The sequence below is a fragment of the Gracilinanus agilis genome, chromosome 3 (assembly GCF_016433145.1).
Source record: "Gracilinanus agilis isolate LMUSP501 chromosome 3, AgileGrace, whole genome shotgun sequence".
NCBI classification, from domain to species: domain Eukaryota; kingdom Metazoa; phylum Chordata; class Mammalia; order Didelphimorphia; family Didelphidae; genus Gracilinanus; species Gracilinanus agilis.
Genome location: NC_058132.1, coordinates 615,556,919 through 615,610,535, shown reverse-complemented (window position 1 = coordinate 615,610,535; position 53,617 = coordinate 615,556,919). Strand labels below are relative to the sequence as shown.

The 53,617-nt window shown below is 44.7% G+C and overlaps 3 protein-coding genes across 4 annotated transcripts; 1 reads left to right on the top strand and 2 right to left on the bottom strand.

The window, feature by feature from the left end:
* Positions 1 to 1,463: 1,463 nt before the first annotated feature.
* ZNF142 (zinc finger protein 142) lies at positions 1,464 to 15,807 on the top strand. 2 transcript variants are annotated; one of them, XM_044670751.1, is made up of 9 exons: positions 1,464 to 1,501; positions 1,820 to 2,146; positions 3,224 to 3,826; positions 4,721 to 4,933; positions 6,839 to 7,651; positions 8,556 to 8,733; positions 9,021 to 11,913; positions 12,605 to 12,710; positions 13,912 to 15,807. In XM_044670751.1, exons 2-9 carry the CDS (start codon positions 1,867 to 1,869, stop codon positions 14,367 to 14,369), a joined length of 5,544 nt encoding a protein of 1,847 aa, XP_044526686.1. In that variant the 5' UTR covers positions 1,464 to 1,501; positions 1,820 to 1,866; the 3' UTR covers positions 14,370 to 15,807. The 2 variants fall into 2 exon arrangements, with proteins under 2 accessions (XP_044526686.1, XP_044526687.1); XM_044670752.1 differs by lacking the exon at positions 3,224 to 3,826 and having other exon boundaries at positions 13,912 to 15,803.
* Positions 14,685 to 31,478, bottom strand: PLCD4 (phospholipase C delta 4). Its single transcript, XM_044670753.1, has 16 exons — positions 31,065 to 31,478; positions 30,766 to 30,924; positions 28,497 to 28,725; positions 27,242 to 27,371; positions 24,745 to 24,976; positions 21,989 to 22,190; positions 21,090 to 21,234; positions 19,785 to 19,937; positions 19,027 to 19,218; positions 17,724 to 17,880; positions 17,245 to 17,361; positions 16,889 to 17,055; positions 16,514 to 16,649; positions 16,248 to 16,397; positions 15,977 to 16,108; positions 14,685 to 15,814 (listed from the first exon to the last, which is right to left on the bottom strand). The coding sequence occupies exons 1-15, from the start codon at positions 31,174 to 31,176 to the stop codon at positions 16,002 to 16,004; spliced, it is 2,388 nt and encodes a 795-aa protein (XP_044526688.1). The 5' UTR covers positions 31,177 to 31,478; the 3' UTR covers positions 14,685 to 15,814; positions 15,977 to 16,001.
* Positions 31,479 to 43,790: 12,312 nt separating this feature from the next.
* On the bottom strand, positions 43,791 to 53,400 carry CNOT9 (CCR4-NOT transcription complex subunit 9). Its single transcript, XM_044669435.1, has 5 exons — positions 53,394 to 53,400; positions 52,023 to 52,132; positions 47,697 to 47,795; positions 47,437 to 47,528; positions 43,791 to 46,086 (listed from the first exon to the last, which is right to left on the bottom strand). Exons 1-5 carry the CDS (start codon positions 53,398 to 53,400, stop codon positions 45,918 to 45,920), a joined length of 477 nt encoding a protein of 158 aa, XP_044525370.1. The 3' UTR covers positions 43,791 to 45,917.
* Between the last annotated feature and the right edge of the window lie 217 nt (positions 53,401 to 53,617).

Sequence of the window (53,617 nt, the reverse complement as noted above, 5' to 3'; positions counted from 1 at the left end):
CCTTCCCCCTACCCTAGCCCAGCCAGTTCAGGTGAGACCCCAGCTCCCGCGGGAACGCCTCCATCCCTCTCAAGCCTGCCTATGCGAGACTCCCAGTCCAGGTGACCTCTCCCCATCCCCCGCCCTGCCCAGCACAGGTGAGACTCCCTCTAACCCCAGCTTAGCTTTGTTTGGGCCCCTCCCCACCACCCCCGGCGGGAACGCCTCCTTCTCCCTGTGGCCCAGATACCCCTTCCCTTCCATCCCCTCTGGTCCCTGCTCCAGCAGAAATAAAGTGTAATGAGCTGGAGCCGGGCTGAGAGCCTGGCAGACAACTGCCCCACTTCTGCCAACCCACATCTATCTCCCAGGGATGATCTGCCCTGAAAAATGAAGGGATCGGGTTGTCCAGTGGGGTGTCTTTTTATATGCTTGGTCCCCTCCCCTACAAACTCATTTCTTTCAAGCCTCACCCAGACTTTTGCTCTTAGCTCATTTTTATGATTGCTACCATTTCCTTATTTTCTGAACACTATTAGAAAATGGCAGCATAGCATAATGGACAGAGAGCTGACCTCAGGACCAGCATCATCTTGGTTCATGTCTTGCCTCCAGACATACTGACTGACTGTGAGACCTTGAGCAAGTTACTCTTGACAACTCTTAAGACAATAAATGACAACGAAACTACCCACCTACATGGGTAGTGAAAACCCTTCACCAGGGACCCCCTCAACCAATGAAATCATAGGATAGGTTCAGGCTCTAACCACTTGTGTTATTTAGGTGATTTAGATAAACTTAACTCCTACTATTCTTATTGTCTGTAGTTTAGACTTTACATTCTGAATGCCATTCTTTTAATTTGATAATACCACATAATGAGATTTTAAGTTCCTTGGGATGTTTGACTTAGATGTGAGGAACAACCTCAACTTTGTATTTTTGTGCCCACCATTTCTTCACCAGAACTACATGCTTGCTTATTTTGGATTTAGAAATTATTAGTAGTTTCTGTTCAATAAAATAAAATTGTCAAGAAGGGTCATTGCTTCCTTCTGTTTTTTCAAGCTGCAAAAATATCTAGTCTGATGAAAGTTTTTTGCTGTTTGTTATCTTGGTTTTTATTCTTATAGGGATTATGTAACTATAGTGCTCTAGAATTATATATAAAGAATTATATGTTACCCTGTATATAATATAAGATTATATAGACTTTATGCTGGAAGAAACCTTAGAGATTGTCTCATTCAATAGAACACTCAGCCAAACCAGAGTTCCAGTCCAACCATGCTAAAATGTAATTGGGAAACATTTAACAAAATAATTAAAAATACAATAAAGCATAGATGACATCATATTTTAAAACTAAGTCAATATGTGGCCCTTGGGGATCCTACTAATAGTAGCTCCATTTCTATTTGAATTTGTTAACATTGATCTAGTTCAACCTACTTTATTTTGCAGGTGAGAAAACTGAGAAGCTAAGAAGTTAAATGACTTGTTCAAGGTCACACAGATAGTGAGTGAGAGACCCTGATTTCAAACTAGGTCTTCTGGCCAAACCTAGTACTATTTCTACTGTCTTGATTTCCTATTAATAATCCTGTTGTGTGTAATTTAAAAAATATATTTTTTATTATTTAAAACTAATTATAATGAACAAGAGAGTACTTTTTTGTATGATTAATGTTAGATGGTACTATGAATAAATGGTGAAACCCAAATGGGCAACCACTGGACACTTCCAACTTTACCATCTCCACACTAGATGGTTCATTTGGTTGATGGGGGGATCCAGGGAGGAAACTAACTGGACATCTTTGGCTTTTTCTCTCAGTTGGCTTACTAGCATCTCAAGGAAACACAGCAACTATATGGGAAGTGATGACTGATTCTGTATTGGACCCACAACAAAGGAACAGCAGTAAGGAAATGGATGGGCTATGCCCTCAGCTGTTACTAGTGCCCCTACCTCTCCGTGACCGTGGTGTTCCAGGGCCAGTTCAGAGCATTTCCTACTCTGAGACCCTCCCACCTCTGCCTACCAACTCAGACTGCCTGCTTGTGGAAGCCACAGCAACAGAGGGGAATACAGGAAGCATGGAAATCTTTGTAGAAGCAGTCACTGGAGACTTATCCCACAGTTCTCCTGGAGAGACACCAGGTATAAACATCCTACCCTTTGTGATTTTATAACAATTGTTAGTCATGTTTGTAAAAATGTTTCAAGAAATGACCATCTTGGCTGGGGAAAGAGGGAGAAAATGACTTAGTTAGTCAATGTTTGAGGAATGGCTAGATTCCTAGCTCTGAAGCTGGCCATAATCACATTCAGTTTTCTTGATATGGATGAGACGATAGTTTCTGTGTGGAACTGTTATCTAGGAAGGAATGGATGAGAGGAAGACCATTCAGAGACCTGTACCTTTGTCTGTATTTATCAAGTGCAGTTCCCTTATGCTACCTAAGGTTTCCTAGGTAGAGAGACAGACTTTTCCAGAAGCAATCTAGTTATATACCCCTATCCTGACCCCTTACCCCAGAGATTCTTGGGCAGGTCTGCACCTAACTCAGCTTACACAGATTGTTGGAAGGAGGGAGCTGAACATATAGAACATATACACTAAGTTAGGGCTTCCCTTAGCTGCTCTCTGCGTATTGATCATGCTGTTCATTTTTAGGATATCTTTTCTCACATTTGACTGCAACATCTTTTGCTGTAACTTTTTTTTGGTTGCTTCTATAGAGACAATGAATATCTAGATTTAAGATATTATTATGACTGAATCTTGTTACCTTCTCTTCTTTCTCCCAGATTTCTCAGCTCTAATCTGATTCATTCCAGTGTTTTTCTCTTTCCTTCATGGGATCATTGTTTTTTAGTTCTTGTCATTTCTGTGTATTCTCCTCTTTCTTCCTTTAGTTAATTGTGAAGTTCAGAATTAGAGCTAGGATTCTAGGAAAGATCTGAGGTTTGACTGAGGAATGTGGAAAAATGGTTTTGTAGTAATATACCTGTGAATCTGGGACCACATATCCTATGTTTTCTGTATTCCCTGCCCCCAGAATGTAGCATCACACTAGACTTTCAGCTAGCTACTCAGTAAATATTTTGCCAAGTTAATGATTCTGTATCCCAGGCTTAGAAGCTGTTTCTTAACCACTCTCACTATGCTTAAGGCTCTTTGTCTCCACTTTCTCTCTTTCTGAATTTCTGTCTCTTGCCCTGTCCTGTCTACAGGTGTTCTGGTGAAGGTGGTGAAGCTGTACTTTTGTGAGCGCTGTGAGCAGAGCTTTCCTGAGCCCACACTGCTGGGCCTGCACCATTGTCCCAAGACCCTATTGCAATCCAAGGGCAAACTATCTAGCCCCCAGCAATCTACAGAATTGAACCCTGGGAATTCCAATTTCCCCAAACCCCTACAGAGGCAAAGCCCACCAGATGTGAATCTCTTGCCATGCCCAGTGTGTGGACAGGAATTTGCCCACCCACAGGCACTTAAAAGCCACTTCAAGAGCCATCAGGTCATACCTGAGGCCTTCTCCTGCTCTGAGCCAGGATGTGAGTTCTTGACTAGAGAACGAAAGGAGCTACAGGACCACCTACAACAGGCCCACAGTTTGGTCCCAGTGCCCTGCTCCTTTCGTGCCTGCCCCTTGCTCTTTGGAAGCCAGCAGGGCATGGAACAACATCGATGTTCCCACTATCCCTTCCAGTGCAGCAGCTGCAATTATATGGGTTCTAATGCCAAACTATTCTGTCAGCACCAACGGAGCCACCTACCTGGGGCTCACAGGGAGCCAGCTTCTAGTCAGGATCCCTCTTCTCAGGAGATACAGCCAGGTATGGGGTAAAAAGTCAGCATTTCCCCACTCTGATTATGAAGGATATTAGCCTTATGGGTTTTGGACTCTAATTTCCCACAGAAAAGATGGCTGCTGGGTTCCTTCCCCCTTTCAGTTAAAATAATAGATATAGTAAGAGCAGGGTAAAGAAATTCACTCTTGTAATAGGGGAGTTGTTTAGGGTTGGGTAATTGAGCAGTGTATCTGGGCAGGAGAAACCAAGATCTTCGGGGGGGGGGGGGGGGGGGAGACTTCATTGTCAATTCCTTTTCCATACTGCCAAAGGAATAACTGGTTTGAGTTGAGTTGGGTGGGAAACCCAGAAATTCCTTAAGCCTGGGGGCAACCAGAACCTGGAAGGGAGAGAAAAGGAAGAGGTACTCAGAGTTCTGTGTTTCCTCATATGGCACTGACCATGTGCTTCTGAGTCTTGGGGTGCTCTCAGTTCATAGGTTACAGAGAGAGACTCTTGTTCTGGTGGTCACTATTTTCTTGCATCTGAAGAGTAATGAGAAAACAGGCTTAAAGGTGAAAGCTCGATCTCAGGCTAAAATTGAATGAGGGTTTTCAGGTGAAAATAACTGAATTGGAGGAATGATAGGCTAGTGTTTTGATCTTAGCCTCCTTGGGAATCTCTAGGCCAAGGGAGAAAGGAAGGTTCTCTGTCATTGGACATGGAGATGGAAGGAAGCTGAGGTCTGGCCCCTTATTTATCAGGAAAATGAGGTATGGAAAGGATTAGTCACTTTCTCAATGTTTCTCAGTATAAGGAAACAGTCCTGGGATGGAAGCCCAGGCCATCTGATTCCATAACAAGTGCTCTTAAAAAGGGCAGGTGAGGAGACACAAGCTGTACCATTTGAATTCTATACTATGTTAAATTTGTTTACAGCAACTGAGCAGTCTTTTAGTGAAGAGAACTCTTTGGAAGGAGCAGGCAGCTCCCTGCCTAGCAGAAAATCAGTTGGAGAGGAGAAGGAACAAGAAGAAAATGGAAGGGATCTTCTTTCTCCTGAAGAGAAGGAAGAAGAAAAGAAAAAAGAATATGAGAGTGGGAGCAACAAAAAAGTCCAAAAGACACGAAAAGGGGCATGGCAATTCAAAGGTAACTTTATTAACCCTACAGCTCTTTTGTGGATAACTATAATATTACCTGTTATTTGTGGAAATGCTTTTAAGGTTTACAAAGTGCTTTTTATGTGTTATCTCATTTTTTTTCTTCACAACCGTGTGAAGTAGGTAATATTGACAAATTTTACAGACTATGCCACCTAACCTGCTCCAAGATGGAATTCAGGGTACCCAAATTTCATTTAAGTAACTTTGATGGTGAGGGGTTTTGTGGCATCAGAATTGGGTTTTAGTTCTGGCTAGAGCAGAGCTAAAATTTTAACCATCAGTGTTCCAGTCTTCTGCTTGATTTGCCTTCTCTGGTAGCTATGGAAATGAGATTACATTAGATAGTTTCTCTTGGACTGGTTTCCTGCCAATAAAAAGGCTGCCCCCAAATGGAAAAGACAACTCTGCATTAAAACAATTTTAGGGATCATTGATCAAACCACCCATGTATTGTCTTGGCTATGCTATTTTCTCTTGGCCTTGGCTCCAGTTTTCTTCTTTTCCAATTATAACAGCAGTATTTAAAACCCATCCTGTAGGAGCCTATCATGGATAATGACTGAACATCAGAAATACTGTTTTTGTCTTTAACCTCTCCATTTTACAGAATAAAATGATCCCATGTTTGGCTTGTTCATATCTTTTTACTTCTTCATCTGGCTTCCTGCTTCAGACTTATTTTCCTTTTCACCAACATCTCTTCCCTGCTTGTCTTTGTTGGGGCAGGTTCAAGGAAAGTAGGTGAAATTACTGTTTAATATTTTTTCCCATTGTCTTAGATAAAGGCATAGATAGTTGACTTATCAGATTGAAACTCACATATACTAAATTAAGGTATAATGTGATGGCAATTCATCTGAAAAAATCTGGGGATTTTAGTGTATTGCAAGCAAGTATGATATGACTGCAAGAAGGCCCATCTCATTTTAGATTGCACTAGAAGAGGCATTGTGTTTTAGGAATAAGGAGGTTTGATAGTTTCACTGTGGTCTCTCCTGTTTGGATCAGGACTGTTGTGTTCAGTTTAGGACAATTTTAGATCAGATGCCAGTGAGCTAGAGACGTCTAGAGCAGTAATGGATGGTGAACCTTTTAGAGACCAAGTGCCCAAACTGCAATCCTCACACATGTAAGCCTTCCCCCCACCCCCACCCTAGGAAGAGGGATGGTTGATGGGAAAAATGCCCTCAGGTGCATGGAGATGGGGAGGAGAGAAGCCCCCTCCAGCAGGAGTATTATATGTTCAACAACACAGGTCTAGAGGAGGGCCACTTGGGTTGTGAAGATCATTGTTTTCATGTCATAGGACCGTGTTGGTGAACCTAAGCTGTAGAGGGCTACTCCCCTCCCCATCTCCATGCACCTGAGGACATTTCTCCCATCACTGACCCCTCTGCCCAGTAGCCCAATGGGAATGCTTCCTCCCTCCCCTGCCTGAGGTAAGGTGGAGGGCTCACATGTAGCATGAGGATGAAGTTTGGACACTTGGTCTCTAAAAGGTTCACCATCACTGTCATATGAGGAGCAGTTGAAAAAATTAGAGCTGAAATAGCTAGGTGGCTCAGTGGATAGAGCCAGGTCTAGAGTCAGAAGGGCCTGGTTCAAATCTGGCCCATACACTTCCTAGATGTATGATCCAGGGCAAGTCACTTAAGCCTGATTGCATACCTGTTACTACTCTTCTGCCTTAAAATCAATACTAAGACAGAAGATAAGGGTTAAAATAAAAGTTAATTGTGTTTGTTTCTTGGAGGGAAGAGAGATGACAGCATAATTTGTTTGCACTGACAGTTTAGTTATTGTCGTCTTTCTTCATCCTCTCCCTTCTGGTTCTTGGTGATCCCTCCTGGAAACCTCTCCCCACTCTTTTTTGTCTCTCTCCCTTTCACAGGAGATGTGGCTGCTGGCTCTGAATCATTGTTCAAGACCCACATGTGCCCTGAATGCAAGCGTTGTTTCAAGAAGCGAACCCACCTGGTAGAACATCTCCACCTGCACTTCCCGGACCCCAGCCTCCAGTGCCCCAACTGCCAGAAGTTCTTCACCAGTAAGAGCAAGCTCAAAATTCATTTGCTTCGGGAGCTGGGTGAGAAGGCCCACCGTTGTCCCCTGTGCCACTACCGGGCTGTGGAGAAGAATGCTCTGAACCGGCACATGGCGAGCATGCACGAGGACATCTCCAATTTCTACTCAGACGTCTATACGTGCCCTGTGTGCCGAGAGGAGTTCCGTCTGAGCCAGGCTCTCAAGGAGCACCTGAAGAGCCACGCTGTTGAGCCCACACGCCTGCACTGCTTTCAGGAGGGCTGTGGTCATGCAGCACCTGACCGGAAGGCTTTTGTCCGGCACCTCAGGGAGGCACACGGGGTGCGAGCTGTGGAGTGCCGGCACCACTCCTGCCCCATGCTCTTTGCAACAGCTGAGGCTATGGAGGCCCACCGTAAGAGCCACTACGCATTCCACTGTCCACACTGTGACTTTGCCTGTTCCAACAAGCACTTGTTCCGCAAGCACAAGAAGCAGGGACACCCTGGCAGTGAGGAGCTGCGCTGTGCCTTCTGTCCCTTTGCCACCTTCAACCCCGTGGCCTACCAAGACCATGTAGGCAAGATGCATGCCCACGAGAAGATCCACCAATGTCCCGAGTGCAGCTTTGCCACTGCCCACAAGAGGGTGCTGATCCGTCACACACTTCTCCACACTGGTGAGGCTCCTCATTCTTCTGGCCTCCCACCCCATTTAGAGTGGTCTCTGGAGCACCCCAGGGGGAGGGGATCAGATCAGTTCAGGTCCTCAAAGGTTCGTTCCTTCCCAAAGTGGGTGCAGTGACCTGATAGTTCTACTTCTGTCTCACTGTCTTCCACACTCTGTTGTGCAGAGGCAGCTTCTAGAAATGCCGAGTCTTTTAGCCAGCCTTGGGGAATCACAAATCTCATTTGTGATCTGTTTATGAATCTTTCAGGATGTTAAACTTGACTTGAGAGTACAGTATTTTGTCAATTTGAGTTTATTAACAATACAAAAAAAAATCCTCCAGTTATGTCATCTCACAGGCCCTAGAACTTTAATACTAGACCCCAGGTCAAAGAGATGGTATGATTTATCTCTTCTCCTCCATATATCTGAGACCTAAGGTTTCCTTTCTCTGCATCATTTTCATTCAAACCTCCCCCTGAACAGCTGATGAGTTTGAGATTTTGACCAGTTCCAAGAGATCACAGACCAAATGTGCTCACCAAAAGTGAAAGAAACTGCACAGTAGACTCTAAAACAAATTCAGACTATCCCGCATTTACTTTCTTCTTTTTCTATTGAGCTTTGTTATGCTTATCCCCGATTGTGGGGCTCTGTGGGCTTCTGAAGGCAGTTCACAAAAGTTGGAAAAGAGGGTGACTAAAACTAAAGGGCAACACTGGGAAACGTGACTATACCTGAGACCTTGAAGTCTCCTGGGGATGCCGTGAGGCACCTGGACCCCTGTCTGGCATGACCACAGGCAGTGGCTTTGTAGAGTACTTCTGCATGTGGGCAGTGAGGGGGTAGAAGGGCAGAGGGTGGCATGGAACCCTTTCTCACTTTTACTTTCTTCTCTTGCATTTTTGCTCAAGGAGAGAAACCCCACAAGTGTGAGCTGTGCGACTTCACCTGCCGAGATGTGAGCTACCTATCCAAACACATGCTGACCCACTCCAACACCAAGGACTATATGTGCACCGAGTGCGGCTACGTCACCAAGTGGAAGCACTACCTCAGTGTGCACATGCGCAAGCACGCTGGTGACCTCAGGTGTGTGCCCGGCAGCCCCTTCTCCTGCACGTCCAGCTCTTCCCCACAGGCTTCTTTGTTCTTGCCTCCTTCCTTTGCTCTGAGGACTTCATGGATGAGAGCAGGTTCCTTTGTAGAGTCCCTAAGCTTAGCCTGTGAGTACACATGGACACGCACACCCTCCAGGACCCCTACCAGGTACCTGCCCTCATTGTGTCCCCAGAGCCCCATCCCTTGGCACCGCAGAGTTGGAGCCTTGAGGGTGGAGGCGGGGCTGTGTCTGACCTGTCCCTCCTCTCCTTTCCCAGGTATCAGTGCAACCAGTGTTCCTATCGCTGCCACCGGGCCGACCAGCTTAGCAGCCACAAGCTGCGCCATCAGGGCAAGTCCCTAATGTGTGAAGTGTGTGCATTTGCCTGCAAGCGGAAATATGAACTGCAGAAGCACATGGCCTCCCAGCACCGCCTTGGAGCCCCGGCCCCTCTCTACCCTTGTCGCTACTGCAGCTACCAGAGCCGCCACAAACAGGCACTGCTGAGCCATGAGAACTGCAAGCATACACGCTTGCGTGAATTCCGCTGTGCTCTCTGTGACTACCGGACGTTCAGTAACACCACCCTCTTCTTCCACAAGCGCAAGGCCCATGGCTATGTGCCAGGGGACCAGGCCTGGCCGCAGCGATCTGCTAGCCAAGAGCAGCAGGGCACTGAGCCATGCCCAGCTCCCCCACCAGCCCCAGGGGTCTCAAGCCAGGCTTCTCCCCAGGATGAGGAACGGTGCCCACAGCCCATGGAGTCCTTCGAGCCCAGCTTTAACCAAGCATTGTCAGGGATTTGTGTGGACAAAGGAGAGGGAAAGGAGGAAGAAAAGGATGCCCCCCATGGGGATAACTTTGTGAGACAGTCCCCCAGTCCTGCAGAAGTAGATGAGGATGGCTGTACCCTGCACCTGGAGGCACTGAGTGTTGAACTGGGCCCTGCTGCTGGGCTTCCCCCCAGTGAAGTGACAGACCCATCCCCTGTGGGATATGAGGATCTAGGCACCTCTGAAGCTTTGGGATCAGAGGAGCCAGATGGCCCATTGGAGGGTCTGCCTGACTTTGAGGAAGAACCAGAGCTCCAGAACGGTGGTCAGTCTGGGATAGCGGCTGTGGGGGAGCCGGGACAGGAAAAGCTACCTCCTGATGCTCCTAGAGATCTTGTATCCTTGGAGGACACCCCATATAACTTACAGGGGGTCCCATTGCCTGAAACACCAGCCCTGTCCCAATTCCCACAGTCAGAGTCAGTGCTCAAAGCACTAAGAAGACGGGACAAAGAGCAGGCAGAGACCCTGGTGCTAGAGGGGCGAGTGCAGATGCTAGTGGTGCAGGGGGAAGGACAAGCCTTCCGCTGTCCACACTGCCCTTTTGTCACTCGCCGTGAGAAGGCTTTGGGACTCCATGCCAAGACTGGGTGCCAGGGTCGCCGGGAGCCCCTCCTTTGTTCAGAATGTGGGGCTAGCTTCAAGCAGCAGCGTGGGCTTAACACCCACCTCCTCAAGAAGTGCCCCGTCCTGCTCAAAAAGAATAAGCCTTTGCTCAAACCTACTTCTCCAGCCCTTTTAGACCCTCAGCCTACTGTTGCTGTAGCCTTGGAGAGCATAACTGAGGGGACGCCACCCCCCACCACCTGGGAAATTAAACTAGGGCCTGCCGAAAATCCTCCCAACGAGCCTCCCCTGTCACCCCCCGGAGTAAAAGAGAGTGGGAGTCCGCCATCTGACTCGTGCGCCCCAATGGAAGGACAGCCTGCACCTGTGGAAGCCTCAGAAAAATTCTACTTTGAGCAAGGGAAGTTCCACTGCCATGCTTGCCCATTCCTGTGTTCCCGCCGCTCCTCCATTACCTCCCACGTGACCGAGGGCTGTCGGGGCCAAAGCCGGGGCAGCAAACGCGGCACCTGCCAGGCTGAGCCAGGCCTGAGCAGCAATGACCCAGGCGAGCCAGGCCCAGCTGGGGAAGATGGTGCCTCGGTGCCCCCAAAAGGGCCCCGGCTCTCCTGCCCCTCCTGCTCCTTCAGCTGTAGGCAGGAGCGGGCGCTGAGGACGCACCAGGCGCGGGGCTGCCCCGGTGCCGCGGAGCCTGGAGAGCTGCGCTGCAGCCTCTGCCCCTTCACAGCTCGGGCTGCAGCTGCTCTGAGGCTCCACCAGAGGCGACGGCACCGAGCGGCACCGGGGCTCTTGTCACCCCCTGGCCGTGGGCCCCGTCCCCTACTGCAGTGCCAGGATTGCAGCTTCACCTGTAAGCAGAGCCGGTGCCTACAGCAGCATCGGCGGCTCAAGCACGAGGGTGTGAAGCCCCACCAGTGCCCCTTCTGCGAGTTCTCGACCACCCGGCGCTACCGCCTGGAGGCACACCGGTCTCGGCACACGGGAGTGGGCCGCATCCCTTGTGGGTCCTGCCCCCAGACTTTCGGCACCAACTCTAAGCTGCGCCTGCACCAGCTCAGAGTCCATGATAAGACACCCACACATTTCTGCCCTCTCTGTGACTACAGTGGCTACCTACGGCACGACATCACCCGACACATCAACAGCTGCCACCAGGGCACGCCAGCCTTTGCCTGTCCCCAGTGCGAGGCACGCTTCAGTTCAGAGACGGCACTGAAGCAGCATGCGCTGAGGCGGCACCCAGACCCTGCGCCCCTGGCTCCGGGCACACCCGCGGAGGCCTCCGAGGGTCCCCTGCCCTGTCCTCGCTGTGGTCTCTCCTGCCCCAGCCCCACCGCCCTGAGGTGCCACACTCGCAAGCAGCACCCCAGGCTAGAGTGCAGCACATGCCACGAGGCCTTCTCTAGTCGGGGGGCCTTGGAGGAGCATCGCAGGCGGCAGCACTTCAGCCATCGCTGCCACCTGTGCAGCTTTGCAGCTCGGGAGCGGGCAGGGCTCGTGAGGCACTATCTGGGACAGCATGAGAAGACGGCGGCAGGGGATGGGCCCACCCTGCGCTGCCCCTTCTGTGACTTTACCTGCCACCATCAACCGGTTCTAGATCACCATGTGAAGGGGCATGGGGGGACGAGATTGTACCAGTGCACTGACTGTGCCTATAGCACCAAGAACAGGCAGAAGATCACTTGGCACAGCCGCATCCACACTGGGGAGAAGCCATACCGCTGTCATCTCTGTCCTTATGCTTGTGCTGACCCCTCTCGTCTCAAGGTAAGGGGCGGGGAGGGTCCTTTGGGGATCAGAAAAAAACATGAAAGGGGACAGCTTTGATGGACATATCATGTGTATTGCCTGGCCAAGGGGGCGAGGATGTTGATGTTCTCCCCTCTGTCCCTTATGGCCCAGTGATGAGGCCAGTTGAACCTGAAACTCAAAGGTCAAGCCCAAAAGTGGAAACTTCTCATCCTGGATCCTATACCTTAATGATTTGGATCAGATCCAGTGTCCTTGTTTGTTAAATAATAAGGGTTGGTCTAAGTTTGGACTCCCTAAATCTGAATGTGGCTCTAAATTCTAACATCCTGAGGGCAAAGACAGGGTATGATGAAGGACCAGGTGGAGAAGCACCTTCCCAACTTCATGTCCTTCCCAACTCCCAGGGGCCATGGTTGAAAATGGAAGAGAAGGGGCAGCCAGGTAGCACAGTGGATAGAAAGCTGGGCCTAGAGTCTGGAGAGGTCCTAGTTTCAAATCTGGCTCACACACTTCCTAGCTGTGTGACCCTGGGCAAGCCACTTAACTCCCATAGCCTAGCCCTTACTGCTCTTCTGCCTTGGAACCAATACACAGTATGAGTTCTAAGACACAAGGTAAGGGTTTAAAAATAAATTTAAGTGCAAAAAAAGAGAAGAGGGTTATCAGAGAGCAAATCATCTGTGTTCTGTTTTTTCTCCATCTCTAGTACCACATGCGAATCCACAAAGAAGAACGTAAATACTTGTGTCCTGAGTGTGGCTACAAATGCAAGTGGGTAAACCAGCTCAAATATCACATGACTAAGCACACAGGTGAGTCTGGGTTTTGTGGGGAGGAAGTGGGTTAAGGGACCCTCAGTTCACTCAGCCTTCCTGGGGCAGCAGGTGTTGGGATGATCCTGCTATAACTCGCAGAGTTTCTGCATCCTGCCTAGTCATCTGAGTCATTCTGGGCAGGACTGCTTGGTTCCTTTGTGGAGGTGACTTAAGTTATTGAGAGTCAGGAGAAATGAAAGGCAAATTTCCTGTTACTTCAGGAAAAAGTATTTCTCCCCCTAAACAGAATATAATCGCTTAGAGAGCATTAGTGGTTTTATTTTTTAATCCTTGTATTTCCAGTTCTCATACTGTAGTAAGTATGTACTTAATAAATGCTTATATTGAGTAATTGGTTTCCTACAAGCAAATAACTATTTGCCCAGGAGAGCCCTCCTCTTCATAATCTACTCTTCCCAGCCGTCTTCCTTTACCTGTCTTTTTCTTCAGTTAGACTAGTGCTTTTGTTTGAAATGAGGCTCTGGAACCTCTCAACAAATGGTGAGTCCTTGGACCACTAGTTTCCTGGTCCTTTATGGCCTTTTCTATAGAGCTATTGCTTCTTCCTCTCCTGAAGGTAGCAGGTATCTGTCAATGACATATTTAATGCCCTTATGGAGGGCAGGGAATAGAAAGAAAGCACAGGCATGGTCCCTCCCTTTGAAGAATTTTACAACCTAATGGGAAAGGCAGGAGAAACAAGCAAGAAGTACTCAATACCAGGATTCTAAGTGTTGTGGGAACTTGAGTGCTCAGTGCTGATGCCTGAGTCTCTTCCCCGAAGAGTGCTGAAGAAAGGAAGCATCATAAGCATGTGAGCTCTGAACAAGGTTCTTTTCCCCTTGTTTGGACATCTCCTCCCAACCCCAGATCCTGGCTTCACCTCCCCAATGTTCTATCAAAAGGCTGCCATTCGGTATCCAGAATCTTGAGTTAAGCAAAGGACCTTGAGCTTAATGGGCCACTAATCAAACTAATAATAGCCTCCCATTCTAGTACTGTGGCTAACGTGCAGGCCAGGAGCCAAAGCTTTTAGAGGATATACCTCATGACTACTCAATGCTCATCTCATGTCTGTGGTACAGCTGGGTCCCTTTACAACCCCTTTACCAGCCATGCAGTTTGCTGTATGTCAGTTCTGACTGGCTGTCAGAGCCTGGGCACTGAGCCTTCCTTCCTTTTCTCTCTCCCCTGGCAGGATTGAAACCGTACCAGTGCCCCGAGTGTGAGTATTGTACAAACAGAGCAGATGCACTCCGGGTACACCAGGAGACTCGGCATCAGGAGGCCCGGGCATTCATGTGTGAGCAGTGTGGCAAGGCCTTCAAGACAAGGTTTCTGCTACGCACCCACCTTCGAAAACACAGTGAAGACAAGCCTTATGTGTGCAATGTGTGCCACCGTGCTTTCCGCTGGGCTGCCGGCCTTCGCCACCATGCCCTTACCCATACTGACCGCCACCCTTTCTTTTGCCGCCTCTGTAGCTATAAGGCCAAGCAGAAGTTTCAGGTGGTCAAACATGTTAGGAGGCACCACCCTGACCAGACTGACCCCAGCCAGAGTGTGGGCAAAGACCCTACTACCCCAACAGTGCATCTTCACGACGTGCAACTTGAGGATCCTGTGCCCCTAGCTCCTGCTGCACCTGAAGGTTGAGACAGACTTCTCAGAAGTCATGGATCAAGGACAAGGACTTGGACCAGAACCAGATCCTGGTACCGAGGAGGGGCAAGGAATTGCTGAATTTGTCACATCAGGGAGGCCGGACCTCTCCTAGGACTGGGTATAGGGTACTATGAAATGTACACCTGTGTAAAAAAGACTGGATCAGAGTATGACTCTTATTCCTACTTAGGGTGTTTTTAGACCTCAGGATCCCTAAGAGTTTCCTCTAGAAATCCTGAATTCAGGGGTTCAGATTTTATTGATTCTTTAAAGGCCTTTTCTTCTTACTTGTCATGTCTTTCAGTATTGCATCATCATCAGGACATCTTTATTAAGCATCTAATGGCATATACTTTGTACAAAGCAACTTAAAACGGGATGTGATCTCTAGCTTCAGATTCATGTCTGTCTTTTTCTTAATATACCTTAACCAGGCTGGCACTTTATTCTGCCCTTCCTTCTTGGACTGTTCTCTGAAACCTTTCCATTTTAGGGTCAGATACAAGACTAATGCAAGCCTTCACTCTCATCCTTGTTCCTATTCCTTGGGTCCCTACATTAGTCTCAAGCCTCACCCCAGCTCTGAGAAAGGCTCAGATAAAGGAGGTTTTAGCAAGAGGAGAGTCCTAAAACAGCTAAACAGTTGTATTTCCTCTTTTTTCATAGGAATCCCCAGCTCTGAGACACACCCAGAAGCTGACCAGCAGCTTTCAGGAGCTGAAGGGCAAAGACCCTGTTGGGGAAAGAGGGCTCTGGAGGTGACAGCCCCTCCAGGGCCTCCCTCCATGATCCAGGAGCCTTAGGTGAGATCTGGCTTCAGGCCTTTTGCATTTTTCTTTCCTTACCCTTCTTTGCCATCCACCCCACCAGGGACTTTTCTGCTTCTTATTCAGCAGCTTTGTTCCCTTTATCTTACCTTCTGCCCCCAACTCCTGGCAAAGCTGGCCTCTGCCTTTCCTTTTTGCTCAGGCCTTTTTGCCTTTGCACATCTCTCTACTCTGAAACAAGGATGAGCCACACTCTAGACTGAATCAGGATAGGAGCTGCATTTTGTCCAGGCAGGCCTAGGAAGAAGACTTAACGGGATGTCCAAGAGAGGAATTGCATGTTGCTCTTCAGAGGTCAGACACAGTGAAGCTCAGGGTGGATGGTCTGGCTGTCCCACAGGCCCTGCCTGGAGTCCTGGCTTCTTTCCCTTAGTGCCATACTTATGGCAAAGGATGCATGGCTCTGCCTGGAAACTCCTGGCACTCCTTTGGGGTTCCTCATCCCTAGGCTTCCTCTTCATTTCTGCAGTAGCCTTTGGCCCAGTATGGGAGTGAGAGTTCTGGGCCTGGTTCAGGGCAGAGACCACAGCAAAAAGAGCAGCTTCCAGGGAGAGCTGGAGGATGGAGCAGAAAGCAGGAAAGATGCAAAAGGCTTGAGGAAGCCAAGACCTAAGAGGAAAAGAGGGAGCCATGAAGAGGCCTTCTTTCCCAGAGTTAGGCAAGGCCTAGGGATACGAGGAGAAACTGTATAATCCACTAGTTTGGTTTGCTCCTCCGAGTACCCCACCTAGCCTGCCCTGCTATCTGCTAAGAAAGGAAAAGACCACCCACCTAAACTCCTGCTGATGCTTCTCACTCAGTCTTCATCCTCATCCGGCTCCTCCCGGATCTGGATGTGCACAAAAATGGAAGCTGGGTGGAGACTGGTTCCATCCTTAGAGAGAAGATGTACGTGACGGTAACCTGAATGATGGCATGGTACAGGAAAGAAGGGGGCATGATGAGCCCTGACCCTTACTTAGGGTGGGATCAAGTTTACTCTGCTGAGAGACACACACGGAGTGGGTAGAGTAGAATTTAAAGGTTAGACACACTGGCTCACCTTGCTGGACACAGGCCCAAGGCAGTGTGTACTGCCCAACAAAATCATTCCTTGATGCCCTGTCATAATCTTCCACCACAAATCGTAGGAGGGCGAGCTCTGGTACTCGGACCCGGAATTGCAGGGTCTGCCCCCAGTAGGGATTAAAACCTGGTGGGTCGAGAGAGGGTTGACTACAGTCAATGTGCATAAAGGGAGAAGGTGAGAAGTGTCAGAGCCTTCCCTTCCCCAGCCCCAGATCACTTCATGGAGCTGGCTTTGCTCACCATTGTTCTCCACATAGCTGGTCTCCTGCCGGGCTGTGTCTCCTGGCACTCCATGGATTTCAACCCGCACCAAGGGGTCCACAATAGAGCCCTCTTTGCTGTTGGCCACTTTAGGTAGCTGCTGACCGCTGATTACCTGCAACCAGACAGTCACTGACCTAGGGCTACCCAAGTAGCTCCCCCTGGCCTCTTAAGTCCAGCCCATGAATATCTGATGTAAATATTCTGGGCCAGAGTTTGCTGGGGTTGTGCCTGGAAACACATCCACACAGAACAGTAAGACTAAAATATCTAATGTTGCTTCAGATCAATCTACCCAGAGTAATCTTAGCTGTGCTGCCCCACCTCCTTCACACACACATTCTATTTCCTCACCTGAATGAGAAGAGTCAGATTGGGACTGGGTGGCCTCTCAGGGTGGAAGGAACTTTGGGGATCACACAGGAAAGCTGGCTTCAGCACATAGCCACAGTTGCCATTCTGACCAAAAAGGCCATCACAGAGGTCCATCTCCAGCCCAGCAGTCTGGATGTTGAGGGCCACTTCACAAGCCAGAGAAAAGAGAATGGGGACAGTTCAGACAGGTCTCTGGGTCATTCTTCCTGGCCACTCCCCAAGGGTCAGCCATCCCCTGAGACAGCCAGAAGAGAGAGGACTCAGAAACCCTTCCACCCTGCTTTGGGCTCTGCCATCCCATGGTCCTTTTCAGGCCAGGCCTACTCGCCTCTTACCCATCTGGCAGCCAGCATTCCAGAGCTCCTGAGGGCTGTAATTGGAGGAGTCTGTCCTCAGGCCACTGGGGTACACACGACTAAGCTGCCATGCATTGTGCTGGACAAATTCATTCCCTGTAAAAGGATCTGAGTGAGGGGCCACTGAACTCTCAGTTCTCCCCCAGTGCCAGAGCCCCACCACATCCTCTCTGCTCTTTCTGCCCCAGGACTTGTCTCAGTAGGAACTGTCAGACTTATTAGATCTCCCTGACTGTGGAAACTTGACCATCAAGTCTTTTCTTCAGTGTTTTTCAGCTTTCTTCTATTGGGGCCCCTCCCCAGGAACCCCACTCCCTTCTCCCTTCTGTTCTCCTGCTCCCACCCCCCCATAACTCACTCCCTCTCTACTCTTGGCAGCCTTCCTGGACTTTGGTGCCCTGTTACACCACACTTAGCCTATATCCCTCCTCTGACTTTCACTTTCTCCTTGTCCTAACCCGCCTCCTTGACCAGGCGCCGGGCCTTTGCCTCAGAGAAGGATGATGTCTCGTAGAGGCGGTAGTGAGCCTTGGAGTGGGCAAAACTTCGAAATGGAACGCTCTTCAGATAAACGACGAGGGCCGACAGGGCTGGACACAGGGCACTCTTTGATTTCTAGAGAGAAGAAAGCAGATGGTAGTGGAAATGGGATGGAAAGGAAAGAGAAGGCCCTGACCTGAAGCTGAACCATCCCTTTCATGCTAAGGCCCTCCCCACCACCACCACTAGGATTCTCCTCCCATCCCTTCCCTCCCCACCTCACCTGCTTGGGCAGGAGAGGGGACCCAGACATGGGACCAGGGACCTGGGGCCCAGTCTGACAACAGGCAGACGGACACCACAGCCGACAGGACACAACCTGGGGGTGGGAATGGGAATAAATGCAGCCTGGATGCCCTAATGGTGTCAGTGTGGGCTGCCTGTGTGCATTCACTATGCATCGGTTCTCTTGCAGTTAAGTAGAATGGGAGGAAGGACAGGGACTGAAAAGGTATTGGAGGGTTTTCCCTTTTAAAACCTATTAACGTGGCTAAACTTTGTATTTCTCCCAGCCAGTGTCTAGCAAAATCCTGCACCTAATAGGTGCTTAATAAATGTTGATTTTAAAAGCCCTTATGTAAATGTATGAGTACAGAGAGTTGTGAACACTTTGCATCCTAGGACCTGGGGGCTCCAGGAGGATGTCTTTGGGTATGTTTTCTAGAATTCCCATTTCCATTCAACAGCCAGCTAAGGTAAGTACCTCATCAGAGGGATGAAGGAGGTAGATAGACACTGCAGACAGACCCAGATCTAAACTTTGGTTCCACCAGTCGCACCCCTCTCATGTCTCGCTCACCTTTTCCCTGCTTCCCCATCAACTTGTCTCTAGTTTATACAGCCAGGCACCACCTTCCCATACCTGGAAGGCTGTCCCTTTCCTGCCCAGCTCTTTTTCTTCTCTCCCTCTAAACTTGGCTCACAGTTCATCTTCAGAAAACCTATCACCCACTCACAACAAAAATGTCTCAGTGCTCTCTCTCTCATGCACATACATGCATTTAAGTAGCACTCCTTTAGATTTTCCATCACATCTGTTGTTTTTGTAAATCAAGTTTGCTATCTCCCCACCAACACAAATACAGACATATCCACAATTACACAGATTTTGCCCATTATTTCTCAGTCTCCACCATTCTATCAACTTTTGCACAACTGAACAGTGTTAGTGTCTGACACAAATCCCAGGGGCTCTGCAGCCAGAAATACCATTACCCCCACCTTCTCTTTCCTCTTGCCCTCATTTCTGGCTGTCTCATCAAAGTCTAGAGGGTCAGGCTCCAGTTCTGGCTCAGGCTCCTCCTCTTCTTCTCCAGGTTCTTCCAGCTCCTCGGGGTCCCCTGGAGCCTCCCCAAGCTCCTCCTCAAGCGTCCCTATCTTCTTCCCCTTCAGGAGAATCTTCCCTCGAAGCTCCTGACAACATGAGGGAAAGGGAGATGTGTATTAGTTCCAGACTATTCTACCCTGGGACCAACCCGAGTTGCTCCCACTGAACCTCCTCTGAGCAGGAGAAATACAGGTGCATATGCAGATCATCCCACAGTGGAAAACTGGCTGCTCAAGCAGAGGAAGGAGTAATGGCCTGGGTCACCTTAGGGTGGGCACATGTAAGCAGAAAAAAAAACCAATTTGGAGTTATGGATTTAATTCAGGGATTCTTAAGGATAGATTTCAAGAGATCTCTGAATTTGGATGGCGTGGGAGGGAAATGACATCTTTGTTTTCGCTGAGGTGCTTGTGCATTCATTCTATATACTTAATGCATTTTAGAACATTCTGAAAAGCGTTTCAACAGACTACCAAAAGGATCTGCAACGCAAAAAAAGCTTAAGAACCTCTGGTTTCTGTGATCTCTTAAGTTCCCTACTCGTTCCAAAATCTAAATCTGTGATCAATTTATTGAAAGTCTCCTGGCTGTGGAGACAGGTGTGAGAAAAGAGGGTGCCTAGCAGATGATGAGGGAATAAGGATACCCATACCTCTGGTGAAGGCAGCTGGGTGGGCAGGAGCCCATCCAAGGTGGTACTGAGCAGTTGTTCTCCCAGGATCTCCGTCAGGTGTTGGGCAATGACCTCTTGTTGTTCCCGGCTACAGTGATTTTCCAGGGACACTATAACCGGGAAGTCTGATGTCTGAACAAGAGAAGCAGTATCGGTTTCAGATGCTGACTCCAGGTCTCTCACCCTCCCCTAATACTCGCTAACTCTCAAGTCTAGTTCCTCAGTCCTCACCTAGCAGGTCTTCCCCAGGTGTCTTTAAGCCTTGAAATTGGTCTTGATACCCCCTAAGGTTTCCAACTAGTTCCAAGTCTAGATCCCAAAGATCACTCTAAAGCAGTGATGGTGAACCTTTTGGAGACCAAGTGCCCAAACTGCAATCCTCATGGCTGCTTGTGAGTCACTCCTTTACCCCAGTCTGGAGAGGGAGGAAGCACTCCCTTTGGGCAAGGGGGGTGGGTGATGTGAAAAAATGTCCTCAGGAGCACATAGAGAAGGGGAGAGGAACAAGGCCCCTTCCAGCACACATGCTATAGGTTCACCAACATGGGTCTAGGGCAGTGATGGGCAAACTTTTTAAAGAGGGGGCCAAAGGAAAGGAAATGCTCATCTGTCAGTCTGTTTCTAAGGCAACTCTTTCAAAGTTTCATTGTATTGTATCCTACTCGTTGTATTCATCAGATTAGGAATAATGTCACACCGCTGGATAGAATGTTTCAGGGGGCTGCATCTGGCCCTTGGGCCACAGTTTGTCCATCACTGGCTAAGGAATTATGTTCATGAGCCAAGATAGGTAAAGGCTCTTTAGGGCCTTTGGGCTGGGCTGGAAGTCTTAGAAGTTAATTGTAAAAAATATGGCATCATTCACCTCATTTAATTCTTTCCATTTTATATTCCTCTACTTAGAGCTGACCCTGGGTTCTCTATTCGAAAGAAACACAAACAAAAGATTATAGCAGTCTAGGAAAGCTCCAAGGACAACTTCAGCCACAGATTGGGTCTGCTTGCTAAGTACAAAGAGGCTCACCTGTGTAGGTTGGCTATAGGTGATTAATTCTTTGGCTAGTGCAATTTCTTAAACTCCAAGGTCTCCATCTCCCTAGTCCCTCAGGCCTCTAGTCCTCCCTCTCCCCAGCCCTTAACTCTTCTTCCCTCTAATCTGCTCCCTAGCCCTTAGCCTCCACAGTCCCATCTCCTTTTTCTTCCACCCCCATCTCCCTCCCCCAACCTCAGGGACTCTTTGCTGAGGCCTTTCTGCTTCACTTGTGCCCCAGTCTTGGTCCACACCTGAAAGGCATACTGGGCAATTGTAGCCACGACATCTTGGAAGGGAATCCGAGAAGTCAGAGTGTGTCCATGGTAAACAATTGGTTCTCCACTGGGTCCATCCCAAACATCCACTTCCACACAGCGACATCCCCGCTTCAGAGCCCTGTGGGACCCCTCCAACCCCAAGGGGCATGAAGGGTCAGACAGCCTTGCCCATAATAATAATCCCTTACATTTATATTAGGGCTTTGTAGCATGCAAAAAACCTTCAAATTGTCTCATTTGATCCCAGTGACAATGCTGTGAGATTGGTGGGGCAGGAGTTTTTTAGTTTTATGTGATGTTAAGTGACTTTCCCAAAATTTATTTAGTTGCAGAACTGAGAATTAAACCCAAGTCTTGAGTTTTTTAATATTATGTTCTTTCTACTAGGCTAAAATATCTGTTAGATGAATAAGTCACAGGATCTTAGGATTTGAGAATTAGAAGGGCCCATGGATATCAGCTGGTCTCGTCCCTTAATTTCAAAGACAGGGTTTCCCAGAAGTTAAGTGATTTATGTAAAATCATATAACTAGTAAATGGCAGAACGAGGATTTGAATCCAAGTCTTCTGACTCCAACTCCCCCCACCCTTATTGAGACCTCCCAAATTCCGTGACCTTATCATGAAGTTCCATTAATTCCGTGATAGAGAAGAAAGTAACTCAACTGACAATAGGAACTCCAGATGCTTTTGCTTTTCTGGGCCCCCAAATGTACTGACATTCTATGGAATTTTCTCAACTCCACAGGTCCTCCATTTCTCCATAGCTAGGGGTCTTCAACTCTCTTCCATAACCCTCCGGGCCCTACTTAAACCTCCCTCCTCCATTTCACTAGATCCCCTGGGGTCTCCCCACACCCCATGCTTCCCACCGTATGTAGCCTTCCACACTGCTCTGTCCTCGAAGCTGGTCCCCCAGCAAGTAAGTGTTGTGGGAGGAGTGAATGAAGTAGTGATTCAGTGGATAGCTCATGTCCTGGTAGACGGGTCGGCAAGCTGGAGAGAAGACGTCTGCGTCTGGGGAACAGAGGTAAGCCAGGAAGCCATCGATGCTCATGACGTGCCGCAGTTTAGCTGTAGAGAAAAGGGGAGCAGATGGGTCTGACCACACACACACTCTCAGAAAAGTAAGTTAGTCTGGAAAATGATGCCGGTGAGTTGGTGACTGCTGCCTGGGACCATGAAGGGCCACTTGGTTATCACAGGAGAGGAGCCATCAAGACTGAGGCAGAGTTGAAGGAGCCTCTAGTTTAGATATCACTTCAGGGGTTCATCACTTTTTTGGGTGTCATAGCCCCCTTGGGCAGTCTTGTGAAGCCTAGGGACCCCTTCTCAGAATCCTGTTTTTAAATACATAAAAGCAAAATGCATATTTTTGCAAAGGAAAGCAATTCTATTGAAATACAATTATTGAAATACTTTAGGCAAGGACCTAGATGGCTTGTGTGACTTTGGGCAAGACACAATCACAACTGTCTAGCCTTTAAAAGACTGCCTGAGGGGCAGCTAGGTGGCTCAGTGGAATGAGAGCCAGGCCTAAAGATGGGAGGCCCTAGGTTCAAATCAGCTGTGTGACCCTGGGCGAGTCCTTTAACCCCCCATTGCCCAGCCCTTACCACTTCTACTTTGGAGCCAATACTTAGTATTGATTCTAAGTTGGAAGTTAGGGTTTAAAAAAAGAAAGAAATGCCTCCTCCCCCCCCACCCCTGGGACTTTGTAGTCCTGCCTGTCCTTTGGTCATTTTCACATCCAAACTTGGGCTGCTTTTTCCTGTCGGCCATTCAATCAAGCTCTGTGAAGCGCCTTGAGTGCGGGGCGCTGTGCATGCACCGGAGGCCACAGACAGGCCCTGCCTCCGAGGAGCTCCCGCTCCCACGGATGTCCGTTACTTTTCCCTTCCACATCCTAACCTGAAGCAGTGATAAGGAGGCATCGTTGTCTTCCACTAGGGAGGGAGAAGGCCGGGCCTGGGCCCTGGGTCCAACGTGTGGCTGTCACCCACTGTCCTGCCTCTGGCCATCTCGGCCCAAGCAGGATCCCGGGACTGGGAGCTATTGGAATCTGGGAGCTCACTTGGCAGATAGGAAACGGAGGCCCAGGGTGGAGAAGGGGTTTCACCACAACAGTAATAGCTAGTATTTATACATAAGAGAGTTTAAGGTTTGTAAAGCATTTTACAAATATCTCATTTTTACCCTCCACACATCTGGACGTTGGAAATCGAGTACTATCCTCTCCATTTTACAGAGGAAGAAACTGAGGCAAAGAGGTGACGCGTCTGACTAAACAGCTGAACGTGACCACCGGCCTCAAACTATCAAATCTATCCATCCCTCTGGCTCCGAGAGGGAAGGATCCCGGCTGAGGTGAGAAGACAAAAAAGGTTTTGGGAATAGATCACGGAGGAAAAATAGCACGATCGCCCATCGCGTCAGCCCTGGTCAAGCTGGGTCCAGGGCTGGACTCAACAACCAAAGACAGATGGGACGAGGTAGGGAGAAAACGGAAAAACAAGAAGACAGCTTACGGCTAGGAAAGGAAGAGAAGCCCGGAAAGTCATGGTGGCCGCTCCGAGTCAAGAACCCTCAGATCGTGTCTCTGACGGAGACTGGCACAGTGGAGAGAGCGCCGAGCCCGGAGCCAGGAAGAGCTCGGCCTCAAGGCCCCCCGCCCATGAGCCAGCCTTGTCACTGACCCTCTGCCTGCCTCCTTCCCTCATCTGTAAAACGGAGGCAATCATAGCGTCTACTTCCCAGAGTAGTCATGAGGACCAAGTCGGATATAAGTGCTTCGGACACGCTGGTCGTGGCGCGGCCGTGAGCCTGGGCAAACCCCTGAGCCTCGGCTCGCCTCGCTTTCCTTGTCTCTCTGGGTTGCTATGAAGGTCATGGAATATTTATAAGGTGCTTTGTAACCGTAAAGCACGACATCAGGGCTAACCATGATTGTTTATTTATTGTTTATTCTGACCGCAAGTCACCCCAAGACGACATCATACAGCACTGGCCGACTGGCTTCCGTCAAGTGTTTTCTCATCCCTACACTGAGGAAATAAGTGGTTTGGCTCAAAATTTAAATTTAGAAAATGTTGAGAGAAGACTAGAGATTGAAAAGCAGCAATTCTCCCTCATTGTGGAGCACAAAACAAAAGGAAATGGGACCAAATCTGCAGCAAGATCAGAGTTCGAGATCAGAAAGAAGGTCCTAACAAATAGTGAAAGATGAGACGAGAAGCTCCGCTTTAGCCAGAGGACCTGGGATTGAAACACAGCTCGCTCTCCATGTGCTACCTTACGTGACCTTGGACAAGTCCCTGCCCCTCTGGGGGCCTCGATTTCCTCATCTGCAAAATGAGGGCATTGGTCTAGCTGATTTCTAAGCTCCTTTCTAAACCTAACTCTGGTTCGGTGAATGGTTCCTGGAGTAGCCACTCTTTCCCTGCAGATCCAGCCACAAACTCAGAATTTAATCACCGTCACAAGCCGTAGTTCCTGGAGAGAAGATCTGGGGTTCCTAGTTAGTCCTGGGTTTAATACAGGGGTCCTCACGAATCCCTGGCACCCGGCCCCGTTATCCTCTCCTCTGGGTCCCGTTCTCTCTCTCCCCCCCAGGTCCCTGCACACATACCACTCTCCGACGGCTCATAGCGACTGATTAGTTCCAAGGCAAGGTCGGAAGCCTGCTCTCCCTCTTTCTGCTCTTCCCGAAGGAAATCCACCAACTCCAACAGCGTCAGCTTCTGGCCGTCGCCCGAGATCACGTCGAACAGTTCCAGGACCTCTGAGCGCTGGGTCAGAGCCCGATAGAACTCCACAAACTCCTCTCCTTCCAACATCCCCGACTCTGACTTGTCGGCATCCTGCAGGGGAAGTTGTGGGGAAGGGCTTGTCAGGGTCTCTGTTCTCCTCCCTCAGCGCCCCGTCCAGCACGCCGCTAAATACCAGCCATGCAGAGGAGGCTTCAAGGAAGTGTAATGTGGTGCCAGCTCCTGGCCACTGAACTTCCCATGGGCTGGTCTCATGAGAGTAGCCTGGCCAGCACCAGTCCCTTAGTCAATAAACATTTATCAGGCATCTGCGATGTGCTAGGCACTGGAGATACAAAACGAGACAAAAGAGATCTCTGCCTTCAGGGAGCCAGGGGGATATTACAGATTCCTTAAGGGCAGGAATTATGCCTTACATTTAAAATAGATCATGGTGGGCAGCCTGGTGGCACAATGGAAGAGTGTCAGACCTGGAGTCAAGAGTCCAAATTTGGTCTCAGAGGCTTCCTAGCTAGTTGTGTGACCCTGGGCAAGTCACTTAACCCCAACTGCCTAGCCCTTACTGCTCTTCCAAGTATAGGTTTTAAATTAATAAAATAAAATAGGCCCTAGAATTTAGATCTGGAAGGAACCTCAAAGATCATCTAGCCAAGGGATTCCTCCTTGCCACCCACTATGAGGTTGTAGTGGGCTTATTGAAAGGATTCTGTGATTCCATAATGTAAAAACATAAATAAGTAGCATAATTAAATATATAAGTAACATTGTAAACAGAAATAAGTAACATACTTTTTGGAATTTTTGGAATTGAATTGAGTAATAATTATAATGGTAATAATCAAGATAATGGCTTTCATAAAACATTTTATAGTTTACAAAGTACTTTATCTGTGTTATTTCAATCCTAACAACCCTGGGAGGTAGGTGCTTTGTTATCCTTTTTTTTTTTTTTTTAAAGCCCTTACCTTCCGTCTTAGAATCAATACTGTGTATTAGTTCCAAGGCAGAAGAGTGGTAAGGGGTAGGCAATGTGAGTTAAGTGACTTGCCCAGGGTCGCACAGTTGGGAAGTGTCTGAGGTCAGATTTGAACCCAGGTCTTCCCCTCTCTAGGTCTGGCTCTCCATCCACTGAGTCACCCAGATGCCCCCTATTTTATAGATGAGTAAATTGAGACTGGGGGAGTGTAAATGATTTTGTCTAAGGCTACAGATTTAGTAAGCTTCAGAGGCAGGGTTTGAATTCAGGGCTTCCTCACTTAATCCACTGTTCTACCTAGATCACACATGTATGCAACATGTATCTGTGCTTATTTTTCAAATATATGCAGATGATCCAGCAATTCCACTACTAGCTCTCTATCCCAAAGAGATTTTTAAAAATGGGAAAAGTTCTGTTTGTACAAAAACATTTATAGTTGGGCTTTCTGTGGTGGCAAAAAAATTGAAAAATGAGGAGGTGTCCCTCATTTGGGCAATGACTGAACAAATTGTGGACTGTGATGGCGATGGAATATTATTGTGCTACAAGGAATGATGAACAGGATGATTTCAGAAAGAGCTAGAAAGACCTTCATGGACTGATGCAGAGTGAAATGAGCAGAACCAGTACATCGTAACTGAAATGTTATGGAACGATCAAATGTGACAGACTTTGCTACTAACAGCAATACAATGATCCAGGACAATCCTGAGGGACTTAGGACAAAGAATACTCTCCACCTCCAGAGAAGGAACTGTGGGAGTAAGAATGCAGATGAAAACATATGATTTATCATTTATTTGGGTATATGTTTTGGGGGTTGGGTTTTCTAAGGAACCGGCCAAGTGACCTCATTGTTCTGGCCGCCCCTTGATATCAGTTCCAATTCACTTACAAAAATAAATAATATGGAAATGGGTTGTGAGTGATAATCCATGTATAACCCAGTGGATTTCCAATTTGTTATTGGAATAAAATAAAGATTAAAAAAACATAGAAAGGCAGATGTATACAGCTGCTTTTGTGGTTAATAATGTACAAGTTAATTTTAAGGTGTCATTGGACTCATGATTTTTAGTTATTATGTATTCTCCCAAGCAGTGCATATTCACTCCAAATTAACACTATCATATGAGGATAGTCTGTGAACTAGTTTATCATTGAAAATGAATCCTTCTACTTAAAAAAGTCAGGAACCATTGATCTAGCCCAGTTCTAGGTGGTTCTTTTGTATGCCCTTCCCCACAGTGCCTCACTGAGCACATAGACATTGAATAAAGTGTCAAATGATAGATTAACTCACTGATATCAAGGGGCCGCCAGAACAATGAGGTCACTTGGCCGGTTCCATTTAGTCCCTCCGCCACCAGCACACCTACCTGGAAGAGCTGGAGAGCATGTTCGGGATCCATGTCAACATTCATCAAACGTAATAATCGCTGCACCTCTGGGAAACTCATCCTTCCGTCCTGGTCTTTGTCTCCCTGCTGAAACCAGTCACTCAACCATCTGGGTCAGGGTGAAGGAAAATCCAGGGGCTGGGAGGTTGTTGTTCGGTTTTTGTTCCTTTGTTGGGGGGGGGTAGCATGAAGGATGGAAGACCTAAGGAACCCTGAAATGATTCCATACCTTACCCCTTTCAGAGTACAATAATTGCTTATCCTGAATACCCCAATCCTAACCTTAGCATATCAGATCCTTATTTGACTTCTTTTCCCCAATCTTTGCTCTTTCCCTTTCCCTCTTCCTGTCCCAAGTGGAAGACCTCCTTTAATGTCCCCTCCTCTGATCATTCGCTCCTGCAGTCCCATTCTGTTATGCCCTTGTGCCTTTCTCTGTTACTACTGCATCACAAGACAGCCTCATCCTTTGCTAAAGTCATTTTCCCTTTGCCCGTTTACCCAATACACTGGGCCCAGGGCCAATTCCCTTGTTCCACCTGTGTGGCTTCCTTTAGTTCAGAGGTTCTTAACCAAGTTTTTGTGACATGGACTCCTTGGACAGACTGGTGAAGCCTAGGAACCCCTTTCCTGAATGATGTTTTTAAATGCATAAGATGCAAAGGATAAGAAAACAAACCAAAACATTTAAACATAGTAATTAAAACTGATTTTTTAAAAATTTAGGCACCTCAGGTTAAAAATCCTATCAGCCGTAGGTGATAGATAGATAACAGAGGGACAGATGAGTGAATGGATAGATGAAAGACAGATCAATAGACAGACTAGATGGATGGATGACTGATAAATAGAAAGATAGAGGGATGAACAGATAAAGGGGCAGATGGAGGAATAGGTAAGTAGGTAGAGAGAGAGAGAGAGAGAGAGAGAGAGAGAGAGAGAGAGAGAGAGATGGGTGGATGGATGAATAAATAGATAAAAAGAAGGATGAGCAAGCACGCATTACTCTATGGCAGGTAATATGCTAAGCACTGAAGATACTTTAGCATCCTTAAACACTGCTATACTACATGCAATCTGTGATTACCTTCTAAGTCTCCTTCCTTACTCCTATTCAATAACATCCTAAGCCTGGTCTCTGATATCTCGTCATGACTCTTCCTATCCCTGATATTCCATTTGAGGCTCCAGGTTCCTCCCACCCATACAACCAGTCTCCTCACTGGAAGGATACTGGTCCATCTTCTCCTGCTGGTCCATGCTAGTAATAATCTCCAGCAGACGCCGAAGTCCTTGCACCCAGCTCTGTGCTTCTTGGATGCTGCCTGCCACCAGGTCCAGGTTGGGGCGGCGCCCATGGAAAACAACGGTGAAACCATGCTCTAGGGGGATTTCATCCGCTAGGCTCCGCAACAGTTCTGATTCATGGCCCTCTCTCACTGTCTCCACATCTGAAATGGAGACTGAAAATGGAGTAGAAAGAGCAAGAAGGAAAAGAAGTCAGGATTTTATTTTGTTTTACTTTTTTTTTTTTTAATTTATAGATTTTTTAAAGTTAAGGATATTGTTGTAAGGTGTCAGAGAATCTCAGAAATACAAGGGACCTCAAAGATCATCTAGCTCAGTGGCCTTTAAACTTTTTGTCTGGGGCTACTAGGCTCAATGGATAGAGTGCCACCCGTTTCATTTTGTTGATAATTGATCCTACCATTATATAACTAGTAAACAGCCAAGCCAGAATTCAAATATAGATCTTCTCTTAGCTATAGGATAAGGTAAAATCTCTACCATCAAGTTGCTTATATAGTATTCCATATATGGATGGATTCCTGTGCCATAGCAAAAAGGGCCCTGGATTTGAGGCTAATAGGAACTGGATTGAATTTCAGATCTACAATTTCTATTGCCTTAGACAAGTCCTTTCACCTCTTCAGGCCTTAGTTTCCACCTCTGTAAGAAATGTAATAGAAATTAATAACTGAGGAACAATTTGGTTATAACAGATTTATCAGCCAGGTAGTTAAAAAGGCAATAGTCAGTAGATTTCCTAATTAATCCAAAGACCCCAAATACAGAGAAAAGCAAATTATTGCATGCCTCCCCAAATTATTCAAACATATCCAAAAGATCAATTAATTGTAACAAAAATAATTAACAGAATACAACTAACAGGATGCAATTCAGGACACAAAATTAGGTCATCTAATTTCTAATTAGAGGAAAGTTTAGGAAGTTGGGAGGGGAAAGAAATGGGTTTTAGCCCAATTGGGAGAGTGGACAAGTAAGTTGCAGGGTCCTCTATTCTTAAAATGAAAAGATGATAATTAATGATAACTACCTGCACATAAGGAGCAATAGGTGGTTTATATAATCTAGTTTCCCATTGATGAATAATAGACAAACAACAAAATGGAAAGTGAGTACATGTAGTAGCACAGGATGGAATCTGTGTTCTCAAGTTAAAATCTTATTAGTCTTTCTGATTCTCACACTAAATTGACTGCGTTTTATAACTGACCTTTATGATGATAGTGTTGGACTATTTGGACCCTAGGGTCTCTTCCACTTCTAAATGATGTCTATTGTCTTACGAGTCTACATCTAGTGCTGTTCCTGTTCTAACATGCTGCCTCTTCCCACCATGTTTCTTATCCCTCTATGCCTCAGTTTCTTGTATATAAATCGAGGCTCTGCATACCACATCCTGTAATGTGCCGGCAATAAGTGAAGTGTGGAGACGCTAGGAAGGTAAATATGCTACATTTTAGAAATTTTTATTAAGCCTAACTCTCCAATACCAGTTCTGCAAGGGAGAAAATTAATTATTAACTTTTCCTGTTCAGCAGGGAATCAAATTATTTCACTCTTCTGAAAACAGCTGAGATTAGATCTTATTTTGGCCCTTAAATGTTAAAAGACCTAGAAGGCCTTGGGCTTGCTGAATGAATTGCCAGTGGAGAATTTATGAGAAGCTCTGGACAAGAATGCTGTAAGTTGAGAAGGCAGTGATGGATCTGTACTACTAGAAAGAATTCTACATTAATGATATAATAGATCTATTGCTATAAAGTATGTCACTTGACCGCCATTGCTAGCCCTTACCTCTTTTCTGCCTTGGAATCAATACACAGTATTGATTCTAAGATGGAAGGTAAGGGTTTAAAAAAAAAAGAAGATGGCACTCAGAATGATCAGATCATGAGATTCTAGAAGTGCTGTAATGGACTCGGCCAATTATGTTTATAAAATGTTGGCATTTTTCAGATTAATTTGAGTTTTTTGAAGCAAACAATAAATCCGAAGACCTGCCCCAATCCCCGAGGTCCTACCTTGGAACACAACCATTGGCTCAGAGACCCACGGAGGATACCCGGGCACAAAGAGCGTCTGCTGGCTCCATGGATGCTCTCCAGAGCCCCTGATCTGTCCCCAGCACTTCATGCCCAGCCTCTCGGGGTCCCTTTCCCCTTCGTCTATCCCCTGTGCCCCCTCCAGGCACTCACAGCTGGGTTTGGTTCTTCCACCAGCTTGCCGGGCATACCAAACGGTCATTCCATCATCCTGTAGTCTAAAGTATCTCTGCTTCTTCCAGCTTCGGGACTTCACTTTGCGTAGCACAGAGCCAGTCTGCATCAATAGCAGGTCGTCATCCAGTGGCAACCCTGCGGTGAGGACGGGCATAGAGACAGAAGAGCTGATTGGAGGATTAGGGAGGACCCTACCGACCCTTCTAGAACTTCCTCCAAGTCACGTGGGCCGCCGGCTCCTCCCCACCTCCTCCTCTCTTCCAATGGATACTCACGAATGCTGTGCAAGGGGGACGCCATGATGCTCACGGCTCCTGGACTGCACAGAAGGTACCTGCCGGGGTAAGAGAGAAGGTTAGGCGTTGGGGTCCCCCTTGAAGATGGCATAGCCAGGATCTCAGAGGCAGAAAGGACTTCGGGCCGCCGAGTCCAATTTGTTCTGGACTAAGAATTTCCTCCATAACAGACCCAACAAGTGGACGGAATGAAGATACATGAAGACACGAGGACGGACTGTGAAATAATCCAACTGGAAATCTACCTGCGCTCAGAGACTGCTGGAGCGGGAATGGCCCCCGAGAGTGGTGGACCCTGTGGGAGTAGATCTAGCGCCGGGACTTCAATCGTCTTATAGCTAGGAGAAGAGTGGACAGAGCACCGGGACAGGAGTCAGGAAGACACGAATTCAAATTTGGCCTCAGAAACTTACCAGTTGTGTAGCTCTGGGCAAGTCACTTTGCCTTCATCTGCCTCCGTTTCCTCATCAATAAAATAGGGATAATAATAGCACCCACCTCGTAGGAGGATTGTGAAGATAAAATGAGAAAAATCTTGTGAAGCGCTTTGCATATATCTTTAAAAAAACGATTAAAATGTTAGCTATCATCATTTTTTGGTACTTTTTGTCCCTTTTATGGTTCTTTCAATTACATGTAGAAATAATTTTTAAATAATCATTTTCTGGCCTTTTGCAATCCAAATTCTCTCCTTTCCTTCCTCCTCTCTAACCTCCTCAGGCATTAAGCAATGTGATATAGGTAATTCCAGTGTTGTCATGTAATACAAATTTCCTTATTCCACATGTGAAAGAAGACATATCACACATGTAAGAAAAAACTCATGAAGGACATTAGGCAGGAAATGGTATGATTTGATCTGTATTCCTACTCTGACAGTTTCTTCTATGGCTAGCATTTTTCATGGAGGCTCTTGGAGTTGTCTTGGGTCCTTGCATTGCTGATGATCGATTAGCCCTTCACAGTTGATGATTGTACAATATTTCTGTTATTGTGTACAGTGTTCTCCTGGTTCTGCTCACTTCACTTTGAATCAGTTTATACAACTCTTTCCGAGGTTTTCTGAAATCATTCTGTTTGTCATTTCTTATGATGCAATATTATTCCATTACAACTATATGCCACAGTTTGTTCAGCTATTCTCCAATAATAGGCATCCATTAAGTTTCCATTTTTTCCCCCACCACAAGCTAGCTATCATTATTAAGAAATATTATGAGTTGCTTAGTCCAAAGACCTTAGACTCGGTCAAAAATTAATTTGTCTTCTTTGAAGAGGAGATGTGACCAGCTTCAGGAAAGGATCTTTATTTCCTGAAATAAGAAGATGTGGTCTTATTTATCAAACATAAATAAATAAAAATGCCTCTAATTAAAAGAAATATCTCTTTATTCACCTTTGACCAAATTAAATGGGGAGTAGCTGAAAGAGTAATTGGTTTTAGAAGGTATTTTCTCTAAGGATGCACCAACAATAACATTACTTCAATTTTTTTTTCAGCAAATCAAAAAACCTCTGCACTAACCTCAGTGTCTGTTTTACTTTGCTATGGAAATAGTTTTTGTTTTAGTATATCTATAGACTGTAAGTGGAAATTACTTGGGTGATAGAGAATTTCAGTAAGTACTAGGAACTTTGCCAGTTTGGACCTCTCTCAGAGCAGGAATGTTTGTCTAATAATAAATTGTCTCTGAGAGACTGGCTAAGCTTTTCTTCTTTAAGTCCAATACCCTCATTTACTGCTAAGAAAACCGAGATCCAGATTTGCCCAATATTACATAGTAAGGGAGTAGAACCCAGCTCTCCTCCTGAGTTTCAGTCCAATCTCTACCTTATACCACTTTCTGAAATAGCTGCATGATAAACTAGATGCAGACCTCTTGACCTATTAGAATGCTATTTTAAAAGGGAGTGAAGTTAATCTGGTATCACTTATTTTTATTTTTAATATTTTTATTCAGTTGTGGAATGGCTATAACAAATTGTAGCACATGGTTGTGATGGAATACTACTGCACCTGGATGAAATTATAAAGAGTGAAATGAGCAGAACCAAGAAAACATTATATACAGCAACAGAAATACCTCTTTAACCCATGTTCTTCTATGCTTTTCAGGATGAAGACTGGAGACAAAGACTGGGGAGAGAAGGAAGCCATATTATTTTTAAAATGCCATTAAAAAAGAGTTACTCTTAAGAACAAAAGAAAGATTTTGCATTTGCCTACGTTTTTCTGTTTTAAAAGAAGAGAAACCAAGCTAGATCTAGGAGCCAGTCTATTCTGTGCTCTGTATCTTCTACACCTCAGCACCCCAGTGTTAGACATATAATCTCAGAAAAGACTTTGCTCCTCTTGCCTTGCCTTAGTGGCGATGGAGCACAGCAAGGTACTCCCACCAATATAAATCCCTTCAGAATCTTGAAATCCTTCCCATTATTTTCTCTCTTGGTTCTTTCACAAGGTTCACAAGGTTCTTTCCTCCAGCTTTCCTATGTCTTCTCAGTCTTCTGGCCATGCTGAATCATGGAATGTTGGAGTTGGAACACTCATTCCTAGGGCCATCTAATACAATTTGAACCCAGATCCTTCAGATTACAGGTCTAGTGCCACCTAAACTGCCTCCCTTCCTATCTTCACTGGCCATTTATTCCCCCTCCTGTACTTTGAGAGCCACTGGAATTAGCTCTCATCTCAAATGTACTCTATCCTCATCTCTGCCTCCTAGAATCTCTCCTCCTAGAAACACAGAAGAAAAACAACTGCTTGAACACATGGACTGATGGGGATATTATTGGGGATGTAGATACTAAACAATAACTCTATTCCAACTATCAATAATATGGAATTAGGTGGTTTTTTTTTAACCCTTACCTTCCATCTTGGAGTCAATGGCAGAAGAGTGGTAAGGGAGGCAATGGGGGTTAAGGGACTTGCCCAGGGTCACACAGCTGGGAAGTGTCTGAGGTCAGATTTGATCCCAGGACTTCCCATCTCTAGGCCTGGCTCTCAATCCACTGAGCTACCCAGCTGCCCCCCTGGAATTGGGTCTTAATCAATGATACCTGTAAAACCCAATGGAAGTGTGCATTGGCTAAGGGGGGTTTGGGGGAGAGGGAAAGAACATGAAACATGTAACTATGAGAAAATATTCAAAATAAAAATTAAAAAACAAAACAAAACAAAATAAAATACTATAAAAAAAAGAATCTTTCAAGACACACAGCTCAAGAACCACCTTCTACAGGAAGCTTCTTCTGATTTCTCTCCTCCTCCCTGAAAATTCCTAGTGTCCTCCCTTCTAACTACTTTGAATTTGACTATGTTGGTTTAATTTTGTAGTTTTTCTATATATTTAATCATTTGCTTGTTGTCTTCTCCCATAGAAAGAATATCCCTTGAGGTGGATTTGTTTCATTTTTTCGTATTTTCCCAGAACCTTGCATGATATCTCACACATGATATCTAGGGTTGGGACTCCAAGCATTCCATTGAAAAAGGGATAGTCTCCTTCAATTTCCTCTGAGCGGTGTAAACAGTCTAAAAATCAAAGGGTAAGGCAAATGGCCCAGCCTTCAGAAAAATAGATTTTTTTTTCCCCCTGGCTTTTAAAAGATCTCAGAACCAGCCAGAGCTCTCTCCCAAGGGTGTACCTAAAGCTGGAATCTAATCTCTTCTCCTTCCCTTCTCATCCTTGCTGGATATCTCATTCTAAGACCTGGGCACTTCTCCATCCTTTCCTTTCCCTTTTTGTGGCACAACAACACCTAGAGCTGTCATTTGTGTCTGAAAGATGGGATCCCCTTTATTTAACCCTAGATAGCTCCTGGACACTGGAGCATCAGAAAGGACCATGAAATGGAGAATGCCTGTGGTCATTCCATCTACTGTTTAGCAGTTGGAGAAAATAGATCCCATCTCTCTAAAACTCTCCTAATGCATCCATCCAGAGATTATGCCTGGGACATCTAGTTTGAAATATCATATATATTCTATTTATATATACATACACCCACATATAGACATCACACACACACACATAGAGTCATCCCTTCCACACTGAGTAGGGTTTAGGGGTATGATGCCCCACTATCTAGAAAATCCACGTAAAATTTTTGGCCCCTCTCTTCATCCCAGAGAAGAAATCTGAATTTTTTTCTTTTTCTTTTATGGGATATTTACATGCTTATAAGCATTTCTGAGTTACTAAACTTTTTAAAGATAGCTCTATATTTTTAGCCTTTGTGTGTCATATGCTGGCTTTTGCATTATTTTTGCAAACTTTATCTTTTTTCACTTATTTTAACTTTAAAAAAGAAATGCTGTATGTTTATGATATCAAAAGATAAAGTATGTTGGTATTCTATAATACTATACAGATCTTTTTATGCATTTCTGAGTTTCTAAAGTCTTTCTGTCAACTGCTGACCTTCCTGTGTCATCTGAGATTTCCACAAAACTCCTAAAAAATTCCATTTAATTCCTTATGCTGACCCATGCATGATATATTGAAGCTGTGATGAGGAAAAGTTATAATGTGGAAAGGATACACACATACACCCTTTCCACATTATCTATATATGTATATGAGCTTAAGAGCTTAAAGCTGCAGTAGGACTTTGGGAACACCTTGTATATATATAAATATCCTCTCCTCATATCTTTGTATATTTTTTATCTTTTTTTCTATTTCTGTCCCTAATCTCTTTGCCTAATCTTCTCTTGCCTCTCTCATTCTTCCCCCCTCATCAAAATGTTTCTTCAATATTTTTTTCCCTTTCCCCATTTTCAAAACTCACTTCCTTGTCCCCTCTCCCTTCTCCCCTCTTCTCATCCCCTCCTCCCATCTCTTCCCCGCTTATTTTCAGACCTATCCGTATACCCTGAGTCAGTCTCAATTCCAGGCATTTCCAAGCTAGAAGACAAAATGTATGAGTTCTGTCCCTAGGGTAGGACTTTCCATCTTGGCTTCAATATCTCCAGGTACCCCCACTAGGACAGGCTTTAAAAACATTCTTCACAAAGGAATTGGAGTTGGAACTCCAATATCTGGAGATGGGGATAGATGGAAAAGAATAGTGGCTAGCAAAGGATTGGGGTAAGTGACAGAGTGGAAGAGAGGTATTAGGGGAGATTAATGGGGGGGAGTGAGGTCAAAAAACTTTGGACACTAAAGTGGAGTAGGATCAGATTGGGCTAATAGGGTAATTCCTAGGAAAGCCAGTACACCAAGATGAAGTTAATGGATAAGGACCAAGAAACACTATAGCATCAATAATACATCCCATCCTCCTGCCTCATTCTGCTCCATTTCTCTCCCCACCAGACCCTGGGGAACAGGGGCAATGATCTTCTATTCTAATTTTGAGGCATAAATAGGAAAGACTTTTGGTCCAAGGTTATAGATACCAAGATTCAGGCCCTTGATATCCACAGACCATGTAACTTTGATCTAGTTCCTAGAAAATGATTGCCCTAGAATGACTGACAACAACCTTTAGATACCAGTATTCTGGCTGGGATTCCTGGGGTCCTAGAAGTAGGGTGGGAGAGCAGTGACTCCAAGAGAATTGAAGGAGAAGAATTTAGGTCATGTTATCCATCTCTCTGCTTCCAGGCAGGGTTATAGTTGACCTGGTTCAGGAGAAAAAGGAGAATGAAGTGGACATGGGCCAAGATCATAGAACTATGGAATGTAAGATCTGGAAAGGCGCTTAGAGATGGATCAATAAGTCCAACCTTCCATTTTTACATATAAGGAAATTGAGGTAATGAGGAAATCTAAAGTCTGGGAAGTCTTTTATAAAATAACACACATTAAAAACAAGCAGAAGTAATTAGAACAGGGTATACATTAACTATAACCATTAACCATCATGAAAGAAGAGTGAATAAGAATTCAAGGACAAACATTCCTGATGGAGACTTGAGGGGTATAATTGGAAAGTTATTATACATCATTTTATGCATCTAAATCGATTAATGATGCCTTCTCTAGTATGGGGAGGGGAGAGAGGGAGGAGGATACCTGGGAACTTTAATGTAACAAATAACAAAAAAAAAACCCTGAAAAAATATCTTTCTAAAAATAATAAATAAAAAACAAAATTGATTTAAATGTAAATATTTGTGATGAAGCTTAATATTGTTTATAATACTCTTTTTTTTTAAACCCTTGTACTTCGGTGTATTGTCTCATAGGTGGAAGAGTGGTAAGGGTGGGCAATGGGGGTCAAGTGACTTGCCCAGGGTCACACAGCTGGGAAGTGGCTGAGGCCGGGTTTGAACCTAGGACCTCCTGTCTCTAGGCCTGACTCTTACTCCACTGAGCTACCCAGCTGCCCCCTATAATACTCTTTTTAAAAGAGAAAAATGAAAATGAAATTCCATTTTAGAATCTCATTGTGCTTCCTATAGAAATATCTTCCATTCTTTAGGGATAGGGGAGAGGCACCAGATCTGTAATTTCACAAACCCATAATGGTTGCTTCTGGTTAGAGCTCCCTCCATCAACAATTCCCTTTTTTCCACTTCTAGCCCTAAGGAATTGCGTGGGGGTTCTTAGAAGTTAAGTGACTAGCCCAGGGTCTTAAAGCTAGTTTTTTTTTTATCAAAGGCAGGACTTGAATCTAGATTTAGGGTTCTCTCCACTATTCCTTACTGCCTATTGACTGCTTACTATGTGCAAGATTCAGTGTTGGGCACTTCAGACATAAACACGTATAAGGCTTGGGTTTCCTAGGACAATCTATGCTAGTAAATGTAAATTAATTGTCTTTCCAAAAAAAAAAAAAAGTACTCATGACACACTTTACAATTTCAATTTAAAATTAAATTTGTCTAACTTTCTTAAGTCTAGAAAATCAACAAAGTTATAAATCAAGTCTTTGTTGCTCTGACTTCCCAAGTGTAAATGCTCATATTGACAGTTTTTAACAATCTTCTTGAGAGTGGATACAAGTTGGCTCCAGAACTACCATCAGGATTAACCCTTTTTGGGTTCTACACTCTTTTGGCAGTCTGGTGAAGCCTAATTATCCCTTATCAGAATGTTGCTAAATAACTGAAGGAAATGCTAAATATTAGTTGGTGAAAGTAAAGATGTAATTTTTCCCCCACCCAAGTTCATAAATTCCCCTGAAAGCTATTTGGAAGGGCTTGAACCTGGTTCATGACCCGGTTAAGAACTCCAGCTCTAGGATCTTACAGCTTTTGGAGAACAAGCACCAAAAGAGATTGATCCACTTATAATAAAAAGGTGATCTTTGGAGAGCTGGATCTCACATTACACTCAAATACCAAGTAGTGGATAAAAAGACGAAAGAGATGTATAAAAGAACCAAAAGGCTAGAGATTTCTGGCTGGGATGAAGGATAATGAAATCTGGTCTTTTATTGTGATGTCTATACTTACAAACAAATTTATATTTTCCCCAGCTAACCTCATCTTAACCAACTGCTTTCAAAATATCTACCATTAAAAATAATTTTTTAGCCTCATAGCCAGCATCCCTGAAAATATTCCATTGCGAAGCTTAGGTTTCCTCAGGATATTTCCACACTTCCTGTTCTGGGATGTTTTCTTTTAGAAAAGATGCCTCTAGAGCGTACTGGTGACCAGGGACTGAATGCCACATAGTGATTGTAGTAGTCTGAGGCTTGAATCCCTTGATTAAATGCATTGCTACTACTTAACAGGCTTAGGAAATCTTCGAAGGCGTAAAGTCAGTCTTAAGTTTTAAAAGATGTGATTTTGTGCTCACTGTAGATGCATTCAGCCTCAATAGAGGGAAGGATTATGGGTCAGGAGAATTAATTATGCCAGCTATGTTCAAAATAGAATCAACTGCCATATGTACATTGGAATTTGGGATGACAGGTTATTCTCAGACTCCCAGTTAATAAGATACCATTTTTGTACAATTTCACAGTGCCTAACCCAGAGCCTCACACAAAGTAAGTCCTCAGTAAATGTTCCTTGATTTCCCTGATTTCTAAGCCATACTCTCTGTTCTGAGAAGTTTCCAGTGATCCTGTTATTGGATGAAGAACTAATTGTTCAGAACTCAAATCCTTGCTTTTTCAGGAATTCAGAAATTTCTCCACATTTAAACCATGGGATAAATGACCACAGTCCTTGGTCAGTAAAGAAGTTTGGTTCTATTATTGTTAATGACAGGACCCACCCATCTTTCAACAAGAGCAATGGGGAGATAGAGTCAGAGATAGAGAAGAGAAAAAAAGAGTGGGAGAGAAAGCGGGAGGGGGCAAGGAGAGAAGACAGAAAAAGGAAAGGAGAAAAAAGAGAAGAAAGAGAGAGAGGAGGGAGACAGAGACACAGATACACACAGAGAGAGGCAGAGAGACAGAAGTGGGGAAGGAGAGAGAGAGAGAGAGAGAGAGAGAGAGAGAGAGAGAGAGAGAGTCTGACATAGGCTATGCCCTTTGTTTTTGTTATTCTAAATTTGACAAGCATTATTAAGCATGAACACTTCCACATGCCAAAAAAAAGAGGGTTTCATATGAAACTGAAATGCTATTCCATTTTGCTCATTTCCTCTTTTGAAGTTTAGAATAAATTCTATATTTTATTAATTTTTTCAATTAACAAAAATCTATCTATAAGTATTTTTATACTAACATTTTTCCTTATTATCTCTTTGGGGTACAAACACAGCAGTGGTATGGCTGGTTCAAAGGGCAGGCATTCTTTTAAAGCCCTTTGGGCATACTTCCAAATTGCCTCCCAGAATGTTTGGATCAATTCACAACTCCACCAGTAATGCATTAATGTACCAATTTTGCCACATCCCCTTCAACATTNAGAGAGAGAGAGAGAGAGAGAGAGAGAGAGAGAGAGAGAGCAGCTAGAAACGGACAAAAGGATGGAAAACAGGGTAAATATTAGAGATAGTTCAGGGGCAGCTTCTGCAGAGCTGTCCCTAGGGGAGAGGGTTTTGAGTAGAAGCCAGAGTGTTGGATCACAAATGGGACAGAGCTGGTTTATGGGTGGGGAAAGATCGGAGGGTAGGTAGGAGTTAGAGGCTGGGTACAGTTGAAGGCAGCACAGGTTGAGGGAAACTGGACAAATCCTCCAAGTCCTCTTACCGTGGCCAGGCCAATCCAAGGTCCGGTGCCGGAATTCCTGAGAGGGGCACGCTCTAGGGCAGTTGGGGGACCTTCTGCCCTAGCAGCTCCAGCTTCTTTCTTCTCTTCTCGGCTTGCTGTCTCCCCGGCTCCTTCCCTTTCTTCCCCCCCTCGCTTCGCTTCTTCTTCGGTTCCAGCCTCTGCGACTGGCTGAGTTAGAGCAAAGGGAAGGGGGTTGCGGGGAGGAGGGGAGCGTTTTGCTCAGCCCTGCCTATCAGCCTCTTAAAGGTCCAGGACACGGGGCTGGGCGCAGAATCTGACCAGGAGGAGGGGTGTGAGGGAGGGGTCCCACCTCTTCTCTGAGAAGAGGCACTGGCGGCGCCTATCTTAATTCCAGCCCTGACCCTATGTCTTCAGGAGCTCGCAAAGTGAAATCTAAGGAGCGTCTGGAGCCAGTACAATTCGGTGAATCACTGCTTCTAACTCCGGCAGTTTTCCTGCGGGTAATTCTCCGATCTCTGCTATCTTTGTGCCTAGGCTTTCTCTTTAACGGTTTCTGTTTCCACTGGCCAGGTCCTCTGCGTCTCTCTGACCTGCTTTGTACAGCACCTAGCCAGCATCCCGGCAGGAGGAAGAGGAGGATTATGGTAATCCCAGATTAACCCGGGACTTCATAGCGCCTTTAATAGTGCCCAATAAATATTTGTCGGATCAATGGATGAATGGGCTGGTGAATGGCAAGGTCCCTTTGGGAGGAACTAAGCCTGAAGAGGGTCGGGAATGAGGAAGAGGAAGCCGTTTAAGTTCTGAAGAAGGGAGAGCTTGGACCTAAAGTAGGAAGCCCAGTGTGGTCGGTGGGGGCAGGTGGAAGTACAGCTGAAAGGCGCCCGAGTCCCACCTCAGCCCCCAGCACAGGCATTCTGACAGGTGTTTTGTTGACATTTTCCAGAGGGTGAAACTCAGCCTGAGACCTAGGGAGGAGCAGACTGTCCTGGTGTCAATAGCTGAGGCAAACTTGGCTCTGTCTTCTTTGAAACCTCACCGGTGACCTGAATTGGGAGCTACCTACCCAGCCTCTTTGATTCTACCTAGGTCTAGACCAGACCGGCTCTGCAAGTCCCCCATGCTCCAGAAAGATCAGGTGGACAGGCCAATGAGGGGTTCATGATACTGGGGTCAGAACTGCCACAAGAGAGGGGCCCAGGGACTCGGTAGTTAAAGGAGCAATGAGCACCCACATTCCTCCTTGTTGATAAGAAACCTGCAAAAGGCTTCAGGAAAACTTCCCAAAAAAGATGGTCTTCAATGGAGACATCACAGACGATCATTTATATGCCATGATTTTAGATACAGAAAACATCTCCTAACTCTCAAATACACTTTTTGCAATTATCCTCACAATTCCTAAAATTTCACTATTAGAACCTCATTCCTCTAGCTAAAGGTACAGGTCCCATTAAAACATAAGGACTATAGGAAGGTCTGTATTCTGTGTACTATAGAAGATTATTTTGTAGGACAGTTGGAGTTTCTTTTGTCACTTAAATTTATTAGTTTCCTAAGACTCTGCTTGGATATTAGCAGATGGTAGTGGGAAAAGAACCCAAGGGAGCTAAAGGTAAGCAAAGATGCTACCATTAATGGGAAAAAGCAGGAGTTTGGAGCCAAGGATAGACCACTTACTTTACAACCCTCTCATCCTGGTCTTAGTCCCTCCCTGAGATCTGTTCCTGGTCAGATCCTCCCTTCCTATCTTTCCTTAAGCCTCTGTCCCTCATGAACTCTGGGGCCCACATTAATTGTGGAATCCACCTCTCTCTGTGCCTCTAGTCTTATGTCTTGAGTCTTTCCCTCCTGGGAAATTAGGAAAGATTAGACACTCAAATAAAATGATTTTAGAACTGGAATCATTGCCATCTAGTCCAATGTCCATTTTATAAATTAGGAAGTATTGGTTTAGAGGGATTAAGGGACTGATTTACCCAAAGTCATATAACTGTCAGGGGAATAGCTAGAAACTGTTTCCTAACTCCCAGATCAGTGATCTTTTCGCTATCCTCCGATGCTGACTTTGGTTAGCACCATCCCAGAGGGAATTAGAGGGAGATCGAGTCAACTGCAGAATACCAGAAGATAAATAGGACCCTGACTCAGCAACTATCCATCTGATTTAAGGTCCTAACAGGGACCAGGGTCTTGTTCTTTTCCCTTCCCCCATTGTTGTCTATTATTAAAAGGGCCAGAAACCTGAGCAGGACAGCAGTAGCCCAGGGATCTTCTGGGAATTGTGCCCGGGAGAGGACTGGTGAGAGGCCCTAAGCCTAGCAGAATAGTTGGCAGAAAGCTCTATCACCACTACCCTCTACCCCAGCTTCCTCAATAGCAACCCCATTTCTGCATCTTTAGTGGTCCTATTTGGGAAAATAGATCTGTAAGGCACCATTTTTCACTTTTTACCATATGATATGGCTCAAGTATATCTCTTTAATTGAGAGTCATGTGGCATGAGGTCAGAAGGTATTTTGGTTCTCAAGGAACCCAAAATCTAAGGTCTTAGCACTTTACTGTACTCATCTTGCCACCTGGAGTTAACTTCTTGAAACTTCCCCACAGAGCTCCCACCCATGTCTGTTTCCCAGGGTCCCTGCTTTATCAACTCGGGAGGCCTTCTTAACCCCTTTTTGCTCTTAGCCTTCTACCCCAGATAAGTTTCTTTAAAGGTTTTCAAAACCTTATTAAGAAGGGGCAGCTAGGTGGCTCAGTGGATTGAGAGCAAGCATTAGAAACTGGAGGTTCAAATCTAGCCTTAGCCACTTTTTAGTCATTTACCCCCCACTATTTAGCCCAATACACAGTATTGATTCTAAGATGGAAAGAGAGCCATGGCAAATATCTAGACTTTGTTTCAGCTAAAGGCTTCCCCTCATTTTATGCTTCCTTAGCATAAAATGACAATTTTGAATGTCTCTTCTCCCAGCCCCAGGTCATTTTGCGGGAGGGTAGGGCTAACCTGTTCCAAAAAAGACAAATAATGTAAATGAATTATTCTGGAAATTGTAAGGCTGCAGCAATTTCCTGCCCCCAACATCATCCATTCCTTAATTCAAAGTCATCTTTGGCCATTGCAGTACAGCAAACATGCTGGCAAGCAAAGGCTAACTGTGCCCCACAGAGAAGCAGGCAGCCTTCCAAGGCCAGGAAAATATGTAAGAGGAATGAAAACAGCACTGGAGGAGGGCACTAAGATGCAGTTTTTTAAGGGAGATGCAAAGAACCATAACACAGAATTACTTGATGTTTACATCAGCTGTAAAGTCCAGCATTTCCCTGGAATTTGTTGAATGATCAAAGTCAGGAAAGGACAGGCTGGGTAACCCTTCTAGAATGTAGTCAGAATGGGAGGCAAGGGAGGTTTTTGTCTCTAGGGTATAGATGAGGTCAGACAGAAAAAGACACCTTCCCTGGCTCTTATTCTTCAGGTAGATATCCCACCTCTTCCCAAAGTGGCCCAAATATAGCACACAAAGTGGAATACTAACTCCCTCTGGAGGTAAGCCCATCTGACCAGAGTTCCTAGGTGTCCCAAAAACACACAGATAAAATCTCCACTTGAAAAAAAAATTATTACAAAACAGAAGCATGGTTTATTTCAATCCTATTGGGATGAAAAAAAAAACAACACAAAATGGGATATTCTTTACATACATGAAATCAAAACCAACTTGCAAGGAATAATACCCATCTTTTCCCTGCCTCCTATATGGGGTCCAAGGCTGGTTGGGGAGGGAAAATGGGGCAAGAGTTAAGACACTATTGGCACAGTAACATGGCCAATGCACCAAAAGACAGGAGAGAAGACAATTTCCCAGGAAGGAAGCCCTGGGCTTCAATTGCTTCCCCAGCAGAGGGGGAGTGGAAAACCTTTGGCTCAGCAAGAGTAAAGTTGGCAGGGATCAGGGTTCCCCTCATGGGCCTCCTCTCTTTGTAGATGACAGGCCAAATGGAGTCAGGCAGTTCATGGAGCACATGATGCCTTTGGCTTTCTCCAATCATTTTTTTTCCTTGGGCTTGGATTATACACAGCAGGCTTCTTTCTCTCCCTTCTGGAAGGGAGCTTCATTGGTGAGAATACAGAATCCAGTCTTGGATCCAGCATAATGTCTAACCAACCTACAAAACTGACAGTGGTAGCCATCTTGGTTCTGAAGAGGCAGAGGCCAACCAATGAGGCCGGCTCCCTTTGTGAAAGTCGGCCTTAAAGAGCCCTTAGGTTGGCAAAATTGCCTCTGAAACACTTTGTGAGCCTGGCCCTTGTGATTCTTCCACCCCCCCAAAACCTGTTTGGATACTTTAAGCTATCTCAAATGGGAAAAAGAACTGTAGTCCCTCCCTCTTTAGGGTTGAGAATATTATCAACCCTATGTTGGACAGAAAAACGGAGGGGGCCCTTCACCTGTCTGGACATTAGGCTTCAAACTTACCACCAAAGTGGAAGCATGGCCACCTGGGCACAAGAGGCAGAGAGGGAAAGGGTTTTTTTTTTTGTTTTGTTTTGTTTTGTTTTTTGTTTTTTCCACTGTATGAATAGGAAAATAATCTTTTAATGGCAACCCTGTAATTCCCAGACAAAAAGGGAATATGCCAAGGGGGACAAAGAATCAAGCACATGGGGCCCTGCCCTTGATATATGTATAAAGCTGACTCAGCTAGCTAATACTGATTCAAGTAGAATGGTGAGGCAACAGGAGCTACAGAAATGGACCCTAGAGCCAAGGTTGGGGTTCTGGGACTGGCCCCTCCATCTCCATCCTCACCCTCTTTCCATGGGAAAATTCCAGGAAAACCTTGAGAACATGGGCCAGGAGTGTCTCCACACCCTTCACTTATAGGACAATCTCTTAAAGGAGGGGAACAGAGAGGGATGTGAGGAGAGGCAGCAGCTAAAGCCAGAAACAAGGCCTATCACTGGAGGCAAAGTTCCTTGTAATGGGGGAAGCAGTGGGAAGGGGGGATGGGCAGGCAGCAGCACTCAGTTTAGGGTTAGGGAGCAATAATGGTGGTGGGCTTCTACTGTCCTCTGGCTTTTCCCTAGTTTTTCGCCCCCTCCCACTGTTCCCCCATCTCTAAATGGCTCAAAGCAGCTTATGACTGGCTTGCCAAAGGGGATGTAATTAATGCCTGGACCAGCTTTTAAATTTAGCTTGTGTAGCTAAGACTTGTAAACAATGCCAAGTGACAAGGTTTTGCTGAACATCTCAGTCTGTGTTCACTATTTACACCTCTCTCCTTGAGGGAAAAAAGAACAAAAAAAACACCACTGAGAGAGAATGAAGAGACATGTCTCGAGTCTTACAGGAAGGCAAAAATGGGAAATGCCACATGGCTTGGTCCCAGGCATCCACCATGCCCTATGGTGCAGCTGCTGTTCCTGTTTCCCCTCCCTGTTAGAGAACAGGAGAATGTAGGGGAGGGGGGGTTGTCTTGGGCATGCTGTATTACTGCATCTGCTGGTGTCGCAACCCCCCAGGCTGGGAGGGGTGCTGGGAGGAGAACCCATTCCTTGGAGCAGTGGAACGAGGCCAGGTCTTCCGGGTGGTCCAGGATGGCACCCGAATGCCTCAGTGGGGTTTGTCCCTTTTCTCCAGTGCGGTTTGGCGTTGAGGTCAGCGGTAAAACCTGAGCTGCTTTCCTCGATGGTTCTCCCTCCCTTTCCCCAGGCTGGGGGGCAGCGGGAGGGAACAGGGAAGGTCACTGAGGGGGCAGGGGGATGCCACGGGGGTCAGTGACCTGGCCTTCCTGCAGGTTCTTCACCAGCTGTGCGAGCCAGCGCTTGGTGGTGGTGTCATCTTTGAGCACCTGGGCAAAGGTGGTATCTTTCAGCTGGTCAGGCAGACATTGTCTGAGTGCTTCACGTGCCCTATATTAGAGAAGGATGACCAAGAGAACCATAAATAAGCCCATACTTATAGGTCACAGACACAGGAAATCTAGAGTATCTACAGTTAGCTGAAATCAATAACAAAATCATCTATACCCTGTGCCACACCTTGTTTCTGGGTCTCATCTGTGCCACTTGTCTGCTCCCTTCATCCCTGGAGCTTAAGCATTCAACAACACTCCCCTTCCCCCCCCACAATGGAGTTTGGTGGAGAAAAAAACAAACATAAAAACCCAAGCTTGTTCTGGTTCACTTACTTTTGACTTGATGTATTTCAATAGAATGCTATTAAGTTATAAAAAACATCATTCTATAGGTTTGGGTAAAAGTGGAACTAAAAATCACTCACTTTTCAAACACTGGCTTAAATAGGAAAACTTCAGGGGCTGAGCTTCCAAAGAAAAAAATTGGAGAAAAGGTCAGGAGACTGAACACTGAAATACTCTTTACGGCTTCAAGTACTGAGCCTGCTTTAATGCTACAAGGGACCCCATTGATTAGAAGCTGAATTCAGAATTAAACTGGAGTCTCAACTTCCAGAGACATACAAATGAACCTGCCAACTGGCCTTCACTATAAGTAATGGTCTTAGAAAAAGCTCCAGCATTTATTTGCTGGTCAGCATGTCTAATATACACAGCATCTTCAAAACTGTTTATTTGGATCCCAAAAGGAAAGATTCAGAAGTATAGTGAGATGAAACAATTGCTTCCAGGACCCTCAAAGGAGGCACAAGACACAACTAAAATGATGGTTCATGAAGACAGCTGCCAAATCATTCCTAAATGGATGTCTTTCTTGTTTTTCTACCTGGGACAATGAGAACTCCCAACCACAAAGGCTAAAGTACACTAAGGCAAGGCAAAGCTGGAAGTCCCAGTCATCTAGCATTTCAGATCTGGATTAAAGGAAACATGTAGGTCCAGTTGTTATGGGTTTTTAAATTAGTATTTCACATTATTAAGATATTCTGGGGATAGCTAGTTGGCTTAGTGGATAGAGAGCCAGGGCTAGAGATGGGAGGTCCTGGGTTCAAATGTGGTCTCAGCCACTTCCTAGCTGTGTGACCCTGGGCAAGTTGCTTAACCCCAATTGCCTAGCCCTTACCATTCTTCTACCTTGGAACTGATACCGAGTATCAATTCTAAGACAGAAGATAAGGGTTTGAAAAAAAAGATATTCTGAAAGTTGACCTTGGAAAAGCAAAATAAGGCTCTATCCCTTATTTGTTTCACTATGGGACATGAGGAAGGCAGTATTTACTCTAGTGTGGAGTGATAATTTTGCTGGCTCTTTCCTTAATTCCTTAAAGATCCTACAAATGTTTACCTGGGGTTGTCTGAAAGGCGAAGGTAACATCTGACTACGTGCTTCAGCAGACGGGCAGAAGGTTCCTTGGACAGTTGTAGGACCATCTTACCCTATTTCCCCAAAATCAAAAACAAAATATAGTAAATGCATGCTACTTACTACTCAAAGTTTCCAAACTGCTACTACCAAATTGAGGTTTCATCATGTTGCCTAGCCCCAGTAAGAAAGGGACTAAGCTATAATTTTAAGTAAAAGGAATGGCAGATGAAAGAACTTACCAAGATCATGGCGACATGGGAGAACCGCTCATATGTCTGACATATATAGGCCAGTCCAGTGTCATCCAGGAGAATCTTCTGAAGTATGAATGTGGCAACCTGATTGGTGTCAAACAAAGTGAGAAGTCTGGCTTTTTAGAAGCCAAATGTCTTTAACACCTTCACTCCCTCTAAGAGTCCCTGCTGGTTACAGTAAAGTGATCGGATGGAGAACTTAGGGCTCCATATTTCAAAGAGAGAGCAGAGTAGATACCTAGCCAAAAGAGAGAGCCAATGCTAACTACTAACTTTAAGTTAGCTGAGGCTATTCAAAGGTAGTGGACAGAGAGCCAAACTGAAATAGTTTTGACATAGACATGGACCCTACCAGGTTTTTTTGCTTGAAAGAATTACTCTGGTTTGAAGAAATTTGGTCTTAGGCCTTCAGGATTCAGTTAGGTCCAGTGGTCATTTCTAGATGAAGATTTAGGAGAATGTGAATATTTTCACTTTCTGAAAAATCTTCAGGAAATTAAACTCCTATGAAGTTACCTCAAGTCAAAACCCTTCCTGTCTTGGATTATGCTTATCAACACTTATGCAACTAAATTCAATATGTATTTAAATATCTATTTCATGCTGGGGAAACAAAGACAAAACAAGAAAAAGTCTTTGGTCCTAAATAAACTTATGTTCTTTGGGGTGGGGTGAAGGACAAGACATTTATTTTTTAAATTTTTATTTTGAATATTTTCTCCTAGTTACGTATTTCATGTTCTTTCCCTTCCCCCCAACCCACAATTCCACTGGGTTTTATATGTATCATTGGTCAAGACCTAATTCCATATTATTGATAGTTGGGACTAGAGTTTAGTGTCTACATCCCTAATAATATCCCCATCAGCCCATGTGTTCAAGCAGTTGTTTTCCTTCTGTGTTTCTCCTCCCACAGATCTTCCTCTGAATGTGGCTAGTTTTCTTTCTCATAAGTCCCTCAGCCTTGCTCTGGATCCTTACATTGCTGCTAGTAGAGAAGTCCGTTATGTTCGATTATACCAGTGTATCAAGGACAAGACATTTAAACTGATAATACCATATGATTTGAGGAGGGAGAAAGCAATAGCAACTAGAAGAGTTAAGAAAGGCTTCCTGTAGGAAGTGGCACCTGAATTGAATATTGAAGGACATGAAACAAACTCAGCAACAAGATGGAGATAGACTGAATTCCAGTTATGCAGGATAACCTGTACAAAGGCAAAGAAAATGGTATGGAATACCATACACAAGATACAGCAAGCATGTATGTGCAAGAAAGTGCATGAAAGGGAGTTCTGGAAAGGAAGGTTAGAAACAGACTATGGAAGGGCTTTAAATGCCAGTGAAGAAGTTTGTATTTTATCCTAGAGGCAACAGGGAGCCTCCAAAAAGAATTAACCAGAGGGATTGATGTGGAGGAGAGACTGGAACAAAGCGTTCAATTGAGCTTAAACCAGGATAGCAGTCACATGAGTAGATAGAGAGAGAAGTGGATGTAAGAGACATCATGCAGGTAGAATCAACAAGGTAGGGATGAGAGAGACAGTCAAGGTTTCAAATCTGAGTCACTGGGAAGAAAGTAGCTCACTTAATAGAAACAGGGAGGTTTAGAGGAAAGAGGTATTTAGGATGAAAATTAAGGTGTCAACTTGGACATGGTGAGTTTGAGATACCTATGAGACCATCCCAGGAGATATGTACTGTAGGCAACTATTGATATGGAACTGAAGCTCAAGAGATGGGGAATGGTCTGGAATTGTGATTTCATCAGTGTAGGCAACTATGGACATGGAAAATCCTTTCTAGCAAGGCAGAACAACTTATCTTCAATTTATAGTCACAGAAAATTGGTTAGGGGACTGGGAGGTTAAATAACCTGATAATGGTAATAGCCAGTATATGTCAAATAACAGTCTTGAACTTAAGACCTTCCCATGTCCAATATGGCCTCTCTCAAGAGAGATGAAAGTATAGAGAAAAGGGGAGCTAGGTGGCTCAGTGTATTGAGAGCCAGGTCTGGAGATGGGAGGTTTCTGGGTTCAAATCTGGCCTTGGGCATGTCCTCCTAGCTGTGGGACTTTGGCCAAGTCACTTAATCCCAATTGCCTAGTCCTCCTTACTGCTCTTCTGCCTTGGAACCAAAATACAGTATCAATTCTAAGAAGAAAGTAAGGGTTTAAAAGAAAAGTACGTATAAATAGATGGGAATCATTTGCATGGGAATGATAATTGAGCTCCTGGGAGCCAATGATCCCACCAAGAATGAGGGTATATAGAAGGAAGAAAAGGCCTAGGAAAGAAACTTAAAGGAGGAAGACTTGGATAATTATGGGGCAAGAGAAAGTGAAGAGTGCGATAGGTAGAGAAACTACCAAAAAAGCTATGTTACAGAAATTGGAGTAAAGATCCAGGAGAAAAGTGTGGTCACGAATGTCAAAAGCTGCAGACAATAAGAATGTAAGCTGACAAATGCTAGATTTGACAACGAAGAGACTATGGGTAATCTCTGGAAAGAGCAATTTCAACCAAGTGGAATGGTATAGCTAGACTGCAGTGAGCTGAGGTCAGAAGTAGAGCCAACAAGGAAAGATAAAATAAAGAGAGAGGGGACAATAGCTTGAGGGAGTGGAAAGATCAAAATTGAGTTCTTCAGGGTTAGAAGAGAATGAAATATGTTTATAGGCGGCAGATTATGAGGTGAGACTGAAGAAAAGAGATGAAGGCATGGCTGAAGGGCTCTCAGAAGAGATAGATGAAGATGGGGCTAAGGGTCCAGTTTGGGCAGCAGTCAAAGATGCAGAAAGTAGAACCGGTGTAAGAGCAAGTTTGTTAATGATACAGTGGAGATTCCAGAAAGTTCAGGGGAGAGGAAGAAGGAAGAGGGAAGGAATTCTAGAGGAATAGAAAATATACCACTTAAGTGTTTGCCATATATGCAGTCAGCCCTGAGATACTTGGTGAGTAAAAGTGAACACTTATGAGGTATTTAGTAGAGAAGGCAGTGTGATATAATGGAAAAGTACTACTATTCCTGGGCAAAAAATTGACATTTACTTTGCAAGTTATGACCTTTTTGAGCTTTAATTATTTCATGTGTAAAGTGGGGAATAATACTTGCACCATCTAACTTATAGAGTTGTAAAGAAAATGCTTCATAATCTTTGAAATACCACGTAACTGAAATAGTATTATAACTATTATTATTATAGAAAACTGATCCCTATACACAATAACTTTACAGAAAGTGTCACTAATCCATTCTTCTTTTAGTCTGTATTTCTTTAATTTAAATACTCTAATACCTTTAAGCAAAAATTATTTTCTAACCTGAATTATTCTCATCATTCCCCTTTTAAACATTCCAGTTTAAAAATTTAGAACTGGAGAAAACCTTAGAGGAGATCTGGGTCAACTTTGCCATTGAAAAAAATGAGGAAATAGTGGCCCAGAGAGGAAATTACTTGCCCAAAGTAATTTACTATAGGTAGTAAAGTACAAGTGATTTAATGGACCATACATTGATGAAATGCAATGTAAATAAAAAATTCTTGAAAAATAATCATCTGCTCTAAGATGATTCTTTATCAAACCCAAGTGGGCCACATATCAGGAGCAGTTCCACAATGCAATGTTTTTGCCTTTTAACTAATTTATTTTAGAAGGCAGAATATTCTTTTGGGCAGATAGGTGGTACAGTAAATAGAACAAGGGGCCTGGAGTCAGGAATATTTTTCTTCCTGAGTTCAAATCCAGTCTCAGACACTTATTAGCTGTGTGAAAATCACTTAACCTTATTAGCTTCAGTTTCCTTATCTATAAAATGAGTTGGAAAAAGAAATGGCTACTACTCCAATATCTTTCCCAAGAAAACCCTATATGAGGTCAGAAAGAGTTAGACATGATAGAACAACAAAAGAATACTCAGACAAAGATCTGAACTGCAGTATGTCTTTTTTCCCAAATGGGTGCTGGGAAAGTAGAAGGTACCAACTCCAGCTATTCAGATGTAGGGAACACGAGCTTACAATAATTCATCACTGAAGTTTAAAAAGAGAGTTTAATAACAGTAATAATTAGGCAAGAATAAAGGAGTATTATTCTTTGGAATCACCCACCAAGATTCAAACCATGTATTTTATTTAAATTAAAAATATACCAAAGAAGATTTTCTATCAAAGTTGCAAAAAGCTAAGTTCAAGCATGTTTCATAAGAGGTTCCAAAACTCTGAATAGACATAGACAAAACAAATAATGGTTCTAATGACCAAGAACCAACATAACGAAAACCTAATTAAAACTGAAAGCACGTACCGTTTTGGAAAGTTCACTTCCAGATTCCATAATGCGCAAACATAAAGGGATAATTTCTGTAGTCAATAAGAAGTTGATTACTTCTTGTTCATCTGTTTTGACCAGGGCCCCTAAAGAAAAGAATTATGGACAAATGCACTTTATTTTCAGACAGTGTTCCACTTAAAAACCACGCTGAATTGCCTCCCCTGTTGGTTGGGAAAGTACAGAAACCATAAAACAGAAGCCTGGTCAAAATTTTAGTGGCTGTGGTTTGTATCTAAGTGGAGATTAGATTCCTACCCTCCTAATGATTATTAAGCTAGGAAAAAAAAAAAAAGGAGTAGGCTATCAGTCGCCTGACAAATCAAAGGTTAGGCCTCTGGGAACACTTCATATTTCCATGGTACTGGCCCATCATATGGTTGTCAACTAATACCACTTTCTATTTGTCTCAGTGGGCAAACCTTTAAAAAAAAGGCAAGCTATGATCTAACTTTTCCTGAACTTCTTTTAAGTTGCAGTGAAGGAAGGAAAATGCTATTCGATAGCCCTAGGATATACCTTGTTGAAAAAGAAGAAAGGCCATTCTGAAACTAGACTTTTAGTGAGTATGAGTTTCTAAATATTCAATAGGCAATTATTTATTTAGCTGTCTCTATCAAAGAACTTACATATTTTAAAGACAATGTGATATAGCAGAATAAGCAACAGATGGAGTCAAAAGATCCTAGTTCCTTCCTGAATTTTGTTATTGGGCATTTTCAATTTCTAAGGTTCTTTGGGCTTCCAGACTGACAGCACAACTGCAGATGTCAGTGATACAGTCCTAATGTTCTACCTAAGGAATCTGAACCTGGAAGGCAAACACCTTGCTTCAGGCAATACACTACAAAATATGCTGCATTACATGTCTAAGATCATATTTCCCCCTCCTAAAATAACAGTTCACATGGAAGCTTTATTTATTGGAACTAAAAACAGAAGTTGGCAAATGCCACCACTACTAATCACTACACTTCCATATTAAATCCACATGAGATTACAATGACAACTGCATTCTGTACTCAACCTCTACAACAATTTGCAAGTCATTAAATATGGACTCAAACATCATTTTCTTTGCATGATCTGACAAGCTCAAGTCCTTGAAAACATTACAGGAGAAGGAATTGATTTAGTAGTGCTGCTCTGAATGCTCTTCCCCTTCTAACCTTTTATAAAAACATCATTACACTGCAATAGGTGATAAAAGTAGCAAAATAAAGATGATGAGTAAATATCTTTTTTTTTTTTTTTCAGAAGAAATGTTAAATGTTTAAAAGGCTAAATTAGGCAGTTTTTATAGTTTGGAAGCAGAAGTGCTTGAATTGGAAAATATTTCTAACTCACAGAACATCTAGGTATAGAAATCTTATACAAACCAACATTTACTAATAGTGTATAAATCAATAAATAGTCATTTCTTAGAAGGGTAAAAGACCAACTATGTCTTTGAAACCTGAATCCTAGAAACTAGGCTATCCAAGCCTCTAAAGTTACAGGATCTTTCATCACTCATTTTAATATTGGCTTACACCGCTCTCTTAACAAATTCTCTCTAGTTATATATATAT

Excerpts from the sequence above, each read along its gene's own strand:
- PLCD4 (XM_044670753.1), bottom strand. The coding sequence starts at position 31,176 with ATGCCATCTTCAAGGGGGACCCCAACGCCTAACCTTCTCTCTTACCCC. Across the intron at positions 24,977-27,241 it reads ATGCTCTCCAGCTCTTCCAG|GATGCCGACAAGTCAGAGTC; the intron begins GTAGGTGTGCTG and ends CTTCCCCTGCAG. Across the intron at positions 21,235-21,988 it reads AGTGTGGAAGGCTACATACG|GGCTCTGAAGCGGGGATGTC; the intron begins GTGGGAAGCATG and ends GGGGTCCCACAG.
- CNOT9 (XM_044669435.1), bottom strand. Across the intron at positions 47,529-47,696 it reads CCCATGTCGCCATGATCTTG|GGTAAGATGGTCCTACAACT; the intron begins GTAAGTTCTTTC and ends TTGGGGAAATAG. Across the intron at positions 46,087-47,436 it reads CGCCTTTCAGACAACCCCAG|GGCACGTGAAGCACTCAGAC; the intron begins GTAAACATTTGT and ends TCTCTAATATAG.
- ZNF142 (XM_044670751.1), top strand. The coding sequence starts at position 1,867 with ATGACTGATTCTGTATTGGACCCACAACAAAGGAACAGCAGTAAGGAA. Across the intron at positions 3,827-4,720 it reads TTCTCAGGAGATACAGCCAG|CAACTGAGCAGTCTTTTAGT; the intron begins GTATGGGGTAAA and ends ATTTGTTTACAG. Across the intron at positions 8,734-9,020 it reads AAGCACGCTGGTGACCTCAG|GTATCAGTGCAACCAGTGTT; the intron begins GTGTGTGCCCGG and ends CTCCTTTCCCAG.